At 45.8% G+C, this 71,042-nt stretch overlaps 3 protein-coding genes across 4 annotated transcripts in view; all 3 read right to left on the reverse strand.

The window, feature by feature from the left end:
• Positions 1–3,236: 3,236 nt before the first annotated feature.
• On the reverse strand, positions 3,237–13,044 carry LOC114582365 (keratin, type I cytoskeletal 19-like). Its single transcript, XM_028703326.2, has 8 exons — positions 12,402–13,044; positions 9,013–9,095; positions 8,595–8,751; positions 7,749–7,910; positions 7,121–7,246; positions 6,563–6,783; positions 5,304–5,326; positions 3,237–3,629 (listed from the first exon to the last, which is right to left on the reverse strand). Exons 1-8 carry the CDS (start codon positions 12,963–12,965, stop codon positions 3,490–3,492), a joined length of 1,476 nt encoding a protein of 491 aa, XP_028559159.2. The 5' UTR covers positions 12,966–13,044; the 3' UTR covers positions 3,237–3,489.
• A 12,335-nt stretch (positions 13,045–25,379) lies between these two features.
• Positions 25,380–37,306, reverse strand: LOC114581757 (keratin, type I cytoskeletal 19-like). The gene is made up of 8 exons (XM_028702296.2): positions 36,709–37,306; positions 32,877–32,959; positions 32,127–32,283; positions 30,528–30,689; positions 29,785–29,910; positions 28,567–28,787; positions 27,083–27,111; positions 25,380–25,626 (listed from the first exon to the last, which is right to left on the reverse strand). The coding sequence occupies exons 1-8, from the start codon at positions 37,195–37,197 to the stop codon at positions 25,604–25,606; spliced, it is 1,290 nt and encodes a 429-aa protein (XP_028558129.1). The 5' UTR covers positions 37,198–37,306; the 3' UTR covers positions 25,380–25,603.
• Positions 37,307–68,745: 31,439 nt separating this feature from the next.
• LOC114582076 (keratin, type I cytoskeletal 19-like) overlaps positions 68,746–71,042 on the reverse strand; it is an 8,493-nt gene continuing 6,196 nt past the window's right edge. Inside the window, exons 7-8 of one of the 2 annotated variants that reach the window (XM_077917297.1) lie at positions 69,868–70,238; positions 68,746–69,000 (exon numbers count right to left, since the gene is read on the reverse strand). In XM_077917297.1, the coding sequence (XP_077773423.1) occupies positions 68,975–69,000; positions 69,868–70,238 (397 nt within the window). In that variant the 3' untranslated portion in view covers positions 68,746–68,974. Of the gene's footprint in view, positions 69,001–69,867; positions 70,242–71,042 lie in introns of both variants that reach the window. The other variant, XM_028702858.2, reaches the window with a different exon arrangement.

The following is a 71,042-nucleotide window of genomic DNA, read 5'->3' on the forward strand; positions in this document are numbered from 1 at the left end:
ATCGCCGAAGAATTGATGCTTTTGGATTATGGTGCTGGAGGAGACTCTTGAGAGTCCCATGGACTGCATCCATTCTCAAGGAAATCAGCCCTGAGTGCTCACTGGAAGGACAGATCCTGAAGCTGAGGCTCCAATACTTTGGCCAGCTCATGAGAAGAGAAGACTCCCTGGAAAAGACCCTGAAGGGCACAAGGAGAAGGGGACGACAAAGGACGAGAGGGTTGGACAGTGTTCTCGAAGCTACCAGCATGAGTTTGACCAAACTGCGGGAGGCAGTGGAAGACAGGAGTGCCTGGCGTGCTCTGGTCCATGGGGTCACGAAGAGTCGGACACGACTAAACGACTAAACAACTAAACAACAACAATTGAAATTAGTGACTCTGAGTTAGTAATGATAATTAACTTCAGTGGGTCTTTTCTGAGTAGGGCTAGCATCAGATACAACCCACAAATCTCACATTTAAAAAGAGGGATGTAAAGAAATTAATGGAAGAATGGAAATTAATGCTCTAGCAAATGAGCATGTTTACATTCCTGTCTCCCAGCCAGCTGTCAGATTATGTTGTTTACAAACAGGTCAGTCAATTTATCAGCCACCAAAAATCTGTTCAGTCCCATTTCCACATTAATTTTTTTAAAGAAAATGCTTTAAAATTGTACATAAATTTTGCTTATATACTTATTTGCACCCCCCCGAAATACATTTATGCGTATTTCATTCAATGATACACAATTTTAAGTGGAATTGTATGCCTTTTTGAGCTGAAAACAGCAACAGAAAATATGGAATTGCAAAAAAACAAAGGATAACTACCTTCCAACCTGCACATTGGTCCATGGCCTACAGATCATGTCACTTTGAATCTGAATCCATAAAGAGATAATTCCTCAAGCAGCTATTGTTCTTTGTCTCCTTCATGTTCACAGTTCTCACCTTGTCCATTGGCTTTATTCCCTTCTGTGCCTCAAGCTGTAATTTATCTTCTGGACTGTATATCTTACTGATGCACTTTCCTTTACAAACCAGGAGAGCTCAACACCATATTCAACATGAGATCTTTTAAATGCACCTTTGTTGCTCAACAATTTGGTCGCTTTTTGTGACTGCATCATATTGAGCAGCTTTAATCAACATTCGATCCAAATGCAAGCCCAAATTTGTGAAGTCTTTTTTCACAAAAAAAGGAAAACAAATCTGTTCTTAGTGAAGAGTCTGGACACATCACTTAGTCCCCAAACTAGGGATCCACTGAGCATTTCTATGGGTTGATTACAAAAAGGTCAAACGGCAGTCTTAAGTAACAGAAACCCATGTTTTCCTCTAATTGCATCCATAGAATGGTTTACCACCAGTTTGGCTGTATTCCAAATATCCACGTCATCCGCATCTGTAAGAACAACATCATCCAGCAATAATTTTGTTGCCGCCTTGATTATTGCAGCCATTCACAACATCTTCGAGTGACAACCCACCAGTTTACTTGAGAAATAGGGTACCACATTTTCATAGAAAGAAAGGCAACTATATCCTGGTTCAGAGAAGCAACAGGAATTCACCCATAATTTGCCATCCATTGTGTTTAGGTTCTGCCAGCACACTTTGCTCTTCAACTCCATTGTTGTCGTTCCCCCAAAAGAGGTCTCAATTTTCCTCTACCGACATCAGCTCTGTGTTTTCATTGCCAGTCGTCTTCCTCTTAAGACACCTTGAGAGAATATGCTCCTTTCCCCCTCGACTCTCTTGTCCTCGACTTTCATTTGTTGTCCCTCCTGCTATTAAGTGTCATTTGAATTGGTGGCTGTATAATTTAGATCAGTAAAGTGATTTTTTATGACATTCCCTATAAAGGGCGATATGCATTGGGTCGTGTGTGCTGACTCAGGAATAGCAGCTGAGCTGATGTGGATAATTTTTACAAGTGATAATGATGAGCCTCTGAAAGCCCCTTGTTTTGTCTTACCTGCCTGCTGGAATGCAGACTGGATAACATACTATTATTTTTTATTAGCTTGCCAACACTCATATTTAATACCTGAGAATGCGCCAAGCTTCCATGAACAGGCTCTAACATACCTGAATCATTAACATTTTGTAATAATGTCCTTATAAAAGATTGAAGGATGCAACCCCTTCTTTCAGTTCATATCTGGAGCTTGTCATTTTCATTTGTTTTATCTGAGCAGTCAGCTGCTGTTAACTCCTTGAATTGGGCCTTACATGGGTTGTGTCTAAAAGTGAAGCATCGCCATCATCGCTCCACACTCAAAACCTAGTTTTGCATATCTGTTATCTTTTGCTTATTTCGTATACTGTTGGTTTCTTGGTGACTCTTCCATCAGCAACGATTCCAAGGCAGCATAAATCAGCCAAGAAAACAAATATTATGCATGCCCACATTTGGGAGACAGTGCGGTGTAGTGGTTAGTGTCAGACTAGGACCAGGGTTTGGAATGATGTTGTCCTTCAGCTTCAGCGTCCAGCACTGCCACCTAAGGGCTGCTGTAGAATTGCACCAATCGTTTATTATAATAAGGAGCAGGTACAGTGGTACCTTGGAAGCCGAATGGAATGTTCAGAAACCAAGGCGCAGCTTCCGATTGGCTGCAGGAAGCTCCTGGAGGGAAGGTGGCCATTACAGTACAAAACATCCCCCTGCTTCAATAAACCATCTATTAAATCTGATTTAATCAGGGGGTTATAATCACTATATTAAAAAACCTCAAATGGTTATTACAAGAGATCCTAGGACAATGAAGAAGATTGAAGGGGGCATCAAAGTCAGTTCAGCTGTAGGAAATATGCTGTTTGTGTTCCATGAATGTAAGTCGTCGAATTTCTTGGGGTTCAAATTTCAGTATGAAAGGGGGAGTTGGGTGGGACCCAGTGTGCTGTAGTAGCAAGAGTGCTGGACTTGGACCTAGACGGCTGAGAGTTCAAATCCCCACTGGCCCTTGAAGCTCGTCACTGTCACTGCCTCTTAGCCTAACCTGCCTCACAGGGTTGTTGTGGGGATTAATTGAGGAAGGTGAGAACCATGTACACCACCATGATCTCCTTGGAGGAAAAGGTGGGATATAAATGCAATAAAATAATAAGTAACTTCCCCTCCATCCTTTTTTTGCGGTGTGTGTGTGTGTGTGTGTGTGTGTGTGGATGATGTCAACAGAGGCGGCTGGCTCAAACTGCAAAACCCAGTTGCCTCATGGGGCTACCCAATAAACAACCCAACACGTGATTATTTGCAAAAAGAGCTTGAGGCGACCTCTTTATTGAGAGCGTTACAAAAACGTGCATCTGTCGTGATGATGACGAGGAAGGCAAAGCTGGTGAGGGGATGCCTTTAAGAAAGTGGCCAAGCCGAGGCACACTTGAGTAAAGCAAGGAGGGGTGCATGCGTTTCTCGCAGTGAGCTGTGGGCGTCCTACGGGCAGGTTTCTCCCCATAGGTGAGCACAGCTTTTGGAACCAGAGCGTCGTTCCTCAGGAGATTCAGAAGTTGCTGGTGGAGTGCTTTTTGCTGGTTGTGATGGTGGTGCTGCTGCCATAGCCGCCGCCGCTGCCACCACCGCTGCCGCTGCCGCCACCGCTGCTGCTACTGTGGTAGCTGATGCTACCTCCACCATGGGATCCTGAGAGAAAGAGTGGAATAATGTATTAATGAAGGACATCGTGAGACCCCTGTGTTTCATACAACCTCAAATCCTCACTGGTTTCTAATTCCATAAACAGTGTGCCATGGTGACCATTTTAAGTCAGACAGTAATCTTCCTTCTCTGGTTGTCTACCCTATGCATGTCTACTTGGAAGTAAAGCCCACTACGTTCAATAGAACTAACTCCCAGGTAAGTATGTACAGGATTGCAGGTTTTTCTTATATCCCCCACAACCCCAAAATCTTCAAACCAAGAGGAAATGTCTGGCTATGTCGGCCTGGATACCTGGATAGCTCAGCTGGTGGATCCCTGTGAGGAGGGACTGGCTGTGAAACTACTCTGCAAATGGGGAATAGGGCGTCTCCTAACGACTCTCAGGACCCTGAACAAACTACAGCTCCCAGAATTCTTGGGATCGGGAGCCATGATGCGTTAAAGTGGTGCCATAGTGCTTTAAATATATAGTGTGAATGTGGTTTAGATGTCCTCCCAGATCTTCTTCAGTTTTTTGCTTCCAAGATTGTGCATACCAGCATTCCTCAACCTTGTGCCTTCCAGATGCCGTTGGACTCCAATTCCCACCAGTCCAAGCCAGCATGACCAATGATTGGGAATGATGGGAGTTGGAGTCCAGTGATGCCCAGAGGGCCACAGATTCCCCATCCCTGTTAGAATAACTCGAATGACTCTGACAGTGTAGCTAGGGGCTGAGAGAATGGGAGGGTGAAGGAGTACGTTGTGTAACCTAGAACTCTCAGTCTCAAGAAATGAGAGTTTTACCCAGTTGCAAGTGCGTAACAAAGTTTTAAGGGGAAATGATGTGCATCTGTGTGCTTGAAAGGTCTCTAGTTACTGTATAGAGAAGCTTTTTGGAGAAACAAGCCTTACAACTTTGAGACAAACTGCATAGCATGCCAATGCAAGATTTCCTTCTAAGGCAAAATGCAGCTTGGGTGGAAGGCAATTTTTGCTGTGACTGCAGAACTGGGGTGGAAAATTCAGTCCCCATTCCCCTGTCAGTGTCCTGACATACATATTTGATAGCAGCGCCCATGCTTAACATGTTGTGCAGTTTTGCTCCAGGACTAGAGTGGGGAAATTGTGGCTCTCCAAAGGTTGTTGGACTTCAGCACACATCAGCCTCAACCAGGAGGGTCAATGGCAAAGGATGATGGGAGTTGTAGTCCAGCAACATCTGGCGGGTCACTGGTTCCTCATCTCTGCCTTAGACCAAACCAATGCTGCACACATGGACTGATAAGAAATCCTCCACTATCTCAGCCAGAGATATTTCCCATCCCAAACCTTGAGATCCTTTCACTCAAGGGTAGACACCATTCAGATGTTGCTGGGCCACAACTCCCACCAACCTTGACCATAAGCTGGGACTGATGGGAGTTGTAGTCCAACAACATCTTGATGCCACTATTTTGGCTGCTCCTGCTTTAACTGAAGGCTGAACATTTGAACCTGTGATCTTCTATATACAATGCATATATCTGACTATGGTTCTGCAGCTCCCTCTTGGGGCGTGTAGTATCATTAGCCTTCCAGAAACAAAGACCAGCATTGCAATTCAACTTCTGCAGCAAAAGAACCCACCCGGGCTCACTTCACAAATATATTTTATATGGCAGTGGGAATCCTTACCTTCCTTTGAAAATCCTGTCATCCTGTAAAGGAGGAAAAGAAAGGGCAATTAATAGATGATTACGAGCAACAGTAGTTGCCCTGGGGAATCTGTGTCCCCAGATGTGTCAGAAACAACAGGACAAAAGATGCTTTGAGATATAGTAGGGCACCTTCTGATATGGCTGACCATTGGGATTGCTGACCCCATGGAATAATGGATTTATTATAATGTGGGTAGTTAACAGAGAATGCAAAATGAATTGTAATGCACAATATTGCCCTTTCCCCAAATTATGAAACTATTCCCTGGGAAAGAAGACATCAGCAAGGTCACAGCAGAGACATCAGGACAGGAAGAGCTGAAAATACCCACTCTCAGTGTTGAGATATCACGGGACATCACATCCCCAAAGTAAATCTAAAGTCAGACAAAGCTGAAAACTTTTTATGGTCATTGTTTTCAGTGAGGTAAAATAAGGTTTATCCTTAACCCTCCCACTGGACAGAGAAGTGATGGAGCAATAGACAAGTTCACAGAGGAGAGGGCTATTGACAGCTGCTATCCATGGCCTGCCTCCATGGTTGGAGACTGTCATGCTTCTGAGCACCACTTGCTGGAAGCCACAGGAGAGAAGAGGGTTCTTAAGCTTGGCTCTTGCTCGCAGGCTTCCCACAGGCGTCTGATTGGCCATAGTGCAAACAAGTTGCTGGATTAGATGGGCCATTTGCCTGCTCCACCAGGGCTTGAGTTCTTATGATGCAATGGGTGTCACTTCCAGTATCGCTATTGATAGAAATAGGCAACCTACACCTTTAGAATAACAGACATGGGGGCAGGCCCCACTGTCCACGGAGTAAGCAGCAGAAACAGAAAACAGGTCAGAAAAGCAGGCGCGCCATTTTTCAATGTCTTAGGGATGACCTAGAATTTGCACACCTCTTCCCATTCTAAAAATGAAAATGACATCAATCTCAGCACTGGTGTTTCTAAGAGGCGGGCCAATAAAATCAGGGCCATTTTTATGCATTGCGTGGTAAAAAGAAATCTGATTTGTCACTAACTGGATACTCCAAAAATTGCCACTGGCTCTCTAAGAGAATATCTATAATGTACACTTGTTTTCAAGCATTTCTTTCTCATAATCATGCTTTACATTTGTATTGGGGGGGAAACCTTAAACACTGTTTTAGATGCACACCTAAAAACATCACATATGATGAAGCCTTTGGGAGATCTCTCCCCTTTGGTGGCTTATTCTGATTGCCCAGTTACGTACTTGGAGTCCTGGCCCTCCAACAGGTTGCGGTAGGTGGCGATCTCCTGTTCCAACCGTGTCTTGATGTCCATGAGCATCTTGTATTCTTGGTTCTGGCGCTCCATGTCGCTCCTCAACTCGGCCAAGTGCTCTTCCACACCAGAGATCTGGTTCTGGATTTGGGCCAGCTGAGCGCAATACCGTCCTTCTGTCTCTGCCAAGCTGGTTTCCAAGCCAGCTTTCTAATGAGGGAGAAAAAGCAGAAGATCCAGAAATCTACAAACACTGCAAACCGCAAACCTCTGTAAGAATGCTGATGACCAACTCTCTATCTGTCGGTGTTTCTAGATCTCATGAAAGTTTGAGTATCGCCGATTACTGATACTTGCAGGAAATAATGGTGGAGGTAGCTCTCACTACCTACTTCCGTTGGGAATGTCTGTGCCATTAAGATGTCTGGTTGGCCATGTTGGATAGACAAAATATGCCAACTAGCTATGCCATTGGAGTGACCCCAGCGTGGCAGTTCGTAGGCCCTTTATCTGTCAATCAACTTCATTCAAGGAAGTTGCCACATACCATGCTAAGCTGCGACTGCAACTCAATCTCCAGGCTCTGTATTGTGCGCCTCAGTTCCGAAACCTCGCTCTTGCCGCTCTGTAACTGCTCTGTATGGGTGGCGACTTCGCGGTTCAGTTCGTCAGTCTGAAAGAAGGAGGGTGAAAAAGTTTCATGCTGGAAATCTTCACAATAAAATGAAAAGAAATCATGCTATAAGTAATACAGACGCCACTCAGAGCATACCCACACTGCAGACTGACAGTGCAAACCTATGAATGTCACACAGTTGAATGGGACTTCATCCCAGTTAAGGAGGTATAGTAGGGATGAGGGACCAGGGGCCCTCTGAATATTGATGGAATCCAACTCCCATCACCCCCAGCCAACATGGCCAATGGTCAGAGATGATGGGAGTGGTAGTTCAGCAACATCTGGGACTGCAGACTGGAACTGTGTTAATACACATTCTCCTTTTTAAAGAGGGGGCCCTGGAAAGCAACTCTCAGAAGGATTTTTAGCAGGGTCCTCATTAAACTACAATTCCTAAGATTCATTGGAGGGTCTCAAGACCCTTAAAGTGATATGTTGAACTAGGCAATATGCTTTCGGTAAAGCGACCCCCAGTCCCTAGGAAAGAAGACCCTACCTTGGAGAAGAACCAGGCTTCCGCATCTCTGCGATTCTTGTCCGCCAGTTGTTCGTACTGCTCTCTCATCTCGGCCAAAGCTTTGGTGAGGTCGATTCCGGGCGCGGCGTCCATCTCGACGTTGACGGTTCCCGTCAGTTGAGTGTTGTATTCTTTCATTAGCTTGGTAGGGCAAGAATGGAGAGGACATAGGTAAGGATTCCCCCAGTAGGCAACATGTTGCACCTTTCAGCATTCTGCAATAAGTTGTGATGTGTGGAATGGGCTTCATGCGATCAAAGGCAAATGGCAACATGGCAACATGCATCAGGGCTGCGCACATTTCTGCTAAGCTTGGTACCCAACCATTGTTTCTATTGGTCAAGAAGGCCTTGCTTTCTTGCTTTCTGAAGGGGGAAAGTAATTGTAGCCCTTTGTATTTGATGCTCAGGGAAGGAGTAACCTGCCATGTGTGCAAGAGAGAAGGTGGGCGAGGGATTGTAAGCTTGCTGCAATCCCTCCCTCTGATCCACGACATTGATACTGCACCCCATGAGGCATTCTGGCACCATTTTGAAAGAGGCACTCTGTGCTCTCTTGCCAGTAGCTTTGTCAGGAATGGTCAGCTCATATGGTAAGTTTCATAATATTTTTTTGGGGGGGTTGCAGTTGGTGAGCCCCTGCTTTGTCACTTGTGGTCTCCTCTTTATGAACTTCTGTAGGGATTATTGTCTTATGTAATTCATCCAACTTTTGTGTACGGTGCTCACATTGAAAGGCAGACCCAACACCTCTTAATGGATGCGCCCAAACTGAATTGTAAAGTTGGCTGAAGTTTCCCTGCTCCTTTCTTTTTCCTTCACTCACCTCCTCATGGTTCTTGTTCAGGTAAGCCAGATCTTCCTTCAACCCTTCGATCTGCATCTCCAGATCAGATTTGGACAGAGTCAGCTCATCCAGGACTCTGCGCAGACCATTGATGTCAGCCTCAACGCTCTGGCGGAGGTGCAGCTCATTCTCATACCTGCCGGTTTCAAAAAAGAAAAAGAAAAAAGTCAGCAATGGGTGATAAACATTCTGCCACCTGTATTTCTTGAGATGTCTTTCTTGAGGTCTTCATTCCTCCCTTCCCTTCTGGTTTTCTTTCAGCTGATATTTTAAATACACCCTCCACCAAACTTTCTGTCCCTCACTTCCTTTCCTTTTTCCTTCATTCCTCTCTCACTTCCATTCCCCCAGTGAGAGACCTCAAATAGCGGAAAAACAGAATAGAGAAGAAACTTACTTTAGTCTGAAGTCATCAGCAGCCAGCCTGGCATTGTCAATCTCCAAGACAATCCTTGAATTGTCAACTGTGGCATGATGGATCTATACCAAAGGAACAGAGAAGAGGGAGGGGCCATGAATGCCAGCAAACATTTTTCTTTATCTGAGGATGCAATGGTTGTTCAAGTGGAGAATTGTCAGGGACTTAATTTGTGGGCGATCTGTAGAGGTCATGACATCAACATTAGTGATTGTGAATATGCATCTAGAGGGCAGTAGATATTCTAGACTGACATTAGTCAACATGGTGCCCTTCAGATGTTGTTGGACTCCAACTTCCATCAGCCCCGGTCAGCTTGGCCAATGGTCAAGCATGATGGGTGTTGTAATCTACCCACATCTGGAGATCACCAGCTTGGGGAAGGCTATTCTAGATTAATAAATTTGAAATTAATTCATACAAACTTCTTCAGCAGCCTAGGATTTTTCTGAGGAGAAACTAGTTAACCTAATTTCTTTCCTGGCTTGTCTTAGCATCCTCCCATCTGGCATGGTGTGACCTGTTCCTTCTTTTTTTCTACATTATGTCTTTTCCCTCAGAGGATTATAGTCTGGGACCCAACTGAGGCTCTGTTCCAACCTTTGCAATAAAGTATGTTCTACCCAAACAGTTGTCTGCCATCTTTTTCTTGGCAAACATCCAAGGGCAGTTTTATGTATTTAAGTAGAAGAAGAGCCATCCAAATTAAAGCAGCAGACCCATTCCTGTACAGGTGAGCCCTTGAATGAATAAGTTTAGGTGCAGTTAATCTATAATGCAGTATAATTGACTGGCAGACTTCTTAATATTTCATTAAAAATAAAATTATTATGACTTCCAGCCATACATCTAAGGGTATGGAGAATGTGCAGCCCTTAGAATAGGATTCTAGCTTCTGGCATGTGGGGGGTAATGACTCCCCAAGGACTCTTTGAAATAGTCTAGGATGACATGGAATTCTACCTTAAATGATGCAAGAGCAGCATTTAGAAGCTGTTCCTCCTGAAATGGTCATGTGAAATGCAAACTTTTTTCAAAAAATGGACTTATATATTGCTATAAAAGGTACACTGCCACATCTTCCATAAATGCAAAGTTAATTATGGCTGTGATCCAGTGGATCTGGTGCATTGGATCTGGACCTGGAAGAACTGAGTTCAGACTCTGCTCAAGCCAGTCTGGACTTCAAGATCTAACAAAAGTATCCCGTGCCCCTTGAAATCAATAGGGACTCCAGATGTTGTAGATTATAACTTTCACCACCCATGACCATTGGCCATGGTGGCTGTAGCTGATAGAAGCAGACCACAACATCTGGAGGGCACCACATTAGCTGCTCCCAGGCTGGGCATTTAATGTGCAATTAAGTTCCACTGACTTCAGTGGGACAATGTCTGTTTTGCTGGATTTGATGCCATCAGTGTATTAATCTTAGCTCATCCAAGTCTAAAAGGAAAGAAAACGATCTGCTCCACAGGATTGTTGGTGAGGATGAATGAGGGAGGAATAAGAAATGAGTTCACAGTGAAGCTCTAAATAGCAAGGGGCCCTGCCCTCTTCTAATATTGAAGAGGGTTGTATTGGTCTTAACGGAGTTTCATAGGGAAATGATGGAGGACAGCAGAGACACCATTTCTCAGCGATAAGAAGTGGTGGATGGCATAGTCAAGAGCATCAGTATTTGATATGTGCGTGGGAAGTTTTCCAGTTTGGGGCATGTGTGAATAGATACCACAAAAGCAAATATCAGTGGTCTGAATTGGGGGTGAGGATTCTGTGGTCCTTCGGTTGCTGTTTCCATTGGGCCATGTTGGCTGGGAGTGATGGAGAATGGAGTCCCTCAACATTTGGACAAAAGTGAATGACAGAAGGGAGACCTTCCTTCCAATGACATCCTAAAGCAGGAATAGCTCACCTAAAGCAGGGATAGCTCACCTCCTGCTCTTGAATTACAGCTTCCACCATCCCTGACCATGCTGACTGGGGTTGATGGAAGCTGGAGCCCAGCAACATCTCAACCGCCACAAGTTCCCCACCCCAGGACTAAATAGAGCCCCCTGGTTTTCCCATCATGGACCATTCATTTTGTTTATTACTAATAAAGACCTAGTGAAGTGAATAATGCAAGCAAGTTATTAATTTATTAGCTCCAAGGAGCAATGGTGGGCACAGACTAGAAATTTAGGGTCAGTTGCTCACTTGTGCATGCTCATCCACTGATGACTGCAACATCCCATGTTTACTTGCATGTGTAGTGAGGCATCACAGAGCAAATGTGTCAGAGTCTTCATTTCCCCTTAAACACAATGCTTCTCAGTGGGAGCCATTCATTAAGTGATTGGTTTGTCACTTAGCAATAAGGCTGCATTCAAACAAGTGCCAAACAGCCATACATTTCTATAACCCAGTCCCTCGGATTTTATGGGGCAGTAGCTGAGTGCCTTGGGACTTGTACACAGTTCCTTTCCTTCCTTGCTATGTAACCACAACCACCCTCTGCACTATTCAGAATCAAAGATAAAAGACTTGCAGGTCTGAGGGCTTAAGCCAACCCAAGGCATGGCATGAAACACACCCAGAGCCTAGGATGCAGATAGGGTGATGGGTGAATCCCAGGTTACAACAGTAAATTCATTTAATAGATTGGCCAGTACCATAACAGTCTCTACTCCTGTACTTTTAACATTAGTCTCATAGTCAGAAATTAAGGTGGTGAAGCTTTTCCTAACACAGAAGTGAAGTTTTCTCCATGACTTATCTACTGGTTCAGTACTAAAGTTAGAAACTTCAGTAGTTTATTGCAGCAAAGCTATGCACATCAGAGTGAACGACTAGTCGCTGTTTGCTTTTCTGTCTCACAAACAGCCTAATTAAATTAGTCTGGGCTTAGTCCTAAACACTTTTAATCATGTCTCGCTATTTTTGTGATGTCCCTTAACTTCATTTTTTTTAATCAGTTGCGTTTATCTATTATTATTATTATTATTATTATTATTATTATTATTAATTTAGCATAATAAAAACAATTACTTCCACAATCCAAATCAGGAATTGTACCATAGATTCCTGCCAAAAGATGGGTTGTAAGCATCATAGGAATGATGATGATATCTGATACATCGTGATTAAATTTGCCATTTTCTACAGCAACAAAGTATTAGAAGATGGAAGCTTCAGAAAGCCATCTCTCATCCCTGGCATATCCTCCTCGTGAGGCTGTGGACTCTCCTCCCTTGAGGCTTTTATTAAGCAGAGGTTGGGCAGCCCTCTGCTATGGATGCTTTAGCTAAGATTCCTGCACTGCACAGGGTTAAACTAGAGGACCCTCAGGGTCCCTTGCAACTCTACAATTCTATGAATGATCTTACCTTGTCACGGAGGTCCTCAATGATCTTGAAATAGTGGCTGTAGTCCCTGGATGGGCTGGTGGGAGCCTGCTTCATGTGCCATTCTCGGATCTTCACCTCCAGCTCAGTGTTGGCTTCCTCCAGAGCACGCACCTTGTCCAGGTAGTTGGCCAGGCGGTCGTTCAGGTTCTGCATGGTAATCTTCTCGTTCCCACTCAGGAGACCTCCATCGCCGCCGCCGCCACCACCCCCGGCCAAAAAGTCCCCAAAGCCATAGCCGCCTCCACCTCCAGCACCAAAGCAACTTCCATAGCCTCCTCCAGCACCAAAGCCACCGCCGTAGCCAAGACCACCACCAGAAACCAAGGAAGTGCCATAGCCGCCTCCTAAACCTCCTCCTACCCCACATCCATAACCACCTCCTACTCCAGAAGAGACAAGCCTAACGGAGGAGGAAGACACACGGCCGCCACCTCCACCATGGATGCTGGATGATCCAAAGCGGCCAGAGGAGATGCGGCTGGATCCCCCGCCAGCACCCAGACCACCACCGTAGGAGGAAGAGGAACTCTGATAGAAAGACATTGTGGCAGCAATGAATGGAAGTTCAGTTGTGAGACTGTTACTCGGCTTGGCTGAGCATGGAAAAAGCTGGCCTTGGCAGTGTCAGCCGGCTCCCTTTTATACTCCTCACGGGGCGTGTTCTGTCCCACAGCAGAATACACCCTGCTGAAACCACACCCTCAAAGGTGAGGCTCTGTGAAGATGATGTGCTGTCTTTGAAATGCAGCCACTTGTCCCTAGGTGGGCTGCCCCCTCTGTGTGTGTGTGTGTGTGTGTGTGTGTGTGTGTGGCGGCTTCTTAAAAACCCAGTTAAACAAAGGAGGTCTCATTCAGGGCGCCTCACTGTTATTTTTAGGCAGTGCCAAGTGTGCAGATCACATTTCCCTTCTTTTTTTATATACATTTAACCAAGGGGGGGGGGGACACTGTCTGCAGCCACGCCTGGCCTCATCTCATATCGGGATTAATTTATTATAATCAAGCACAATAGCCACAGACGCACACAGCTTCTTTCAGGAATGCCTTTCACTTAAAACACTTTTCCCTCCCCAGAACGTTTAACAAGCAATACACGATTCATTTACTTTGCCTCCTCGCCCCTTCCCGTCTTAATTGCTGTCAGGATTGTGGAATAATAGAGTTGGAAGGGACCCCAAGGGACCCCAACCCCTTGCAATGCAGGAATCTCAGCTAAAGCATCCATGACAGATGATCATCCAAGCTCTGCTTAAAAACCTCCAAGCAAGGAGAGACCTCCCCAAGGAGACCTTTCTACTGTCAAACAGCTCCTACCATCAGAAAGTTCTTCCTGATGTTTAGTCAGAATCTCCTTTCTTGCAACATTAAGCCATTGGTTCATGTCCTACCCTCCAGAGCAGGAGAAGACAAGCTTGCTCCCTCTTCCACGTGACAGCCCTTGAGATATTTGAAGATGGCCATCACATCTCCTCTCAGTCTCCTCTTTTCAAGGCTAAACTTCAACCTTTCCCCATAAGCCTTGGTTTCCAGACCCTTCGTTATCTTGGTTGCCCTCCTCTGCACACATTCCAGCTTGTCAACCTCCTTCTTAAACTGTGATGCTGAGATCTGGACAGAGGACTTTGGAGATAACACCCTCTGCTCTGGAAATGCAAAACACAGTCTTCCAGGAATGCCCCATGATAATGACTGGAGGTGGTGCAAGAGCCCATCATTTCTCTTCTAGGTCATCTTGTGTCTGAGAAGCTCCAAGAAGATAGTTTGCCCTGAATTAGTTTGCTTGCCTCTTCCTCCTTCAGGGTTTGACAAACAAATTCAAAAGTTTTGCCTGAGACAGATGAAAATTGCAAATGGGAAATGATAGAGGGCACATTTTAAAAGGCACTGAATACTTGAAGGGACAGAGGGTTTTTTAAGAGAGAAGAAAGAGAAGAGCCACAAAGGAGGTCACTTTTGTTTATGAAAAGCTTGTGGTGTGGTTATTTGGCTGTTTATTGAAAAATCATTCTGCTTTCCTCTCAGGGAGGTTATTCCGCACTGCATCATGCGATTGTCACACTTTCCACTGTGTTTTCCCATCACTTTCCTTATTGCAAAGTCCGCTCTTTTGGGTTGCTCAAGAGCACCAAACCAACTTTAATTGTGGAACTTGAATTTTCTGGAATGTGATTAGATCCCACCCAAAAACAGCAACTGGCTGGAATCACCCTGTATGTGCCCCAGTGTTCCTTACCCTTTTACAAAAATGTATTTACAAGATAAATTGTGCTTAACAATGCACATGTTTGTGAAAATAACATACGGATGTGCATTTTATTAGGGTAAACTGCTTTGAACTAGACAAAATTGGGTACAAAAAATGTGCACAGTAGAAGAAATAAACACTAAAATGCTGGTGGGTTTTCATGGGACTTTGAATTCCTGCCCCCTGCAAACTGATGTGGGGATGTGGTGAAATAAAGACTGAAGAAAATGAGAAACTGCAAGAAGTTGAAATTAATTGTTTAGCCCATCCCTATCCCAGAGTAAGCATGCATGTGATAGAGGTGAAACATTAGCTTTCAAAGTGCAATTAAAAAGCAACTTAAAGCATGTGCAGAGTATTCTCGCTTCATATCCGAATGATTTATTTGCCCATTTATTTTGCAACATTTGTATCCCACCATTCCTCCAAGGCTCTCAAGGCAAGCATACATCATCTCTCCCAACCCCACAATTTCACCTCACGGGAACCCTGTAAGGCTGAGAGTTAGTGACTGACCCAAGGGCACCCAGGGGCCAGGGGAGGATTGGAACCCAGGTCTTTTCAGTCTAACCACTACATCACCCTGGTTCTCACAACCAGTTGCCCACTTTTAGGATTCTTGAAATTTGGGTGTGCAGATGTGCCTTGAGCCTTGGTGCTTGTTTGTTTTAAAAAAATCAAGTGTTCTCTTGTTGCAAAAGGATTGTATCCTGAGTAATAACAATAAAAAGAACTATTGTATTTGAGAGAGTGGGTGACAAAAATGAGGGATTTTTCATATTAGTCAAAGGTTGTTCTTGCTGACGGGGCGAAATCTCTTGCCACAAACGGTCGCTTAGACTGAAGCCTTTCATGGGCAGCTGCAGTCCCAGCCCAATAAGAAAAGATGGAACGTCTGTTTGCATCCTGGGAGTCGAAACTTCTGCCGAAACACTCCTGTTGACCCACACCTTAAGAATCTGCACAGGCTGGCACTGCAGAAGAAAAAACGGCTCCAAATGTCTCTGGAACAAGATGCTGAACCTCCAGGTTTGGAAAACATGTCTCAGAAGGCACTTGGCTTCCAGCCATGATTTATCAGCAGACATGCCAGGGAAATGATTGATAGTCGCTAGCATCTTGCCAGATCTATATATCACGAAGGATTCGGTATTTTAACAAGCATGTTTCGACAAACCCTTGCTAATCGTGGAATATATATTTTTTTTCCAGCAAGCTCACGTAATGTTACTGGGATTAAAAACTAAACTCAAGCTGATTGTTATCCAGTGCATGGAAAATGGTGGTTGGGTGGGTTTTTTTGCCAGCTCACCTTGAAATGAGACACACACAGAGCAACGGGAGGGAGGGGTTGTAGGTGGTGGGCAAATTGATTGGGTGGTGGGCAAATGTCTGAAAACACTCTGCCTCCAGAGGCTCAGATTTCACAGAATCAAAGAACTGTAGAGTTGGAAGGGACCACGAGTAATCTAGTCCAACCCCCTGCAATGCAGGAATCTTTTTGGCAAGCATGAGATTAAGTGCCCCGTGCTCTAGATTTAGGGAAGGGTTGTAGATCAGTGAGAGTGAGAGCTGGACCATAAAGAAGGCTGATCGCTGAAGAATTGATGCTTTTGAATTATGGTGCTGGAGGAGACTCTTGAGAGTCCCATGGACGGCAAGAAGATCAAACGTATCTATTCTTCAGGAAATCAGCCCTGAGTGCTCACTGGAAGGACAGACTGTGAAGCTGAGGCTCCAATACTTTGGCCACCTCATGAGAAGAGAAGACTCCCTGGAAAAGACCCTGATGTTGGGAAAGATGGAGGGCACAAGGAGAAGGGGACGACAGAGGACAAGATAGCTGGACAGTGTTCTCGAAGCTACCAGCAGGAGTCTGACCAAACTGCAAGAGGCAGTGGAAGACAGGAGTGCCTGGCGTACTCTGGTCCATGGGGTCACAAAGAGTCTAAAGACTAAACGACTAAACAACAACAATATAGATCAGTGGTAGATCACCTGGTTTGCTTGCAACCCCCTCCTTCCCAAGTTCAATCCCTAATATCTCTGAGTAAGGCTGGGAAGGACTCCAACTTAAAGTCTCATAAAGCTGCTGTGAGTCAGAGTCAGCAACACTGAGGTAGATGGAGCAGTTGTCTAATTTGGTATAAGGCTGCTTCCTGTGCTCCTGTAGATTAGCATCATCATCATCATCATCATCATTATCATCATCATCATTTATTTATACCCCGCCCATCTGGCTGGGTTACCCCAGCCACTTTGGGCGGCTCCCAATCAAATATTAAAAATGCAATACAGCATTAAACATAAAAAACTTCCCTAAACAGGGCTGCTTTCAGATGTCTTCTAAAAGCAGGATAGATGCTTATTTCCTTGACATCTGATGGGAGGACATTCCAGAGGGCAGTTGCCACTACCGAGAAGGCCCTCTGCCCAGTTCCTTGTAACCTCACATCTCGCAGTGAGGGAACCGCCAGAAGGCCCTCGGAGCTGGATCTCAATGTCCGGGCAGAACGCTGGGGGTGGAGATAGGTATGTCTTTGATGGAACACCAAGAAAGCTTCATCAGTGCAGTTATTTAGAGCCAAACTAAAAATGAAGCTAAGTGCAATTTTTGCATTTACTATATGGGATTTTTTAAAAAATGCAAATAGCATGGCTGGTAGGGAGCTGATCATGATTGGGATTACAGTAGATTAGTGGGTGGGTTTAGGCCTTTCCTTGCTTGCTGTGATCTCGAATAAAATCTTTCCTCTGAAACTGCTGCTTGCTTTGTGGGAAATTCCCCCACTGATGTCAGTGGGGGATTTCCTCCCAACGCCAAAACTAGTTTCAGGGGAAAGCTTTTTCTCAGAGCCCCAGCACAAGAAGAAACCCCCATCTGTGCCTGCTCTTACCACGTTAATGATTGGTTCCCCTTCCCTAGCTGGTGCAATTTGCACTTTGAAAAGGTCTGAGCATTAATTGCAAAGGTGCGCTCGACATCTTGATTAGCTAAGCCCTTGCGATGGCATCTTAGGCAATAACATGATGCAGAATATCCTTGCAAAAAACCACCAGGGGAGGGGAGGGGGCCTGCAAAACCCACAGACAAGCCTGCCTAGTGGGCATAGCCCTGAGATGTCTTCAAGAGGCATTCCCAGAAAGCATCAGCAAAGTTGGCAACCTTCATGATCCCTAAGCACTTTAACCATCCCTCTCCTGTGATGGTTTTCTGAGTGTCTTCAGGTCATGCTCCATTTAGCCCTGAACGCTGTACAATCACATCTTTGTTCAATTCACAGAGGACCGGGATGTGTCTCAGGTTGATGCTTTCCGGCTTGTCATTCATTTGGCAGACAGGGTGTGCCACGGCATGTTCCCATAGATTTGCTCTGGAAACAGTGCCATTGTCATGGTTTCCTCAAAAGGACGGTACTGACTAAGCCGGTCTCGACGTCTCTCACGAAGCCATAAAGCATTGTTCATGATTTTGTTCAGGGTGGGCGCTTTGCGCTGTTGCCCACCCAGCCTTCTGTTCAGCAGAGTTGTATCGAAACCGCAGCTTTGACGGGCAGAGTTTTGCAAAGGCCGAAGCGGTGAGGCTCAGGAGGGATTGGCTAGTACCGCGGTCGAGCCCTGGAACTGGTGGTGCGCTCAGGACAGGACTTTGGGGGCAGGCATCCGTGTCTAGTTTCACCCTCACAACCAGAAGTGGCTTCAGGGCTGGACTTCATGGCAGATGCCGAGAGTCCTCACTCAACACAATGAGCAGGAGGGACTTCAAATGCAGCAAGACAGGCTTACCTCATTTTGAAGGAAGTGAAGTTTATATATATATCTATATCTCCATCTAAAGTCCTCTTCCTCTCCTCCTTCCGTCAGTAAGGTCATTAAGCCCAGAGTCCAACATTAACTAAGACATCTTGCCTGGAATCTTTTTTCACTGCCAGGGTTCAGGTCAAAGAGAAAGGAAAGGAAAGCTTCCACCCAATCGCCTCCATAATGGATTTGGACATTTTGATCTCTCTCAGAGAAAACTCTTCTCCTTCCACGCCTCCAGTTCTTTTCTGTTTCATTTAATTAATCTATTACATTTATATCCTGCTTTCCCTGCAAAGATCTCAAGGTGGTGCTCAAGGTTCCCACCCCTCCTCCATTTTATCTTCATGACAACCCTGTGAAGTAGATCAGCTCAATGCTGTTTTCTAGAAAAAGAGGTGCCGGAATTCACCGTGAACGCTTCCCAATGGCAATGGTCCCCACCTGAGAGGTGCTGGAACTGAGTTCCGGTGAGTTCCAGCTGAAAAAGAAAAGGCCTGGATCAGCCTGGCAGTAGGTGGCTGGGCCCAAGGTCACCCAGCATGCTTTTCAGCGGAAATTCAAACCCAGCTCTCCCAGTGGCATTGGTCCAACGTTCTAACCACCCCATGCCCAGACTACCCAAGTCCAGGATCTCATCATGCTAAGCCTGAGAAGAGCTGTGGGTGGAAAATGGGACTCAGATGGAATAAGGAGCATCAAAAACTTGGCCAGATGTGTATTGCAAACTAGGGGATTGCAACAAAATGTTGCAGGGTGCAGCGCTCCCTGTTCAGGATTGCAACCACCCACTCCATTCTCCCTCCCTCCAGGGTTTCTGTCCCCTTCCACCCTCGGCCCTCTGTAGCACTGATGTTAGCTTGCCAGTGTGGTGCAGTGGTCAGAGTGCTGCACTGGCACCCGGAAGACCAGGGTTCAAATCCCCACTTGGCCACGAAGCACTCCGTGGGTGACCCTGGGCTAGCCACTGCCTCTCAGCCTAATCTAACTTACAAGGTTGTTGTGGGGGGTAAAATGGAGAGGGGGAGAAGTGTGAGCTCCTTGGAGAGAAATGCAGGGTAAAAAGGTAAAGGGACCCCTGACCATTAGGTCCAGTCGTGACTGACTCTGGGGTTGTGGCGCTCATCTCGCTTTACTGGCCAAGGGAGCCGGCGTACAGCTTCTGGGTCATGTGGCCAGCATGACTAAGCCGCTTCTGGCGAGCCAGAGCAGCGCATGGAAACGCCGTTTACCTTCCCGCCAGAGCGGTACCTATTTATCTACTTGCACTTTGATGTGCTTTCGAACTGCTAGGTTGGCAGGAGCAGGGACCGAGCAACGGGAGCTCACCCCGTTGCAGGGATTCAAACCGCCGACCTTCTGATCGGCAAGTCCTAGTCTCTGTGGTTTAACCCACAGCACCACCCACGTCCTGTAATAATAGCAATATACAGGAGAGGGTATGTTTGTGTTGCATTAAAAAACAGACCATTGCAGAAGCCCCAAAAAGTTCAACAAAATAGCTGTTTATTTTTAAAACACACACCCCAATCCTGGGTCTCATTTCTTCGTTTGGAGTGTGGGGGCGCCATCTCAATCAGTAGGTTTTCCAGAGAAGTTTATCTGTTGGCATTTCAGTACTCATGGGGACATGGGCCATTCGACAAATATTTTTTTATGTTCTCAAGGAATGCATGTTCCTCTGTCTCCGTTTCGTCTCAAGCCTTCCTATCTTGCTGGTGCCCACCTCAGCGCCAGATACAAAGTTGGGCAGGCAGTACTTTTTTAAGAAAAGAAAAGAAAGAAACGCAGAACTTCAGACCATGTACTCAGTTCTCTCTCCCACTACCACCATGTCATCCACAAGACTTGTGAGAATCCCCTTTGGATTCTGTACTGACAGGAAAAAACACACATTCCTCTGGCATCCTTCTGGAACAGACACAAGTGGCAAGACCTCTGCTAGGTGTGCTGCTTCCATTTATTTTAATCTCCCTGAAAGGAATGTTCAGATAAGTACTCGGCTCAATGAGGAGCTGTATCAAGTTGATAACTGCCTGTTGGAAAGAAAATCAGAAACTTTTAATAAGTGAAGAACCTCTTTGAGCTTGATACGCGCTCTCTCTCTGTGTGTGTGTGTATATATATACGTGTCCCTGGCAACACAGCCAACCCCAAACAAAGGAGCATTGTTCAAGAGAAAAGCTTGGTCTTTCCTTCTGCATTCCTCATCGGCAATACACCCATCCCTCTTGATCCTGAGTGCTCCTCGGCTGTGTCTGGGCAACGCGTTCAAATATCCTTCTAGGCTTAGGTTGCAATCCCCGGCTCAGACACCACCTCCCGTTTGGAATTCCACCGCGGAAACCCCAGCTGCTTTCACGAACTTATCCAAGCTTTTGTTGAATCATGTTCAGTCACTGCATTTTTCAGTAATCCCTTAAACAATGGGCTGAACCTCAGGACCGTTTTTTACATGTTGGAAAAGTCATTACAAATGTGATTGATTCAGGTGTGTGTACCCCCGCCCTTCGCCCCATTAAATGAATTTGTGCACCGAGGAAACCGTTCCCGTGAATAATAGTTCTGCCTATGACTAGCTTATGATTCACCGGGTCCTGGGAGAAAGAAAGAAAAACACTCAAACTGTTCTGTTGCGATTTAGACATTCTCTTTTTTTCTATCTGGACATGAAACCATTATCCACGGGACAATGCTTAACACGCGTAGATTTTTAAAGCAGATGTAGGCAGGCTGAACTGGTCTTACAAATGGTTCGAAATATCTTCAGACTGTGGATTAATTTGCCCTGTGGAAAAGAAACTTCTTCCAAGGAAATGAGGAACCGAGATCTAGCCCCATGTTGAATTCTTAGGCCAAGGCTCCACCTGCACTATACATTCAAAGCAGGATCATACCACTTTATGCAGTCATTGCTTCCCCCCAAAGAATTCTGGGAGCTGTAGTTTGTTAAGGGTGCTGAGAGACCCCTATTCCTTTCTCAGATACAATTCCCAGAGTTCCATGGGAAGAGGGATTGACTGTTGAATCACTCTGGGAGATCTCCATGCCTACCTCCAGTGAATCAAGCTATTATGGGGATGGAAATACTTAGACGTTGGCTCATTTTATAGCACGGATGCCACAATTAGTGAAAAACAAGGAGCAACGGTTCACTATTAATAGATGCACAGGTAAGTTCACAGCCTTAGTTACTGTTTGCGTGTCTGTCTGTGGAGCAAAGTCGCCAGGAAGTCGGTGCCTAATCTTTTGATCCTAGCAAATATTGGGATTTGTGATAATTTATATTGAGTTCTCAGACCGTGAGAACCAGACACCTGATTGCTTCATACGCACAGAGATTTCAGTTCCTCACAGCAAGGTTCCCCCACAAATGTCAAGATATGGAACAGTGAACCATTATTTCTTTGCCTTCCAAAGCATCTAGCTGCTTCCCTTGAGGATTCCCCACTTGGTACATGGGTGGATTAAAACTCACAGAATAGGCTTTGTGAATTCAACCAGCGGTTCTATGGCCAGGCCCCAATGGGAATTGTCTGTGCTTGCTAAACTTTCTGACACACTCTATTATCATAGCTGCATTACAACATATACAGCTAGTGCTTGTGTATTAAAACGAATTTCATATTGGGATTTGAAGAGGCTTGTTTTCAATTAAGAGAAAAGAACTTAGCTAGGGATTGTCGGGGCAGTGATATGATTCAGTTCACATTTGAAGGTGAATCCGCCTAATTCAGCAAGTAAACCAAAAGGCAGTCATTCTCTCACATTTGCACTTCTCTGAATTCTGCAATGCGCTTCTCCAGCCAAGTAGTGTCTACAAAAATGTATATACCGTGTGCACAAAATGCATGGATAGTATTAAATTACATTTTACTCAGAACAGGCCTGTTCAAATTATTGGACCTAACTTAGTCAAGTTCATTCATTTCAGTGGGTCTATTCTGAATAAAACTGCATTGAATGAACTCCATACATTATTGAAAGTAACATACAAGACGCATTATATTAGGGGAAATGGCTTGCAAAAATGTATGAATTAAGTAAAATTGCATTCAAAGCCATGCCCATTAGGAGAAATTTGCACTAAAATGCAGACACTTTTTCAAGAAAACTATAAACAAAATCACAAAGTGACATGGGAATTTGGAGAACTGAACTTGGTTAGAAAAATTAGAAACGTAGAGAAACCAAAATGGACTGATTTGCTCATCCCTAAACTCAGCTGCAGAGTTCAAGGACGGCCAATAGGAAACCTCACGGCTACATGTGAATCATGGCTATCCTGAAGGTCCTTAGTCTCTAAGTGTGCTGAAGTCAGGGGAGGCTGGTAATGCTCAAATCTCAATGGAAGATCCTATTCCTGTCTGTGGAGACAGGATTTAATATTTTGGCTGAATCTTGTTCAAGTGTGAGAGGGAAAGTCTTGGAAAATATAGCACACACCTGGCATATTCGTTGTTTCATCCTAAAGCCTTCATGTAAGATCATGTCCCGATCTCCCACACACCCTGTGCTCCAACCCTGAGTCCCCCGATGTTGCTGTACTACAGTCCCCAGGATCCCCAGCCAGTTCAGCCAGTGGTCAAGGATCAAGGGCGTTGTAGTCCAACAACATCTGGGGACCCAAGTTTGAAGAAGGCAGCTTCCCAGAGCTGCAGCTGCAAAGGGGCTGCAGTCTGTACGCTGCGCATGTCAGGGATGCTCCCTAAACAAAGCCCAGCCCAAATCACATGGACCGTTGTGTTCCAGCAGTTAATAAGTGTTAACATTCCTTTGCCTGTAGGGTGTATCAGAAGAACGCTCCAGTCCAACTGCTGGTACAGCAAGTCACTTCCAACAGTCCCAAACCATTAATTGCTCAGGAAAGCAGATATGACCATTTGAGAGGAGAACAAGAAATGCCAGGCTTGGGCACAGGCCCACAGTCGCATAACCCTCCTTTTTGTGTTCACAGTACTCAGCTATGGATAAGGAAACAACAGAGGCGCCAGCTTGTGAGGCCGATTGAAGGTGTGTGACGTTGCACGAAACACTGCATGCACAAGACGTCCCAACTCTTTTGAAACCATCCAAGTTGTTGGAATGTAGACTCTTGAATGCAGGACCAGTGGGTGAAGAGGGAGAAGCTCCTTTACTCTTTCTCATCCAGTTCTTTGCATTTTTTAAAAAGTCCCCACCAAAGGCGGGGCTAGCTGCCCACAGGGGTGGGGCTAGTGTCCCAGGGGGCAGGGCTAGCATCCCAGGGGGGCGTGGTGAGCGTCCCAGGGGGTGTGCCGCCCGCCGCGAGCATCCCAGGGGGTGGAGTGGCAATGTCACCCCCCTCAGGGATAACATCCATGGCGGACCACACCCACCGCACCCATCTTGCTCCACCTCTGGTCCCCACACTGTTTTTCTTCCTGCAGGGTAAATCTGTATCTCACACTCACATATACAAGTGGTGGCCATTTTGCATGTGTTCAACTGATGTGTGGCCACCAACGTGTGGGTTCTTTTGGACCTGGAAGAGGGCAGAATGGCAGCAGAACAGGGCAGAACAAGGCATTATGGGATGTAATGGGGTGGGGTGCAATGGGGGTGGGGTTAATGGGGCAGGCTTATGCACATTCTGCCGACATGTTTGGGAGCTAGGAACAGAATCCCTGCACAAAATGGTCGCCGCCTGTACAGACACGAGCTAGAAAGGAAGTGGGCCAGTTTGAGGGACAAATGGCAGGAAGGAAAAGTCAAGCTAGTCCTTCACAGGAGATTCTACATCCCTGTAGCTTCCTTTTCTTGAAGCAGGAAGGGGTGGGGAGAATCCCCGTTGTGGAGGAAGAATCACACAGCTACATATAACATGTAGTTTGGCCGAAAACACAACATGCATGTAGCCACTTGGGAAGCCAGGCATGTTTATCGTCATGTAAGTTGATGAAGATGATTCTACTGCAGCCCTGACTCCCCAGATTTCAGAATGAATAGATTAGGGACATCTAGGAAAAGTTGCCTCTGTAAATGGGACGATAACACAGACCAGTCATCTTCCAAGCAGTTACATATACACCATGGTTAGTAGCTGGTTATTCATAATCTGCATTCCTCCTATGATTCTACAGTCAGGGTGGTTGAAGAGAGTTCAGGGCCTGTGCAAGTAATTTTGTTGCCTGAGGCAAAGAACCAGAGCATGTCCCCATTCCATGTACAGAATCCAAATGGAAGTGTACTCAATTTTGACAACATTGGCAAGGGGACAACACCCTCCCATGCCTGCCTGAAGTCTAGCAGGCTAGCTTAGATTGTGCAAAGTCAGGCTAGTTTGGGGGATTGAGGAAAATAGTTGAAGAGGAAAACTGCTGCCATCCACTGGCACCTGCCACCTGAGGCAGCTGTCTCACTCCGTCTAATGGTTGGGCCGGCCATGAAAGTGTTAAAAAGTCTTTTCCAGTGTGTGTTTATGTACTACATGGGGATTCTAATGTGTTTGATGATTGTGATAATGGAATTGGAGTGGTGGAGGATTATTCCAGATCAATTAATTGTGATATCTTTTTTTGTGGCATCAATTTTTTCCCATGTGGCAGGAAAAGGGGTTAGATTTTGGTGAGGGAAATTACCTCCTCACCAGCTTTGATAAAATATATTCAACTATTTGTCTAAATTCCTGCACTAGCACTATAGGATTTCCCCCCACTCTCGTGCCCTGTACCACGCCCAGATCTGCTCTGAAGGGTCGGGAGAAACCCAGAATAAACTTGGCAGGGCACAGGGAGATGAGAGAGGAGAATGTTTAGTTGTAAATGGAAAAATTGTTATACTGACGGAATGTTCACCTTAATGCTATATTCAATACAACCCTTTGTCATATACTCATCAGAACTTGCAGTGATTAACAGGCAGTCAATTTCTCTCTTAGCAATGAGAATCGGTTTCATTTTGCAGAAGCCCAAAAGGAACTTTATTAGGCAGAAGAAACACCATACAGAAAGGTTAAAAGCAGGAAGAGCTAAGTCAGAGAATCTAGCCATTGTGTGGCCCTCAGTCATCCAGAATGGGTGCTCATGAAGTTTGCTGCTAAGTGATTTTGAAACGATGATTTTCATCTGCCACAAACGGCAGCTGCCCATCCTGTTTCTGGAAAGGAGAGTGCTCCTCACTTCTTATCATCTGCTTTGCCTGTAGCAAGACAAGGTGGGGGAAAGAGTTAATGGACCCAAGTTACACATTTTGAAACCAGCTGTAGCACTCCAAGTCTACACCAACCATGGAAGGGAGGCTCAGTCACAGCCTCTGCTCTGACTCCAGCCTTGGCCCTGCAAGATTATCCTCAGAAATGAAATTTCATTTGCCTCCTTAAAGAGGACCCTGAACTGTCTTAGCCTTGGCCTCCCACTTGCAGCCAACATGATCTCACAAGAGTTCGCTAACTTCTTGTGAGACTTCAGGGGCCTCCTGTAGAAGGGGTTGCCATGGCAATGGAACTGGAACTGACTCCATGACACCACTTGTGGCTCTGAGGGGTGGCACTGTGCCTTAATAGGGCTACTCCATGTTTTCCTGCTACTTCCTGTGAACAATTTTGTTGTTGTCGTTCCTCTTGCTGCCCAAGATGGCAGGTGGATGGGATAAGGAAGCAGCCAGGCCATGATCCCAAACACCAGGCCACCTGGAATATCACTTCCTTATCTCCTTGGTCTTCTTGGTCTTATCCCAACGGAGTATTTAATATTTCAGTGCATATCCGCAACACAGCCTCTGTTCAAAGCAGCGTTCTCTAACCTACTGAACTACAATACCCATAATCCCTGACTAATGGCTAAGATATCTGGGGATGATGGGAGTTGCAGTCCAAAACCATCTGGGCACACGAGGTTGAGAATCGTCGTTTGAAGGACTTATTAAGTGAATTTATTATCTGAATTACAGCAGAGGCAGGGAAACTGTTTCAGACCAAGGGAGAAAAGCAAGGGCCATTCTGGGCCTCCATGCCTGCATTGCAGAGAAGCCAGGCAATGAAGAAGAAGTCAGGGGTTGCTTGTTGAGGGGTGAGGCTGAGGGAGGAGGGAGGAGACAGTGGAGCCATAGGCAGAATGGAAACGAGAATAATTTGGGTGAAACTGTGGTAAAGGCCATTCTCTTTTGGATTTAGCAGCCAAACCAAGCAAAAGCCCACATAATCTAAGGTCTGACGCAAAACTTGTAGCTTAAAAAAATGAAATAAGGAGCAATAAAGGATTAGCAAAAATTTGAATTATAAAGGAGATGCAAGGAGATTCACAAGGATCTACAAAAGGGGAGAGGGAAGTCAAAGGGATGTGTGCTTTGCTTTGCTTTGCTTTGCTTTGTTTTCTCTTATTTGACACTTGTAAAATTTGAAAAAATTGAAAAAATAAAAATATATTTTAAAAAGCCCAAATAATCTAGATTTCTGCATGGCACATGTAGAGAAGAAAAGGGGCACTATGCCAGAGATGTCAGTGGGCCAATTCATAGCCCACCTTTCTGTCACCATGAAATTCAACATGGTTTATGTGGGCTTGCTTGGACCTGTTTAGCTTCAGCAAAGTGGCCGCATTATCCTATGGCTTGTACTAAACACTCCCTCAACCCGCCATGAAGAAGGAAGCCTCACCATTAGTTCCCGAAACACTTCCGGAGAAACTGTGGAGGAAAAGAAGAATGGGATACATTAACTATCAATGTCAGACCAAATGTACTTTGTGAAACAGTCCACCTTCCAACCTGGGGTTGTTATTCTAAGTTAAGAAGAATTAGCTAGTGGCTGTGTGGTTGCCTGTCTCTTTCCCTCTGATCACCTCCTCTTTGACACGTGGAGGGGGACAATACTGTCATCTCTTGTTTTTTGTTTTACTTTTGGTATTGTAGTTGAACAGTATCTTGGAGGGCAGAATTTTGAAATGTAAAAAATACAGCCAGCAAAGTGGCTCCTTCTCCCTAGTGCTGTATGAACTTTTGGTCCAGACCATAACTTCCTGCAGTTTCTCTGAGTAGAAGAACCAGAGTAACAAAGCTTTGTGGGAAACATTTGTGTGACTGAGCAATCTGCCTACTTTGACCCAAAGAAAAGGTATGCAGCTGCTGGAAAACTGCATACCAAAGAACAAATGGTAGGGGCAATGTGAAGCAATGGGTGGAATTGAGCATTAGGTTGGATGTGGGATAAAGGTAAAGGTAAAGGGACCGCTGACCATTAGGTTCAGTCATGACCGACTCTGGGGTTGCGGCGCTCATCTCACTTTATTGGCCGAGGGAGCTGGCGTACAGCTTCTGGGTCATGTGGCCAGCATGACTAAGCCGCTTCTGATGAACCAGAGCAGCACACAGAAACACTGTTTACCTTCCCGCCGGAGCGGTACCTATTTATATACTTGCACTTTGACATGCTTTCAAAATGCTAGGTTGGCAGGAGCAGGGACCGAGCAATGGGAGCTCACCCCATAGCGGGGATTCGAACCGCCGACCTTTTGATTGGCAAGTCCTAATTCCTTACTTACGCATGAAGTATGCTATGGGTTAAGGAAGCCATGGTAGTTAAAGCTGGTATGATACTAAATGCACAGTGCAGATGGAACCAGTGCCACCAGATTCCACCCCGTATGGATTAATCTCCGTGTCTAGAGCTTTGTTTGACACAAAACCAGTTTTTCGGTTTTACAACATGGGAAGCCAGCCTCGAGCTTGAAAGGTTTATAGGAACAGAAGCGTGAGATTAGCTCTGCAGCCTACATAGCTCCATCGTTCTTCCTCCTAATAATGGCCACCCAAGTGTCACAGGGAAAATGTGAAGAAATATTTATCACCATGAGCCTGGTCACCATAGGTGACCAAGAATTCCATGCAGGTGAGTGATTAAACCAGATTCTATCCTTCCCCTGTGCTCAGCATGGAAACCATGTGGGATCCCCAGCACAAGGGAGTGGAGCTCTTTCCCAGTCAATACCAACCCCCAGTAGCCTAGTATTTATTGGCTGATTGAGTGGCAGGCTAGTAGCTGTTGTGGGTTATTAAAGGCTGGGTTAATACCCAGAATCTGGCAACCAGAGACATCAGCTCTCTTTGAGCACTAGGTCATAAGAGACCTGTCAAGTGACCTACTGGAGATCTTGGCCATCCAAGAGCTGGCGGTAGGTCGCAATCTCTTGCTCCAGCCGGGACTTGATGTCCATCAGGGTCTTATAGTCGCTGTTCTGACGCTCCATGTCCGATCGGACCTCAACCAGTTGTGCTTCGATGTTGCCGATCACCCCCTGGATCTGGCACAGCTGAGCCCCATAGCGAGCCTCCGTATCGGCCAAGGTGCCTTCCAGGGCAGCTTTCTGAGAAGAGAAGTGGTGTCGGTGAGAAAGTGTGTGTGGGTGTGGCAGAGACTGTCACCAAGATATGGGTGTGAATTTTAAAGAAGTGTTGTAAGCATAATGGGAAACTGGGCTGCCGTTCAGAGAACAGGCGTCTGCAGCTAAATGGAAATATTTGTTTGGAAGTCAATACTGAAACCTGGGATTTGCCAATGCCCTTGTCAGAACACCTTTCAAAAGCACTGCACAGTGTTTACACAGCTATGCTGGCATTAGTTGGCCAGAACTTACCTGGTGTGGTGTTTTAATACATGCTAAGTATTTATTGCTGCATTTCAACCAACTGCTGACTGCCATGAGGACTTCAAAATATGGCAGGCTACAAATGTAAATTAACACTATCATTTGCATTGTGCAACAGTTCTGAGATTAGCAGCAGCTTGCAGTTTCAGGGGGGGAAAGAAGCCCGTATTTGTAGAGAGACAATTAGGAATTGGGTAAGTAATTTTATCCCAGTGTTTTCAACTTTTCCCTTCTCAGATAATAGGGGGAATGTGTGCTTGTGTGCAAGTGAGCATGCACATTCATTGTGTTCCAGAGCAGGGTTTCCGAAACTTGAGTTTCCAGCTGTTTTTGGACTACAACTCCCACCATCCCTAGCTAGCAAGACCAGTGGTCAGGGATGATGGGAATTGTAGTCCGAGAACAGCTTGGAGACACTGTTCTAGAGTTTCCATGTCCCTAAAGCGTAAGAAGAGTCTTCTAGACCAGGCCAATGGCCCACCTAGTCCAGCATCCTGTCATCGCAGTAGACAACCCGATGCCTGTGGGAAACCTGCAAGGAGGACATGAGCACAACTGCCCACCTGTGATTCCCATCAACTGGTATTCAGAGGCCTACTGCCTACTATGGTGGAGGTTGACTCTTTCACACACACCCTACAAAAGGCGAACGCAACCCGTGACTACTTATTTCGGTACCCAAGCAGTAGAAATAACCCATCACTACTCCATTTACCATGCTGAGCTGAGACTGGAGCTCAATCTCCAGGCCTTGGAGGGTCCTCCTCAAGTCTGTGATCTCAGTCTTGCTGCTCTGAAGTTGCTCGGTGTTGACCGCAACTTCTCGATTCAGTTCTTCAGTCTGTTTGTTTAAGGGGAGAAATAAAGAAGAATATGTCAACATTCACATTGAATTTATTTACACCGCATTCGTTTTATTACAGGCCCTTCTGATATCCTTTCTACTGTCCATTCATGGTGATTTGTGCTTGCAGTGGTATGGGGGCAATTCTATGTCAGCCCACTTTTAATACTCTTTGCACCTGCAAACGTTTTGGGGTGAATGTCCCCATTGCTTCCTGCTGAAATCCCGCAACTTTTCATAGCACAAATGTCCTGCAGTGGAGGGAGTGTCTCCTGGTTTTGTAACACTATAACTGAAGAGCGCCCCTCCAGATGGCAATAATGCGGTAGCGTTGGGGAAGCATTGCAGAACAACCATATAAGGCGGAATGAAGTGTCCAGTATACATCCACCACTAATGCACTATGGCGTGTTGCAGAATATACCTGCAAAAAAATTTCACCAATCTAGAGGAGCTCTACATTTACATTTTATTGCACTGTATTCAGCAGTACAATTTTGTGGGCATGGTGAGTTCACAGCAGCCCAGTTTTCTTCCACGAAATTGTTTCTCTTGGTTTCTTTTTTTAAAGACCTTCCCTTTCTTTCCTCCTCTCCCAGGCTTTTCCATCTCACCTTGGTGGTGAACCAAGCCTCAGCGTCCCTCCTGTTCTTCTCAGCCAGCTTCTCGTACTGGTCTCTCATATCAGTCAGAGCCCTGGTGAGGTCAATGCCAGGAGCAGAGTCAACTTCAACGCTCACTTGGCCTCCCACTTGCCCAGACATAGAACTCATTTCCTGTAAAAAGAGACCAAGACATAGGCATTAATTGCAGGTGTGTCAGCAGAGCAACAATGCCTAACAGCTATCCTTTTATCTAGGGTTAGGCACGCTATCCCACATTCCCTTTGGGCTAACACAGGGATTATCTGAGGTTGTCTGGAAAAACAGGGAGAGTGTGTCATAAAATCATAGAACTGTACAGCTGGAGGGTCAACTACTCCAGCCCCATGCAGTGCAGGAATCACAGCTAAATAATCCCTGACAAATAGCCGCCCAACCTCTGTTTAAACATCTCCCATGAAGGAGAGTCCACATCCACAACCTTCTGAGTTAGCCTCAGATTGTTGGGCGGACTGTCAAGGGGGTATCAGGAAAAACTATGGGTGGTGTTCAGCTAAGTCCAACTCAGAGTAGACCCATTTAAGTTAATGGCCCCAAGTTAGTGCCTTCACTGGGTCTACTCCGAGTAAGACTAGTGTTGAAGACTATCCTTTATCCACTGTCCTTCCCTGGAACCGAAAGTTGCATCTTCCTGCTCCTCAGTCACACTCCTCTTTCCCTTGAAGACGTCGAAATGGGAGCAGCACCACAGGCATGCTTGAAGATGAGGGGTTTCCTATGCCCACCCACCCCTCATTCCCCAGCAAGCTGTCCTGCAGTGTGTCAAGGGCCAGGTCAACAGAGTGAGGAGAGACCATTCCTACGTCCTCTCATCTCGCCATGCAGCTCTGCTGCTATCCCCTCCACCACCACGGAAGGGTGTGTGTGTGTGTGCTTTGGCATCTGGTGGAGGCTGGTTTTGGGGGGTGGCAGAGGGTGACAGAGGTTGGTAGAAAGCCAAGAATTCTTCTCCACCTTATATGTGGTCCTCTGTGCATGATGTCTCACCATACATTAAATCTGAGACCTCAGTAATGAGGAATAGACCGTGGTACTGTGAGCCCGCTGCATCTAGAAGGCTACAACCGCCCCATCCCTCTCTATTTCAGAGTCATCCTTCTTATCCTCCTAACATCTGGCAATCTGAAACAGCTTCTGCAGCAGGTCTTTCTCAGTTATGGCTCCCTGATTTTGGAACTCCCTCCATTGCAGATATGTCTGCCCCCTAGCGCCTTTCCATCACCTAATGAAGATGGATCTGTTCCACTTGGCCTTTGATGATTATTGAGATGGGTTTGCCCATCACTGGATGTTGATGTTCTGTGCTGCTGTGGGTTATATATGGTGACTATGGCAATGGTGGCTTTATGGTTTCATTGGTGGTCTTCTAATACTCTACTTTATTGGAAACTCTTACTGCCCTGGGAACTTTTAGAACTGTAGTATATACTTATTATTAGCATCAGAAAAAGAAACAGCAACAATCAACTAATAATAAACAATAAATTGTCATTTTGTTACATTATTATTATGCTACCATGCTTCAAAATGCTGAATGCTGCCTTTCTTTACCTCCTCGTGGTTCTTCTTAAGGTAAGCCAGTTCCTCCTTCAGATTTTCAATCTGCATCTCCAGATCAGTTCTAGCCAAGGTCAGCTCATCCAGGACTCTGCGCAGCCCATTGATGTCAGCCTCAACACTCATGCGCAGGGCTTGCTCAGACTCAAACCTTTTAAAACAAATCAATGCCAGCAAATGATGATCAATTGCTAAAATTGTCTGAGCTGCCTTAATCTAATCACTGTGAAATGTAGAGTGCCAAGAAAACTAGTCATCCCCCACATAAAGGTAAAGGACCCCTGACAGTTCAGTCACGAACGACTCTGGGGTAGCTGTGCTCATCTTGCTTTACAGGCCGAGGGAGCCGGCGTTTGTCCACAGACAGTTTTTCTGGGTCATGTGGCCAGCATGACTAAGCCGCTTCTGGCGAACTAGAGCAGTGCACGGAAACACTGTTTACCTTCCCACTGCAGCAGTACCTTGTTATCTACTTGCACTGGTGTGCTTTCGAACTGCTAGGTTGGCAGGAGCTGGGACCGAGCAACGGCAGGTCACCCATTGCGGGGATTTGAACTGCCGACCTTTTGATAAGCAAGCCCAGAGGCTCAGTGGTTTAGACCACAGCGTCCCCAGCATACTCTGGCATAATTGCTCAATATTTCACCATAGCTCTGAGCATCATGTCTATGCCCTAATACTAAGGTCATTGATCCACATTAACCCATTTCTTTCTATTTCTCTGCCTATGAAAAGTTGTCTCACTTGGTTTTGAAGTCATCAGCCGCCAGCCTGGCATTATCAATCTGCAGGATAACCTTGTTGTTGTCAATTGTTGCTTCAAGGATCTGCAAGAGAAGAGGCGACCCGTGTTGGGTTATTTGCTTTCATGTGTATTGTAAGTTTTCTTTAAAAAAAAAAAAAGGTTTGGTGGCCATTGACACACATTGATTGATTTGCTTGCAATGATGTGTGAAAGCTGTGGTTCAGCACATTGTGGAGGGGAAATGGTCTTCTGAATGTACATAATATTGCTTGTTTATTTATTTATTTTATTATTATTATTATTATTATTATTATTATTATTATTATTATTATTATATTTCTATATTGATTTATAATAAAAATAAAAATCTCAAATATAATATAATATAATAAAAATCTCAAAGCTGTTTACAGCATATTAAAATCAATAATCAATAAAACATTAGCCGGCCGTTGTTCCTCCGGCCTCATGAGGAGCCTCTTCAGTAGTGCTAGTGAGTCTGTTACTACATCCTGAAAAAAGCTGGAACACTTAGGGCCGGCCCTATCATGAGACAAAGTGATGCAGCTATGTCAGAGGCCTAATGCCGAGGAACAGGGAATGAACTGAGCTTTATGTGCCTCCAGTGGTGGCTGGCACCCATTGGGGCTTGTATCGCAGAAGGCTGGGAGATCAATAGTAGGTGCAGCCAGAGCCAATGACAGACAGAGCCACTCCCTGATTGTTGTAAGAAGGCAGGCAAGTGGGAGCTAGTTGAGGGCAGACTGAGGTTGGAGGGGCAGCTCCCCATTTGCCTATATGAACCAGCTTCCACTGTGGGGCACACTGTCCGGCCTGCTCCCCTGAAGACAGCCTCTTGCCTCCTGGGGCAGTGCAAGATGCTGTCCTGTTGCCAGCATCCAAGCACGATACAAAACCACCAATCTGGTTGACTTTTGCAAGTGAAATGTGGCAGGTACCATCTTCCCTTTTGCACCAGGCAAAAAAATGTCTTAGGACAGCCCTGGATTCACTTGTTCACCCAGTCCCATAGCATCACGTTATACTGATTTTTCCATAACATAAAGACGTGACTCAGCCTACATTACACTTGGAACAGGCATGTGACTCCTGTGGCCTTCCAGATGTGATCAGACCCATCCATCCCAGCCAGAATGGCCTGTGGTCAGGGATGCTGGGAGCTGTAGTCAACAACATCTGGAGGACCATAGGTTCCTCATCCCTCTTTTAGAAAAATACCAGCTCCACCAGATCTGTGACTGGCCCAGCATTGTTTTCCATCCTTAGATTATGTGGTGGCAGATCCCAGGCTCATAGGCTGAATAATTAACAGTGACATCTGTAAACTGTCAATGGATTGACATCTTTACTCATTCCTCACCCACATTCCACCAGAATCTACCCCAAGCTCTGCCCATAGCCTGCTGGCTTTGACCCAGCTGTATAGCTGATGTGCTAAGTTCCTTGCTGGCTCTAGTTTATTTCAGGCCCTGCTCAGGGACCTGAAGGGTAAAAATGAAAAGTGACAAGCCTCCTTGGGAGGCGATGGTCATGAACTCTCAAGGCTGGTGCAGATTTCCTTACAATAACTGTTTGCTTTTGTGCCTCTCCGTGTGTGCCTTGAGGGCGTGTGTGCTTCATTCATAAACAAACTCCCATTGTGTGCCGATGACTCTGCTAGAGCAAAATAAACCTTGTCTTGTACATAAAGAGAGAAGATTACGGTGCACATAGCTTAGCCAACATCCACAGTTTTCTTGTCTGTTTCCCCCCCCTTTCGAAATAACAGTAGGTTCAACCACAGGTTCTCGAACAAAGCCACAGCAGCCCTGCGGTAACAAGGTTGACTTCAGAACCAAGAGGCCTCTGCTGAGAAACCAGTTCAGGTCTGTGTGAAACCTCTTGGTAAATCAGGATGGTGATGCATGAAGGGATGAGTGAAAGAATCAGAAGCAGGAGTGGGGAGGACACTCTTTCACCCTATCCACCAGGGAGAGCACAGGGTTTAAACTTCACAGAGACAAAGGCTTCAATATTAGGAAGAACTTTCCAGTTGCAAGAAAGGTTCAGAACTAGAAAAGTATTTATCTCTCATAGGCCATGTGTGAGATGGATGTGGTAAAAAAGCATTTACTCAAGCTTCCTCAAACTCGGCCCTCCAGATGTTTTGAGACCACAATTCCCATCATCCCTGATCACTGGCCCTGCTAGCTAGGGATCATGGGAATTGTAGGCCAAAAACATCTGGAGGGCCGAGTTTGAGGAAGCCTGCATTTACTGCTAGGATGAAGAACCTGACACCCTCCTGATATTGTTGGACTACAACTCCCATCATTCCAAGACAGCATGGCTGATGGTCACAGGTGACCAAAACACCTGGAGGACCATGAGTTTTCCACCCACCACGACTGCTAGAAAAGCAATGCTGTACCACAAGAATTGCAGCTGATGGTATGTATCCATAACTGGTTCTGGCTCACCCAACACATTATTATTCCATGTGAGAGCAGACTCAGGATGTGGTGAAAATATGTCTCAGTCTCCATTCCTGACCTTATGGCATGGGAAGGGATAATGCCCAACCTCATGCAGGAATGAAGGAGAGACAGAGTCTTAGGAGCATAAATCCAGGCAAATGCCACACTTCCAAATGCACATTCGGACTAAGCAACTAATAGGGCAAGCCTATGCATGTTTCTTCAGATATAAATCCCGTTCAGCAAGGCTTGCTCCCTAGTAAGTGTGTACAGGGTTGCAGTCTAAATCTTGCTTTATGACATGCATCACATATAGTTTCCCTGGTCCACTCTTGCAAACCCTGAAAATAAATTCCCATTCAGTTCTAAGATTGATTGTGAACATTGGCTTCTAGAATTTGATATTTGGTGGTTGCTCAGCCAAGTTCCATTAAGAACTATCAAGGATCAGAATACTGCTGAACTGAGGGCAGTGCCAGCAACAGTTTCACATAGCTGCAGTCCTAGAAAAGGTAGCCCAGCGTGACCAAACTCTGATAATGCCAGAGGGCATTAATAACTGAAGCCAGGCATTGTTTGCTGCAGTCTTGGAGCCAGGGAACAAAACAGATAAGGAAACTGGCTGTATTCAAACAGTTTCCATTGCAATCAGACAGATAAAGAGATGGATTGCATTGCATTCTGGCGCTATGAATACACTGGAATGGGTAAAATGACTGAATTTGCAGCAGTGCACAGAACAAAGCTGTTTGCAAATGCAACATCTTGCAGCCACATCTATCCAATAAGGGCTTTGTGGCAAAAAAAGAAAGGGGAAAAAATACCTTTGTGGGGCTAACCACTGCAGGGGCAACCGACACATGTATTCTCCACAGAGGAAAGGGGGCTAAATGGAAATTATTGCTAATGAACAGCATGTGGAATTAATCCACTGTATCACTTCCTGGTTGAGACAGGTGCAGCTGCAGTATTTAAAGCCTGGCTTTGATTCTTGTCTCATTCACCCAGTTGTGAAGATACTGCACCAGCCCTGTGCTGTTCACCTAGTAAGGGAGGCTACTGTGATACCCATCCTCAGTAGGGCAAAACTGAAGTGCAAGCATCTGAATGCAGCCTTTTCATTGTGCAAGCTCTTACAAAACATGCACAGTCATCCAAGCTAGGTTGCTATTGCACCCACTTTACAGATGGAAGTGCCGAGAGGTCGGGACTTCCTAACCAGACCTACCCAGCTCAGCTATTTGCGTGGGTGGGTGTAGTTCTCCACCTCTGCCATTTTCACAGCTAGGCCCTTGGTGCGTGTTGAGCAATCCAACCCCCTCCAGCCATGCGGCTTGCAAATGTGAAGTCCTACCTTGTCTCTGAGGTCTTCAATGGTCTTGTAATAGTGGCTGTAGTCCCTGGATGGGCTGGTGGGAGACTGCTTCTGGTGCCACTCTCGGATCTTCACCTCCAGCTCTGTGTTGGCTTCCTCCAGAGCACGCACCTTGTCCAGGTAGTTGGCCAGGCGGTCGTTCAGATTCTGCATAGTGACCTTCTCGTTTCCGGACAGGAGGCCATCGTTGCTGCCACCAAAGCCACCTCCAACACCTCCCCCAAAGCCCCCGCCAAAGCCCCCACCGTAGCCCCCGCCAAGGCCACCGCCAAGGCCACCACCATAGCAAGCCCCAGCTCCTCCGCCATAGCCTAGCCCTAGGCCTCCTCCAGCCCCAGAGGAGACGAACCTAGCGGAAGACATGGAAATGCCCTGGCCACCAGATCCACCATGGATGCTTGGAGCTCTGAAGGAAGACCCGCCATAGCCCCCGCCAGAGACGGATTGCCTGAAGCTGTAACTGGCCATTGAGAGGGGATTTCTGAAAGCAGCTCTTGGCAAGCAAGTTAACACAGTGTGTGATCTGGAGGCAGAAATGTGAGCAACGCTTCTCCACCTGCCTCCTTTTATGTCAGCCTCTGGGTTGGGGGGGGAGAGGGTTGTCCACCCAACAAAGCTGATATGTGAGTCCTCTGGAACGGACCAGCCCTAAACACTCATTGGTCAGTCAGCACAAAGTGGGCTGTGTTTCTTTCCCAAGTGTTTGCAAAGAAACTGCATTTTCCTCCTCTCCCCTCCCCTTTTCCCCTTTGTCTTACCTTGCTGTGTCGCCCTCCCCCCCCCATGCCAACAAAAGGTGTGATTCACGGTAGGTGGCTTTTGGCTCAGGGGAAAGGCACTGGTAAAACCTAGATGATAGTTTACTTAAGCCGCAGCTAAACCCTTGAGCACACACACCTGTCCGCACACACACACACCTGTACATAAACACACACACACACTCCTTTGTAGGAGCAGTTTGGGTGGGGGGGGGGTGGGGAGAACTTGTAGGTGCCAGTCACCCGGCAAAGTTGCTGGAGGTGAAATCGAGAGTGATGTGGTTGCTGAAAGGCTCTTGCATAGATGCAGCTCAGATAACAATCAGGTCCCTGTGAAAGGTGATCTGAGTATCTTCAAAGTGTCCCAGATCCAATGCCTGCTGCAACAAGGGGTCCCCTGTGAAAGGAAAACAGAAGCATGCCTCAAACGAATGTCCCTCTCAGTTTCTTCTATCATTTTAGCCAGGCGGTAAAAAGCCTTCAGACGTGAAAGGCCCTCTTTTCCTCTTCGAAGGAAGTGGATATTTCTGGAACATTTTTGCATGAGTACAAAGCCACGGGTCTGTTTTTGTGTGGAATCATAGAGCTGGAAAGGGACCCTGAGGGTCATCTAGTTTAATGCCCTGCAATGCTGGAATCTCAGCTAAAGCGTCCATGACAGGTGGCTCTGCTTAAAAACCTCCAAGGAAGGAGAGTCCACCACCTCCCAAGGGAGTCTGCTTTACTGATAGACATCAGGGGTGAGGAGTCTTTGAAGTGTTATCAGAATCCATTTCCCAGCAGCCCCAGTCAGCGTGGCCAATGGTCAGGGATGTGGAAGGTGGAGCTATCTGGAGGAAACCAGGTCATGGAAGGCTGGACTAGATAAATGATTTTGATTTTTTTTATTGACTTTCGTGTTATAAGCAGCAATAAAACAATAGATGCTAACATTTGAGGAGAGAGATGGTTCAGGATTGATCCAGTAGTACAGCTCAAGTTATAGCCTATCAGCCTAAAGTCTCTTTCCGGAGATGGTTGTGTTTCTCAAGTACAGTGGTACCTCAGGTTACAGACGCTTCAGGTTACAGACTCAGCTAACCCAAAAATAGTACCTCGGGTTAAGAACTTTACCTCAAGATGAGAACAGAAATCACGCAGTGGCGGCGTGGCGGCAGCGGAAGGCCCCATTAGCTAAAGTGGTACCGCAGGTTAAGAACAGTTTCAGGTTAAGAACAGACCTCCAGAACGAATTAAGTTCTTAACCTGACTGTACTAAGTCAGAATAGGCACCGCTTGAATAAATGAGCTAACGGCCCGATATATGTAGATTTAAAAAACAAACAAACAAACAACTATTAAATTTTAAAGCACATAAAAAGAAAAGTAAATATTACAGCTATCAAAACAATATTATGCACTTCAAAGAAACAAACTAAGATTGGCAGCCAATAAAATACTACAAAAGAAAGATAAAAAGAGAAACAAGTACCTAAATAAAACAAAAAGTAGGTAATTATTTAAAACTCAGCAAAAACCAATAAATCAAGAGCTCTGCAGTGTATGCCATATCCAAATGACATCCACTGGGCAGGTGAGTTTGTTATTCATGTCTCTCAGAATGGATGAGTTCAAAATAAATTACAAAGTTTAATCAAACAGTTTTTGCTGGTTTTAGAGGTAGCATGTGAGACTCTACGTCAACCAAACCTTGTTGTATACAGGTAACGGGGAATGTCCATGCTATTCTACCTTAGTAAATATTATAAAATCAGACCACACTACAGTCATGTTATCTCCCTTAGTCTGCCCTTGTACAACCCTCAAATTATTTGCTATTTTTTTCTAGTAATGCCATATATCCCATACCAATTTGACAGCGTTGCACCGGAGAGATCTTCCCAATGCCTAAAAGCCGTTTCAGATTGTAAGAGATGTCTAATAAGCTCTTTCCTGTGTAGATCTGAGCTGTCTGCTGTAAAAATATCCAATAAAGCCAACTGTAATGTGTTATCTCGATCTGTTGCTTTGTTATTTTATTCCCGCATGTAGATATTGAGCTCCACGTAAGCGTACCTATGCTATGCCGATCACAGCAATTGCACTCACATTCATATAAACATAAAAATGGGAGCTAAAAAAAGAACCCAGTAAACTCTAGCTTATCCCTCAGAGAGCTACAGTTCCCAGAATCCTTAACAAATAACCGTCCCCAGATTTCCTTGTGGGAAGCCATGTGCTTTTAATGTGCTTTCAATGTATGGTGTGGATGCAAGCGATATCAACATTCATGTGAATGAAGTATCAGAGCAGAGCTTCCCTGCATTCCTTCTCCCCTAGACCACAGTGTAGGAGAATTGAACTAAGAGTTGCACAAGGAAGGAAGGGGATCCTGGGATCTTCAGCTAGATCACCATGAATCAGTTCTCACTTGGGAGTAGCGTGTTTTCCACTTTTCCATATTTCCAAAAGTGGCCAGACTACTCTTTTGGCCTTTGGGGCTCTCCCCAAGACACCCCATCCCCCCATGCCCTCTTTTGAACCCTCCTTGAACATTTTTGCCTGACTGGAATATGCCCTTCAACTTCCATAATGCTTCTTGCTTGCCTGAATGAAAGATAGAGTTGTGTCGGCGCACACAGAATCTGCCCAATTTTTTGCCTCTGGCCCATAGCTGTCAACGTTTCCCTTTTTTAAAGGGAAATTCCCTTATTCTGAATAGGATTCCTCACAAGAAAAGGGAAAAGTTGACAGCTATGCTCTGGCCCTGCCCACCCTGGCATGTGGCCCCTGGAAGTTTGCTCAGAAGGCAATGTGCCCCCCGCAGGCTGAAAATGTATCCCCACTCCTGTTCTAGTACAAATCACGGAAGATTCATGAATTATCCTTGAAAGCACAGGCAGTGTTTTCGCATGTAGCAGTCGCTATTTGGCAACAGCTGCTGTCCTGTATGTGGGTTCTTGAGGGTTTGGCCAGCCCTAGAGCAGCTTGAGGTAAGCTTGCTTTTCTTGCTCATCGACATATAGCACAGTGTGTGTATATCCACCTCTCACCAGTCTGTGGGCTAAAACCACACACACGATGGTGTTGCTTGTCAGATACGGAGGTTTCTCCCCCATATCACCACATCCTGTCTGTAACCGAGTCAAGAAAAACCTGTCCAACAAGTCACCCTTCTTTGTTTCTTTTCTTTTCATAAGTTACTCTTCTGATGTTTCTCAAGAAGGTGAAAAGTTAATGCTGGGACGTTTGAACAGTGGTCACAGGCCTCAGGACAGAAAGCTAGCCATCGGGATCAGCACGACACCCCAATCTCTGAGCGGTGCAAGATTCCAGGGGTTCCGGGCACTCATCCAGAGTTCATGTTTCCTTTTGGTAAGGAGGCACAACAGAGACTGTAGTATGTTTAGGATATATATATTATTTACACATGTATACAACCTGAGCATACGATGGAGGGGTTCACAGCATTAACACCCCAAAAGGGTCTTGTTTCTCCCCCTAGCCGCAGCCTTGGATTCAGGCAGACATCAAACACTGCATAGGTGCCAACTCCCTGAGGCCCTGGGGACCCAAGCGTCTCATGAAGGGGCCATGCATCCAGAAATTTTGGTGCCAGGGCTATGCACGCTGCATGGCACCCATTGCCCCAGGCACCCACAGTTGTGGGGCTAAGTTGGCCTTCCTGAAACATTGTATTTTCTGGTTTTTCAACTTGCCTCCAGCTTCTAACTCACCTAACCTCTCTAACTTTGGCTTTATCTGCTGAGGAAGGAGGGGCCCACCCATTTGTCAGGGCTGGGCTGAGGAGGAATGGTGGGGGCCGCCCCCCTTCTCCTGAACCTTCCCGAGAACAGGAGGACCGTATAGATTTAGAACAGTGGTTTGCAGAAGGACATAGTTCAGAGGCTGCAGAGGGGAGAAACTGGGAAATATTGGGGGAGGAACAGCAGGAAGAAGAAGCATCAGGGGAGAGACAGCTGACAGACTCAGTGTCCTTGTAAAGCATTCCTGACGTCCCCCCCTCTCCCAGGACCAGGCAAGCTTTGAGAGTAGTAGAACAGAAAGCTCAGAGGCCGAAAGCTCAGATCAGATAATGCAGTGGTGACGTAGAATAGAAGAAACGGAGGGGGTGGGACTTTACTTGGAGCAGCGCCATTATCTTAGGGAGACACTGCATTCCTTCGCCTCTCTCTGTGCATAGTGAATAAATTACTTGGTAAGAAATCTTGTTTCTCTGCTTCTTGGCTGCCACCGTGGGAGGGATTGGATTCCCTTAAGTCTGACACCATCTCACATTGAACCCCCTTGTTCCTTTCTTTTCTTAATAGCCTATGGAAACAAGCCTGACTTAATCAGCGTTTAACACTTGCTTGGTCCAGGGATCAAAATCTGGTACTCAGCTTAGCAACTCAAGCCTTGATTAAATTCTAACACTTACTGGGTCCACAGATTAGAGAGGTCTGGCACCCACAAACTTGTAACAATACAGAAGCTTACCGGACAGGCAAATGAATCTTACTTCTATGAGATAGTGCCAGGGGCAGCTCATTATATTTTTCCCATTATAGGTGAAACATTCCACCACTGCCCCCCTCACGGCTGCCCTGCCGCCACCCTGCAGCTCCTGGCCCCTTCCCTGCTCCCCACCATTGTACCCGTGCTGTCACAGGCTCTGTTGTTTATTGATACAATACTTTTGTTTTAGCTCTACTTGTTTTGGAGCAAAATACTCCTTCTTGAGGAGCCTGAAGACCTTGCAAGTACTTTGCTCTGAAAATGTTCCTTTAAGCTTTCCGCCCAGGTTGGTGCAGTGTGACACATGTATTCCTTGAACTTGGTTGTCAACCTGAACCAGTCATCAAAAGCCATGAATCAGAATGCTGGATATCCACCACCAAGTATCAAACAGTACAAAAATCTAGAGTCAGGTAAAAATAAAATCTCCCTGCTGCTCCTGCATATCAGGAGTGGGAGAACTTCAGGACTTGTCTCATCTCATCTCAGTTGTTTTATTAGAACTCCAGGAGGTACCCACCAGAACCAGGTGCATAGTTAGGATGAAAGAACAGGGTGCCTCTGAATATTCTGAGCCCAGGAATTTGTTTCAGTACCAGGATGGAATAAGGCTGGTGCTCCTTTCAAGCACATAAATCTGTTCCTGGTTAGCTTTCTTCATTTCTTCAATGTAGGTTGATCTGCAATGTTCTGTTGATCTACTGCAGTCACTCAGAGTAGATCCTGATCTAACTTCTGCCTTCCTGTGTTCTTTATGTCTCTTGCGGCCATCAGGCTCCAGCACTTAGTGAAAACAAGATATCTCTGGTGATACGTCATGTTTCTGCCTGATTCTCATCTCATCTGTGGTTCCGTTAATGTTGTTTATCACTATCTGTGTCATATACAAAAACAATCATTTCAAAGCTCTTTGCGTGTCTTCGATTTATCATCTGCAGAGTTCTCCTAAAATGAAAACATTAATTACATGGACAGTGTCAACAGCAGGAAGTCATCATTTCATGTGTATTCCAAACAGAGAGGTTCTTTCCCAAACTGCAAGGTTTAACTCTTGCCAGGCCTTTGTTTCTAAAAGGAGAAGAACTGAAAATCACGCTAGCCTGAAACCCAAGTGCTCTGACACACAAGCCCACTTCCTGAATTTGGCACATGCTTAGTTGCACTCTTTATCAAGTCAAATGTCTGAGGTCCCATCCCCAGGAGACAGCAGGATCAGCATGCAGAAATCAAAAGAACAGACAGGGTACATTTGGACAGACTCTAGGGAGGTCATGTGCCCTACTTTAAAGAGGACAGTTCTCTATTTGAAGGCACCCCCTTTTTGAAGGGCTGTCTGGTTGTCAGGAGCGAGCCGGCAGTAAATCACACTGTGCAAGCTGGAGTTAACTCTGTATTAGCAAGAACACAATCTGCACAGGCTTGTCGGAGTGTCAGGCCTGGCAAGCACAGCAGCTCATCTCCGGCGCATGAAAGATCTCATGAGATTTCAGTGAGATTCATGAGATCTCACCAGAAATTGGCAGTGGCATGATGGGAATTGTGGCAGCAGTGCTAGCGGCAGAGGCAACAGGAGAGGCAGCATGGTAGTGTCAGGTGGCACTTTTCATTTCGCTTCAAATGCCAAAATAGGATGTGCCACCCCTGAGGTGAGCTAAGCAACAAGCACATTGCTCTGAGGTGCTGAGGGCCAGCAGTGAATCCTCCTTGTGTCTTGGCTCCCTTTTCCTACACTGCATCTTTCCAGAGGCAATGGCGACCCTTGTTTTGCAGGCATCTTGAGGCAGAGCCTCGGGTTCTCCTTGCACCCTTGTAGCTGATCTTCTCAAATCTGCAATGACTGACTGATTGATTGAATGAATCTTTATTTGCTTCAGCCATCAGCCATAGCAATAAAACAACAATACAATATACAGAGGATAGAAATAAAAAGTCAGTTATATAAAATACATTTTAGGGTTTTGAATCAATAGTCAAATGGTGGATCTTATTCTGATTGCCCCAGGTAAAAACCTTGCAGCCTTTGCTGTCACCTGCTCATCTTGATCTGCCAAGAGAAAGGACACTGGCAGTGGTTGGGCAATAAAAGAGGGTGATAACCTCATTCCTCAAGTCTTTATAAAGAGTGCAAGCCAGAAGGGCATGCGCCACCGATTCGGTACTGCCGTCTCCACAGGGACATAAGCGTTTTTTGTGTGGAATCTGTTGGAATCGTCCCTCCAGTACAGCCGAGGGCAATACATTCAATCTTGCGAGAGTAAAAGCATCTGCAGTGATTGCTTGTTTGCATTTATTTTCACTCCTCAGCCTCCACACCCACTCATTAGGAGGAAATGAGTGGGTAAGAAAAGAATCAATGTGATCAAAGGTACAAGTGGGCCAGGCTTTTTCCCAGATTTCCTCAAGAAGCAACCAGCATACCAGCTTCCAAAACGAAAAGCAAGGGATTGCAGTTCAGCCGTCGCACACCTGCTTTGTTTGCAAACAGTTCAATCCCTTGCATTACTAGTTTAAGAAAAGGAGCAGATAGCAGGGCGTGGAGAAAGATCCTTCACTGCCTGAGACCTTGCAGAATCACTGCTTCTGAATGCTGGCTTCTGGAAACCACTGGAGAAGAGAGGGCTCTTGTGCTTAAGTTCTGCTGGCGGGCTTTCTATGGTTCGCCACTGTGAGAACAGGATGCTGGACTAGATGGCATAAAGGCTCTTCTTATGTTCTATGTTGTTGTTTAGTCGTTTAGTCATGTCCGACTCTTCATGACCCCATGGACCAGAGCACGCCAGGCACTCCTGTCTTCCACTGCCTCCTGCAGTTTGGTCAGACTCATGTTTGTAGCTTCGAGAACACTGTCCAACCATCTCCTCCTCTGTCGTCCCCTTCTCCTTGTGCCCTCCATCTTTCCCAGCATCAGGGTCTTTTCCAGGGAGTCTTCTCTTCTCATGAGGTGGCCAAAGTATTGGAGCCTCAGCTTCAGGATCTGTCCTTCCAGTGAGCACTCAGGACTAATTTCCTTAAGAATGGATAGGTTTGATCTTCTTGCAGTCCATGGGACTACTAGGAAGACAGTGAACAGGACACGAGCACCACAGAACTCTCCCAGCTTACACTCAATGGCAGCTGGTACTCAGAGGCATAATGATAGCCTCAGCTTCTATTATTTTGTCTAATCTTCTTTTCAAGTCATCCAAGTGGGTGGCCGTCACCACCTCTAGTACGAGCGAGTTCTGTAGTTTTCTGGAAGAAGCGCTTCTAGACCAAAGGTTTTATTTCTTCCAGGCTCCCGTTTCGCACAGCGACCAACCAGATACCTCAACAAAGTCCACAACAAGGCATGAGGGCTATTGCTATTCCTCCACAGCAACTGGGGTTCGGAGGCATGCTGATCCTCTGATCCTGGGCATGGCATGTAGTTATCATGATCAGCAGACTTTTTCTCCCCCCCCCCTTTTTTTTTTTGCTTTTCACAAATGCTTTATTGAAATTAAAAGACCAACAAAAATTCATTCAGAAATAACAATAAGAAATCTTACATCAAATTACATTAACTTCTTCTTACATCTGTAACGACATCCTGTCACCCCATCATGCATCTACCACCTATTTCTTCTACTGCACTTTCTGTTTTCATTTATTAATTTTCATTATAAGTCATTAATGACTTCTCCTATGCATTTCTACTGTACCACAGAGGTCATTCAAGGCCTGCCATTGACATCATATTATTACGATATTCCTTAAGATATTTTTTGTACACGTCCCATTCTTTAATAAATGTTTGTTCAGTGTGTCCTCTCAATTTCCCTATTGTTTTTGCCGGCTCAGTATATTCTAATAGTTTACTTTACCACTCCAGTTTGGTCGGGATTGTGTCCCCTTTCCAGTATGTAGCGATGAATGTTCTTGCAGCTACTGTGGCGTACAAGAATATTTTCCTCGCCTTTTTAGGGATGTCTGAACCTAGTATACCCAAAAGGAAAGCTTCCGGCTTTTTTTATAAAAGAGATCTTAAACATCTTTTTGAGCTCGTTATAAATTACCTCCCAGAAATCCTTTACTTTCTTACAGTTCCACCACATATGTAGCATTGTGCCTTCCGCTTCCCCACATCTCCAATGTTTACTTGAGGTATTTTTGTACATTTTAGATAGTTTTAATGGTGTTAAATGATCAGCAGACATTGATCATCTTTATCCACTATGAACCGTTCTCTTGCGGACCTGCAAGGAGCTGATTCTGTTTGCTTTGCGATGGGCCTTGTCTGGATTAGAGAATCCTGCTCTTACAGCAGAAATCAGCTAGAAGGAGTGGGGAGAATATTATTCTTAACCAAAAATGCCCACAGTCTTTCCTCCCCGTGCCTCTTTCTCTTGCATCACTGCCTGTGATAATAGCTATGTTGGAGCACTCTAATGATGACTGCAGATTACCAGGTGGAAAATAGTAGGTTCCTTTCTGCAAAACCAGCACTCTGTCTCCTGCTAGGCTGACTGGCATGCGGAAGTGGAAAGAGGTGCTCCAACAATGTGCTAGTCAAGGCAACTCAGTGTTTGGCAAACACCTTTTGGGTGATAACTATCCTTGGGGGTTCTTCTGATGCCTATCGCAGCATATCCCATCATTAATCATACACCTGCAAATCTCTGTGGTGTTAGCTTGCGCCGGATACATGCTGGAGGTGCCAACAGATCAGCAAAGGCAAGAAGGCGCGGGCGTCTTAAAGGACAGGTCCCAACACACCAGCTCCTCGCAGCCTGGGAAAGACAGGCCTTGTGCAAAGTTGCATGAGCTGTTCATCGAGAAGGGGTGGTGGGGTGGAGGTGGAGTGGAGGTGGGGCAACCCTCAATTGGATTAGGCCACTAATCCCCAGTCTTTTCAGAGGCAGGGCCCACCTGTAACCGCAGCCTGCAACATGGAACCTACATTTTAAAACATTTCCTTATTGTTCTTGAAGAGAGAGAGAGAAATATAACCCTTTCCTTGAAGTGATGTGAATCACCTTAGCTCAGATAGGGTTGCCATATTCCCAACAGTGAAAATCCAGATGTATGGCAGCTACGCTAGCTCAGTTGTGGGGCATGACAACCCACCAGTTGTAAGGCAGCAATTTAGAATCATAGAATTGTGGAGTTTGGAAGGGACCCAGAGCATCCTCCAGTCCAACTCCCTGCAAAGGAGGAATATGCAGCTGTCCCATACGGGGACCGAACTTGCAACCTTGGCATTGTCAGCACCACACTCTGACCAACTAAGCTATCCAGTCACAACTTAGGGGCCAGATGTAAATGGTGGGCTAATCTCAGACCCTCCAAGTGTCCCTATTTTCAATGGAACAGTCCCGGATTTACAGAAGCCATCCCAGTTTCTGATTTGATCCCAGAATGTCCCACTTTTCCTTAGGACGTTCCTATTTTCGTTGGAGAAATGTTGGAGGGTATGGAGTTATGCGACCCCCACAAGCCAAGGAGATAAGTGACTATACAACCTTTAGAAGACATCTGAAGGCAGCCCTGTACAGTGGTACCTCAGGTTACATACGCTTCAGGTTACAGACTCCGCTAACCCAGAAATAGTGCTTCAGGTTAAGAACTTTGCTTCAGGATAAGAACAGAAATCGTGCTCCGGCGGCACGGCAGCAGCAGGAGGCCCCATTAGCTAAAGTGGTGCTTCAGGTTAAGAACAGTTTCAGGTTAAGAACGGACCTCCGGAACGAATTAAGTACTTAACCTAAGGTACCACTGTACAGGGAAGTTTTTAAATGTTTTATTATGTTTTTATATGTGTTGGAAGCTGGTATAAATAATGTTGTTGTTGTTATCATGGAATAGGACATCCCTATTTTCCTCAGAGAAATGTTGGAGGGTATGGCCACTCTGAACTCTCCCAGGCCACAATCCATCCCTCTCAAGCCCTACCCCTCACTGAGCTTGCTTGCTACTTTGAGCATTTCTTGCCCTTGAAATACGATCATGTCTCTTGCTTGACTGGATGGAGGATAGGGAAAGGTGTCTCTGTGCATGTAGACACCAGTCTACTGTGCAAAAGTAAAACTGTGCCCACATTTGCCTGTGACCCTGTCCATCATTGTCATGTGGCCCTGGGAAAGCTGCCCAGCAAGGAATGTGGTCCTCGGGCTGTAACGGGTTCCCCGTGCCTGTTCTAGGTCTTGCTCTTATGCCCCATGCTGCTTAGACAATAAATTTACTTCCATGTAGGGAGTTCCTGTGTAGCAGCAGGAGCAGAGACATGCTTCCAGCCTCAGTCCCGAAATTGCATCCTGTTCCCTAGGGGCTGCCACTCTTGCTAGCTGTGCTCACCAAGCCAACCTCTCCCTTTGCCCTTCCCCCACATCTGACAAAAAAAAACCCTTTACCATTTTCCCCAAACCCCTCCCCTCTCATGTTAAGCCCCGCCTCCTTTTAAACTTCACCCCTGAACTGATGCGCACATCAGTTTGCTAAATTTAATTTTACCCTCACAACAACCAGGTGACTGGTCCTAAGTCACCCAGCAAGCATAATCATGAAGCGTTTCTGGTGACACAGCACATAAGTCGTTGACATGACATGCATCTTTGTTCCCTGCCATGCTCGCTTTCCTCTTCATCACCAGCTAAGCTGTGGCTGTAATATAGGATGGGTATGTTGGTATGTATCTGTGCACCACACAGGCCACACCCAGGTGTGTAGTCAATGCGGTATAAAACCACATAGTCTGCCCTTGCCCTCTGGGCAAAAGATATAGATGTAACCCAAGGAAGGGGCCCATGGAGGTATGGCAGCAACTGCAGAGCACAGTGGTCAGTTGGGCATGGAGGGCATGAGGAGATGATCTTGTAGGTATCCTGATCCCAAGCTGTATAGGGCTTTATACACCAATACTTTGTGCCTCCTGAACCTGGCTATTACATGGGACATGGGTGGCGCTGTGGTCTAAACCACTGAGCCTCTTGGGCTTGCCAATCAGAAGGTCAGTGGTTTGAATCCCCATGACGGGGTGAGCTCCCATTACTCTGTCCCAGCTCCTGCCAATCTAGAAGTTCGAAAGCACGTCAAGTGCAAGTAGATAAATAGGTACCACTCCAGCGGGAAGGTAAACGGCGTTTCCATGCGCTCTGGTTTCCGTCATGGTGTCCCATTGCACCAGAAGTGGTTTAGTCATGCTGGTCACATGACCTGGAAAGTTGTCTGTGGACAAACACCAGCTCCCTTGTCCCGAAAGTAAGATGAGCGCCGCAACCCCATAGTCGCCTTTGACTGGACTTAACCATCCAGGGGTCCTTTACCTTTACCTTTATTACTTGACTAAAAACAGAAAATAGATTAAGCATGCAAAGTGTGATGAGGCAGAAGGACAAAAGCGAGCATGCTTCGAAACCCAGCCGGATGGATGGGGTATAAATAATAAACTTACTATTCTGATTATTAGAGCTGGTGGGGACAGGAGAACAGCCTGATCCCTGCAGCAGCTGCAAAGCTCCAGATCAGATATGTGCCCTGTAAAATCCCAAAAGGGATATGTTGAGACTAGTGATCATAATTAGGTGCCAAATTTTGAAAACAAGGGAACTATTCTGTCCCACACAGTCATGTTTGAACAAGCTCCTTGCAGAGGGGCACCGGTTGCCAAAGAGGTTTTTCCCCCCCGCCTGTCTCACGCTACAGGGAATCCAGTAACACCTTTGCATATTGCTGGGGACAGATATAGATCAGCTCTGAATCAATTAGCAGCCAAAGCTAGAAGTCAGGGAACTTGGGAAACAGCCTGTGGGGCATTTTTCTCTCTGGCTCTCTGTTATCAGCCCAAGGAGGCACCATGATAATTGCATCCTTGCAACATTTGTCTTTTTGTAACCACAGCTACACCGAGTCTGCATCTGTAGGGTTCAAGCCCTCAAGGCCCCAAGAACCTATGGCTTAATTCAGGAAGCAGTTGAGCCCATCTGACACCGCCAACTACTGGCAAAAGGAAGGAACTGCACCCACCAGAACATGCTCAGTTCAAAGCAGGCAGAGGCTGGTGCAAAACCCTGCAAAACTTTTGCCAAAGTTTGGCACCAGTTTGGAGTGAATCGGACAAGGTTGGGTTTTTGGTTACCCTTTGACCTCCTGGTTTGAGTGGCTATTGCTCCGTTTGTGGGGTGCTGCAAAACGCAGGGTTCTTACTGCAAAACCATTGCCAAAAATATTGCATTTGGGGGCATTAACTACGAACATGGGTTTGCTTTATCAATTACTCCATTCCTGGAGCGCTGCAAAATGACTGCAAAGCTTTGGCACCAGTTTTGAGGGGATCCCAGATTTTGGGGTTCGTAGTTAATGTAGCCCATCTTTTGCACACATTCCTTGGTTGCAAAATTCAAAGAAGTGCAAATTTTGAAGGAGGGCTGTGTTTTGGACTGGGCATTGTTTCTGGAAGTGCAAATCAGGTCTGCCTTGAACAGTGAATGGAACTGAACTTCTCCCACATCCCATGTCTCACACTCTTGCAAAGTGAACAATTCGTAGAATGCAATCCCACAATACTGTCAATACCACCTATACAAAGTCAAGGATGGGGGGGGGGAGACCCAAGGAGTGAGAAACAGGGAACCCGAGGCCTTAACCCCACGTACCTGGGAGGAAGCCAGTAGCAGTTAGAGAGAAGTGAAACACACAACAGTTGTTTCAAAAAACCACGCTCAGAAACCCCCAAACTATTTAAAAAAATGTAAAACATTAGACTTTAAAAATTTCCTGATACAGGGTTGCCTTCAGACGTTTTCTGAAAGTCAGGTAGTTATTTATTTCCTTGACATCTGATGGAAGGGCGTTCCATAGGGCAGGTGCCACCACTGAGAAGGCCCTCTGCCTGGTTCCCTGTAACCTCACTTCTCTCGGCGAGGGAACCGCCACAAGCCCTCGGAGCTGGACCTCAGTGTCCGGGCTGAAGGATGCTTGTGCACCTTCCAAATGAATAAAAATAGCAAGAATCCATTCCAGATCTTTCACAAAATTCAGGGTTTTTTTATTTTTTGTTTTTAGCAGAAGAAAAAGCTGGGCTTTTATGGTACATTATTCCTTAATGCTAGCCAAATAACAAAGGCATGCGAAGAATTCCACGGAGAACCCCAGGAACTATGCCACGATAAACAGTGCCATAAATAGCCACTTGTGTATCTTCTTAACATGGCAATATTATTCTTGTTTACCTGTTTCACAGCCCACTTGAGTGCATCTTCCCTTGGAACTAAGCCCCAGTGTCCCTGGGGCTTGCAACCCGAATTGATCATTGTTCTTCTCCTTAAAGACTTTTTGAGGAAAGACAGGATAGCATTTGAAATAAATAAACAGGACTTCTGTCTTGGAAGCTTGCTCTCAAATTTGCTCTCTTTCCAATGGCATTTATGGCTTCATTTTGGCAAAACCTCTCTCTCCCCACCCCTCCCCCAGCCTCCTCCTGTGCCACTGGAATAAAAGGAGGTTTCGATGGGAATCTTTTGAGCGTGCAGATTGATACGATTCAAGGAGGCTTGGAAAGCACTGCTTTCTGACGACAGCTGGCGCTATGCTTCGCACCACTTGCAGTACATTCCAGGCAAAAGGTTTCCCCGCAGCCAGGCACCATTACGTGCCCCTGAGCACCGGTTCCTGAATTATGAGCTTTTAGAAATAATTGCAGAGCAATCAACACCTTAGCAGCATGAGGCCAGAATAATTAAATACAGAGACATCCCTGTAGTTTATAGCCCAGGGGTGAGGAAACTGAGGCCTGGGAGATGAATGTGGCCCTCCATCCTTTTCTATCCGGCCCTCAGAACTCTCCCCGGGCCACCCCCTGCTTTGCACCTCAAGTGGTGTGGTTTTTTTGCCAGGCTGGTATGTGTTCTTGAACTCAGAGAATGCCTCCAGTTTGTCATGAAGGAGGGCAGAGAGGAGCATGTAAGTGTGGGGAGAAACTAGCCTACTGCACAAAGTGGGAAATGTACATATGTCGTCCCATCCACTTTTGGCTCTGTCCCCTCGCACCACTGACACATCGACTTCAGAAGGTTATCAAGAAGGAAATGTGCCCCGGGGACACGGGTGGCACTGTGGGTTAAACCACAGAGTCTAGGGCTTGCCGATCAGAAGTTTGGTGGTTCGAATCCCCACGACGGGGTGAGCTCCCGTTGCGCGGTCGCTGCTCCTGCCAACCTAGCAGTTCAAAAACATGCCAAAGTGCAAGTAGATAAATAGGTACCGCTCTGGCAGGAAGGTAAATGGCATTTCCGTGCGCTGCTCTGGTTCGCCAGAAGCGGCTTAGTCATGCTGGTCACTGTTGGTTTCTGCTTTCCTTCACTGTGCAGCGAAAGGGCTTGTCACGAGACAGGTGTTTACATTCCACAGTCTGTACTGTTGGAGTTTCTCACGGGAAAGGGAGACTGGATGTGACGTACACTGGTTTCCTGTTTTTCACTGGGTGATTCTCTCCAAGCTGTCGAGGAGAGAGGATGCATTTTCTGCTCCGGCAGAGGCAAGATGTCTTTCTGTAATATATCTGCTTTGAACTGTAAATAAAGCAATATAGAGTATGTAGTACGTACTCCTCATCCTTCCGCTGGGCACGGAACTCTGCTTTACACCAACACGTGGTTATGGGCCCAGAAGTCGAATCGGAGTGCCGGCAAAGGATCGGAATGCAGAGGGACGGATCGGATAGGAATCTGCTCTGCGCGTAAACATGATTGATGAGGTATGTACTACTGCTCCGGGCAGACTGCCAGCTTCTAGTTAATGGCTTTATGGCTGGACTTTGAACTTTTAAAGCCGTTTTGCCGGGAATACGCAAAAGGCTCCCAGGCACAAGTTACTATGCTGGGGAAATCGAAAGTAACTTTTAAAAGCGCTTTTGGAATAAAGCAGCTGCAGCAGTGACGCAGCAAGATTTAAAGCAGCATATATAACGCTGAAGGCTAATGCCAGAGTCATGATGGCCCTTCAGGATGCTTGTAGGATTCCTAAGCTCAACAAGAAAAATTATGCGGACTGGGTTTTGTATGCAGAGGCAATTCTGCGGAAAGAGGGTTTGTTTGAGGTGATTACAGAAACCCCCCCAGCTCCAGTTACAGATGCATGGAAAGCTAAGGATTCCAAAGCACGGGGAACACTTACATTGATAGTATCCCCAGAAGAGCTCTGTCTATTGCGTGATAAGACCTCAGCCAGAGAAATTTGGGACTCTTTGAGAGAGGCTCACTTAAGGACAGAAGCTGGATCTACTATGTTTAACTTTAACAAGCTGCATAATATGGCTCTTGCAGAAGGTGGAGATGTGCGTTTACATCTGATGGAGATGCAAAATCTGAGACATGAGCTGCAACAGAGAGGACTCAACTTTCCAGAGGCTGTGTATTCTTTCATGATACTACAATCTTTGGGTTCAGGTTGGGAGTCTGTTGCAATCCAGATTGCTGTGCAGCCAACAGCTCAGCTGACAGTGGACTTTGTTACTGCCGTGATTCAGAATGAAGCAGATCGCCGGGGTGCTAGCTGCATGGGCAAGGGGGAGTCTTCACAGACGTCATCCCATAGTGCAGTGGAACCACCAGTTGGCGCCAAAGCTTTGAAGGCAGTGAAATGCTACTCTTGTGGACGTCTAGGCCATATGAAGAGAGAATGCAGATATCCCAGGGCCAAGACAGAGCAGCGCAGCGAAAGCTCATCGCGCGGAAAAGGCCGAGGCAAAGGCAAAGGTCCGGTGTCTAGGACAACGCAGCACAAGGCTATGGTTTCACGCTTCACTCCAAAGGTTGCAGAGGTCCAGAAGACGTCTAGATCTTTCTTCGTTGTTGATTCGGCGGCGACCCACCACATGTGCAATGATAAAAGACTGTTTGTGTCTTTTACACCGCAGGAAGGTGCGATTCACCAGGCGGATGACCACACGATTCCCAGTAAAGGCTACGGAACTGTTGTTCTTCACAGTTTGGACTTATCGATACAGAATGTCCTTTACGTGCCAGATTCCAAACATAATCTTCTCAGCGTTGGACAGCTGAATGAGCGGAACATTGACGTGTCCTTCAAGAACAAGAAGTGCATCATCACAAAGAAAAATGACTATGAATTGCATGCTGAATATGTTGATCGTTTGTTTGTTTTGTATTATGATGATGTTGTGCAGGATGACACTTGTTGCATTGCAGGTTCTAACAAAAGTTTGCATGCAGGATGTATTCATGATTTTCATCGAAAATTTGGTCATTTGCATTTTGAGGCAGTATCTAAAATGCCTGCCTTGGTTGAAGGTATGACTATTAAACCCTGCAAGTACCACATGAAGTGCAAAGCATGCGCAGCAAACAAGGTGAAAATGGCTGCGAAAGGTAAGGTGTCTAGTAGGCAAGCTACGGAACCATACCAGGTTGTTCATGCTGATTTGGTTGGACCACTATCGCCCTCTTTGGGTGGAAATAGGTACTTCATGGTTCTCATTGACGCATTTTCTAGATATATTTTTGTGTACAATCTCAAGCAGAAATCAGAGGCCTTTCCTAGGTTCAAGGAATTCTGTGCTTGGTTGGAAAATGTGCATGGTAAGAAGATAAAGACTCTTTTCAGTGATCGCGGGGGAGAATTCACTTCTCAGCAGTTTGAAGCTTTTCTGACTGAGAAAGGAATTCAACACGATTTGTCTAGTCCTCGCTCGCCATGGCAGAATGGACTTGCGGAACGGGCAAATCAGACATTGCTTCAAGGGTTAAAAACCTTGCTGCATGATGCCAATCTTCCAGAGAGTTATTGGGCCGAATCTCTCTCGTGTTTTGTTTACAGTTACAATCGCAGGTTATCTTCAGCGATTGGTTGTACCCCCTATGAGAAGATGTTTGGCAAGAAGCCATACATCAAACACATGAAAATTTTTGGTTCTGACATGTGGATTCACTCACCACAAAACTCCAAGTTAGACAAGCGTGGATTGCATGGTATCTTTCTAGGTTATCAGAAAGGTTCTTACAGAATAATGATGACTGACTCTAAGACAATTAAGCTCACGAGAAGTGTTGAGTACAATGCAAAGTGGGGGGAGAATGTGGGAATTTTCCAATGTTATCCTGATGACGGTGATGAGACTGAGAATAGTCAAAAGCAACCACAACAACCCACACCCAATGATGAAGGTTCTGAGTCTGAATCTGAAACTGAATCGGGTGATTCAGAGGATTTCAAGAGTGCGAAAGCCTCTATGCGACCCTCTGAAAGCTCTGATCAAGAATTGGAAGAACCATTGTTCACAATAGGTCGTTTTTCTCCCAAGAAGGAAGAGGAGAGTGTTGAGGACTTAAGGCTAATTCGTAGGTCACAAAGAGCCACAAAAGGCAAACCTCCAAAGAGATTTGCTGATGAGTTTGCTACGATAGCAGTAACAGCTGTTAAAAGCTCCAAGAAGGTATTTGAACCTTCAAGTTTCCAAGAAATCCAGGGTTTAGATTCAAAGGAAGCTGAGCCATGGTTAAATGCCATGAAGGCTGAGCTTGATTCCTTGGAAAGGAACAAAACATGGGAACTAGTTCCAGTAGTTCCAGGAATGAAACTGCTTGGAAGCAAATGGGTCTTCAAAGCGAAGACAGATCAAAATGGCAAGATAGTCAGACACAAAGCCAGATTGGTAGCCAGAGGTTTTGCACAGGTACCAGGTGAAGACTATCACGAGACCTACTCACCCACAGTGAGGTATGAAAGCATTAGGCTTATGCTCAAGCTAGCTGCAGAGAAAAATCTACACATTAGTCACCATGATATTAATACAGCTTTTCTGTACGGATCTCTAGATGAATCACTTTATATGCTTCCACCTGATGGCGTACAGGTAAAACAGGGATTTGTTTGTGCTCTGAAGAAATCCCTTTATGGTCTCAAACAAAGTGCACGGTGTTGGCACACAAAACTCACTGAAGTATTGTTTTCTCTAGGTTTTCAGCAAGGGAAAGCTGATCCATGTGTATTTGTCAAAGAGGAGGGGCAAAAGAAACTGTACTGTTTGTTTTATGTTGATGATTTATTATTCTTTTGGAAAGATGTCGCAATGTACAATAACGCCCTAGCTCAACTGAAAGAGCACTTTGACATGAAAGATCTTGGTGAGGTAAACAACTACCTATCTCTTGAAATAGAGAGAGATCAAGATGGTAACATTCTAGTACACCAGTCACGGAAAATTGCTGATGTGTTAAACAAACTAAACCTGATGGATGCTAACCCTGTAGACACACCGATGACAACAGGTTATCAGGTAGATGACACTGAAGAAGCATTTTCTGACACTACACTGTACAGAAGTGTGCTAGGCAAGCTAAACTTCATTGCCAGATGTTCAAGACCAGACATTGCTGTTAGCTGTAATTTGCTAAGCAGACAAGTCAACAATCCTAGTGTCAAGGATTGGAAAGCTCTGAAACGCATAGTGCGGTATTTGAAAGGCACTATGCATTACAGACTGAGATTTAACAATCAGAAGTCTGGTGGTCTTGAGATATTTGCAGATGCAAGTTTTGGAAGTGACACTACAGACAGGAAAAGTACGTCTGGAGTTTGCTACATGTACAATCAGGGTCTGTTTGATTGGTCATGCAAGAAGCAAACAACAGTTAGCTTAAGTACTTGTGAAGCTGAACTGAATGCACTGTCTTATTCACTTAAGGATTGTGAATGGTTGATACAATTGTGCAAAGATATGAAAATTCCTGTCAAATGTCCAATCCAGGTTTACCAGGACAACAAAGCATGTTTAGCTTTGCTGAAGTCTGAAGGTTGTAAGCAAAGCACGAAGCACTTGCAATTAAAGTTGCAGCATGCTAGGGAATGTATTCAGAAGGGACTCGTAACGGTGTCCTATATGCCAGGTAATGAAATTCCTGCTGATGTATTGTCCAAGATTGTATCAAGGGATCAACACTGTACCTATGTGCAGAAGTTGGGTTTGTACTGATATTGTACGAACACGCTGCCCAGTGATGTTCACAGAAAGGGGGAGGATGTTGGTTTCTGCTTTCCTTCACTGTGCAGCGAAAGGGCTTGTCACGAGACAGGTGTTTACATTCCACAGTCTGTACTGTTGGAGTTTCTCACGGGAAAGGGAGACTGGATGTGACGTACACTGGTTTCCTGTTTTTCACTGGGTGATTCTCTCCAAGCTGTCGAGGAGAGAGGATGCATTTTCTGCTCCGGCAGAGGCAAGATGTCTTTCTGTAATATATCTGCTTTGAACTGTAAATAAAGCAATATAGAGTATGTAGTACGTACTCCTCATCCTTCCGCTGGGCACGGAACTCTGCTTTACACCAACAGTCACATGACCCAGAAGCTGTACACCGGCTCCCTCAGCCAGTAAAGCGAGATGAGTGCCACAACCCCAGAGTCGGTCATGACTGGACCTTATGGTTAGGGGTCCCTTTACCCTCACAGTACCCTGATATCTGTCCTGTTCACTTCTTACTATTCAAGGAAAGTGTGACACAGCCTATCTACTGTAGTATGAAGAAATTCAGCCTAACTTCGTTTCTTGCCAAAGACTATTTTTCATATTGTTATTTTCAGAAATAATCTGTCACGGAAAGAAGACAAAGCAAAGCCAAAGTTGCCTTGGACTCTTGTCTTAGACATGTCTTCTCTTCCAGGGTTCTTGGGTTGCATTTTTCTACCTTGTCACGCACCTGTTCGTACATTTTAACCCTTGAAAGCGTTTGTACGGCACTCTTGTTCAAATGTTGCCGTGTGGCACAGCTTTGAGGAAACCATCGTAGAGTGACTCTTACTTTGGTATTGTTTTTAAAAGAAAACTATGTGAGAAGCAGCCTCTAGAAGTGAACTTTAGTTGTCAGCATAGCATTGTGTTTAATTCCAGCAGAATAGTAAAACAACTGGAAAGGGGAATCCTTAGTCTATTTGGGGAACATTTATTACAAGGGAATTCGTACCAACCTCCAAAGCCGCGCCCAATGAGGAGTCATTTGTCTCCCCAAGCTTATGTGTTAACTACAAATTTCCTTGCACTGACTCGCCAAAGGGCCGCCTGCAGCTGGAAGTTCTGGGCTTCTCTGCCTTGCCTTTCTGATAAAATGTTGCATCAATGCCTGTGCCAAACCACCCCGTTTCTAAATTTACCCAATTTCCCTCCTTCTGGCGCCGCCATCTGCAAAACTATTTCACTAATCCTAGAAGTCTCTGGCACCAAATATGCTGCACACATATTAACAAACTTGGTCTACTGCCTAGATAGATTTCAAACAACATTATATTTGCCATTTGTTTTGTTTAATCCTCCAGTCTTTTAAATATCTATTGAGCTGGGTGGGGAAGGGGTTTTTATCGGACAAAAGAGCAGGTGTTACAAGCAGGAGCTGCAACAAAATGTTGCAGTGCCAGGTGCTCCTAGTGTTCCATTCAGTTAGACTAGCCCTCCTTCATGACACTCCATTCAATTTCCCTTCACACCCACTTTCCTTCCTGCCCTCCATTCCATAGCCACGAAACACACTTAGGCAACATCCACCCCATACATTTAAAGCAGTACCATATGACTTCAGGCAGTTATAGCTTCCCCCCAAAGAATTCTAGGAGCTGTAGTTCACTAAGTGTGCTGAGAGCTGTTAGGAGACCTCTGTTCCCCTCACAGAGTAACAATTCCCAGAGTTCCCTGGGAAGAGGGATTGAGTGTTAAAACACTCAGGCAATTGTAGCTCAGGGAGAGGAATAAAGGACCTCCTAACAACAGCCACCCTGTGAAATTCACAGGTCTCTAAATCTTGCAGTGCAGTTCTCCAGCCAAGGAACATGTGCAAAATTGCAGATACTAGGGCAAAGTGTGCATAAAATGGCATATAAAAATAGCATACACAACAAATGTGTATTAAAACTGCTCTGCAATATGTGTGTATTGGAGAAAACAGCAAACAAGTATGGGTATCTTAGAAGAATTTTGCACTCAGATGCTGGTGAATTTTCTTGAGGACATTTTTAAATATCGCAAACTGATGTGGAAATGTGGAGATCGGAAAAATAAGACACTGAGTGAAACCAAAAAATCTACAGGTTCACCCACTCCCCCCGTAAACCACCTAAGGTACAATCATGGTGGCAGACAAATGCAAAGTGGTCTTTCCATCCATCCCCCCAACCCACTAGTCCAGCGGTTCTCAACCTGTGGGTCCCCAGATGTTGTTGGACTACAACTCCCATCATCCCTAGCTAGCAAGGCCAGAGCTCAAGGATGATGGGAGTTGTAGTCCAACAACATCTGGGGACCCAGGATGAGAACTGCTGTGCTAGTCCCTCTTGATGGGTGGATGGTCTAACCATCTCTAATTGGTTGCTGGGTCAGCAAGAGGCTGACCATCACATGCTCTAGCCCAGGGTTTCCTTCGGTTATGGTATTGTACTTCCACTGGCCATGCCATGGGACCCAACCATTGGAAGCTACCCATTGGCCCATCTAGACTGCACTGACCAGAAGTGCCTGTCCAGGGTTTCAGGCAGGGAACACTCCCAGCCCTAACTGGGAGATGCCGGGGATTGAACCTGGGACCTTTAGTCTGGAAGGCGGAAGCTCTACAACTGAGCCACCACCCCTCCTTGTAACAGTACTGCTCTTATTAGTGGGAGTGGCTTCAACCTGCAGAACAGGTTAGCAGAACTCTTTCCCTTATTTTCTCCTGCCCATGCCCCATCTTTGACCTTTACATCTCTAAGAGAAATAAAAAATCAGCTTCTATTTTACTATTAGTGACCAAACTGTCATATTAATTATACTCTATTTTCTTCCTGCTTCTCAATGACCAATGGCACCCCCACATCTCTCCAATCTATTAAGAAAATCCTTATTCAAACGTCTGAATAGACTCACCTGTCAGAGGGACAGGGAAATCAGGGGTGGGGAGCGAGAGAGGAAGAGTGGTGGGTGCAAGGGAGAGCGAAGAAACTTTGGGAAATGTAAATGTCAGGGAACTCAAAGCCCAGATGAAGCGGGACTTCTTTAAACTTCTAATCTTTGATCTTGGGTGTTTGGTTGCATTGTAGCATTGGGTGTGATTTATGATATTCAGAGTACAAAAGAGGATCTAACAAAATTCTGCAGCTTGCTTTTTTTTATCTTAGGAAAGCTATAATTTGTGACTGCGGGACGTGGGTGGCACTGTGGGTTAAACCACAGAGCCTAGGACTTGCCGATCAGAAGGTCAGTGGTTCGAATCCCCGCGATGGGGTGAGCTCCCATTGCTCGGTCGCTGCTCCTGCCAACCTAGCAGTTCAAAAGCACGTCAAAGTGCAAGTAGATAAATAGGTACCACTCCGGCGGGAAGGTAAACAGCATTTCCGTGCGCTGCTCTGGTTCGCCAGAAGCGGCTTAGTCCTGGTGGCCACATGACCCGGAAGCTGTACACCGGCTCCCTCGGCCAATAAAGTGAGATGAGTGCCGCAACCTCAGAGTCAGTCATGACTGGACCTAATGGTCAGGGGTCCCTTTACCTTTACCTAATTTGTGACTGCATAATGCTCTGTATGAGATGCTGAGAAGGTTCTTTGCCTAAACAGCAGGGGAAATAGTGCTGATGAGTTTTCTAGTAGACTGTTAGGTGGAGATTTCTCCAGATCAGACATTTGTGGGTTAAATTCATGGCCCTTACAACTAGCGATGGGAGAGAAAACTGATTAGGCAACCTCAGCTAATTCACCCTTTGTGAAAGAATGCATGAACCAAACCTCAGCCATTCTTTGAAATTTGCACTTTTCCGAATTTTGCAACGCAGCCCTGGGATGTGAGCAAAGAGAGGCATATACTAAGGTAAAGTGTGTGTGACGATGTATACATTAATGCAAATAACAGGAAAAAATGCATTCTATCAAGGAAAATTGCTTTGCAAAAAAAATGTGTAAATTGGAGGCAGGGATTGAGCCAAAATGCAAACAAAGTTTCATGACACAGATAGGTAGCCGTGTTGGTCTGCCATAGTCAAAACAAAAAAAATTCCTTCCAACAGCACCTTAAAGACCAACTAAGTTAGTTCTTGGTATGAGCTTTCATGTGCATGCACACTTCTTCAGATACACAGTTTCATGAGCACTTTTAAACTTGCAAACTGATGTGGAAATGTGGAGAAATGAAGTTAAGGATTTAAAAAGAGAGAGAGATAAATGGAGGGAGGTGGGGGTTGACAGATCTGCCCATCCCTGCTGGAAACCAATTCCTGGGGTTAAGTTCTCTCATTCCTGAAACTATTTCCTCCGATAGCAATTTGCCAGCAGAACTTCATTAAATTCCGTGCTGCGAAGGAGGAGCAGCCTTGGACTGAACTCTGTTTGAACCTCAGGATGGGCTCTTTGCTAGAGCTCATTGTGTTCCCAGCCTGCCCAGTACGCACCAGTAGGTGATGGGTGATCGCATTCCACATGAGTGGCTTCATCAACTTCTCCGCATACCTCCCTGGCACAAGCTTAAGTTATTAATTCCCTGATTTAAGAGAAAACAAACATGCCTATGGACTTAAGCTGCAGGCTGTTGCTCTTAGAGATGGAATCAATCACACAACGGCAGAGCAAAAGTTTCTCCCTCCCCACCCGAAGAAGAATCACAACCCCATCTATGCACAGCCCTTATGACTCACACTCCTTTAGGTCAGTGCCAACCCAAGTCGTTTTGCAACTTGAGGAGAAGGGCAAGGTGGCTGCTAAAGCTGCTCTGTATATTTAAAGCAGTACCACTTTAAACATTCATGGCCTCCCCTGAAGAATCTTGGGAACTGTAGTTTTAAAAGGGTACTGGGAGTTGTAAGGAGACCTCTATCCTCCTTACAGAGCTACAGAGGGATTGAATATTAAACCATTCTGTGAAAGGAATGTTGTTGTTGTTTAGTCGTTTAGTTGTGTCCGACTCTTCGTGACCCCATGGACCAGAGCACGCCAGGCACTCCTGTCTTCCACTGCCTCTCGCAGTTTGGTCAAACTCATGTTAGTAGCTTCAAGAACACTGTCCAACCATCTCCCCCTCTGTCGTCCCCTTCTCCTTGTGCCCTCCATCTTTCCCAACATCAGGGTCTTCTCCAGGAAGTCTTCTCTTCTCATGAAGAAGTACTGGAGCCTCAGCTTCAGGATCTGTCCTTCCAGTGAGCACTCAGGGCTGATTTCCTTAAGAATGGAGAGGTTTGATCTTCTTGCAGTCCATGGGACTCTCAAGAGTGAAAGGAATAGAGTTCTCCTAACAACCCTCAGCATCCATAGCAAACTACAGCTCCCAGAACCCTTTTTCTAAAAGTTTTTATTTATACTTTTCAAGTCTATACATCTCATTAGTTTTACAATCAATTTAACATTTCAAAGTCTGACTTCCTTCCCCCTCTTTCCTTAAATTTATTTTTTAATATCTTCTGTATATCCAGATTCATTTAATTTGCTCATTTCATTATCTACTTTCAATATATACTCTTATGAAACTGCAGGTTATTTCAATAATTTGCTAATGTTTTTATCTGTTTGCAGTTTATCTGTAAATATTCAGTAAACCATTTCCATTCTTTTGTTAAAAAGTTTGTTATCTTGATTTCTTATTCTTCCGTTAAGTTTCGCCATTTCTGCCTATTCCATAAGTTTTTGTATCCGTTCCACTTTGCTGCTGTAGTAGCATACATAAATAAAATTATATACAGTTTAGGTAGTTCTGTCCCTTTAATTCCTCCCAGAATTCTTTGGGGGAAAGCCATGACTATTTAAAATGGCATCATAGTGCTTTTAAATGTAAGGTGTGGATGTGGCCCTGGACGAAAACCATTCCCCCAAACAATGAGCCATAAGAGGCCAAACCCTTTTGAGGCTAGGACTTAAACTCCCTCTCATCTCACTCCACGCTACAGATGCCAAGCCCAGGCGGTTTGAGGGTAGCACTACTGGTTTGGCCATGCTGGGCACCACACTGCAGCGGTCGCCGAAATAATGCTGCAAAATGAACCGTGAGAGGCAGGGGACATCCAATGTTAGCATTGCACAGAGCAGCGCTGAAATTTGATAGCCCGGAGTCTGCCACTGCCAGGTCTTACTCTTCTTCCCAGAAGGCCCCTCACTCTTTTGCCACCACTTGCCTAACTTGGAGACAACAGAGAGGTGAAATGTCATCATCATGGTGCTCATCTTTGGAAGCAGAGGAGGAGAGAATAAGAATAATAATTAATAATAATTTATTATTTCTACCCCACCCATCTGGCTGGGTTTCCCCAGCCACTCTGGGCGGCTTTCAAAAGAACATTAAAAACAGAATAAAGCTTCAGACATTAAAAACTTCCCTAAACAGGGCTGCCTTCAGATGTCTTCTAAAAGTCAGATAGTTATTTATTTTCTTGACATCTGATGGGAGGGCGTTCCACGGGGCGGGCGCCACTACCGAGAAGTCCCTCTGCCTGGCTCCCTGTAACCTCACTTCTCGCAGTGAGGGAACCACCAGAAGGCCCTCGGAGGAGGACCTCAGTGTCTGGGCTGAACGATGGGAGTGGAGACGCTCCTTCAGGTATACTGGGCTAAGGCTGTTTAGGGCTTTAAAGGTCAGCACCAACACTTTGAATTGTGCTCAGAAATGTATTGGGAGCCAATGTAGGTCTTTCAAGACCGGTGATATATGGTCTCGGTGGCCACTCTGTCACCAGTCTAGCTGCTGCATTCTGGATTAGTTGCTGTTACCGGGTCACCTTCAAAGGTAGCCCCATGTAGAGCACGTTGCAATAGTCCAAACAGGAGATAACTAGAGCATGCACCACTCTGGTGAGACAGTCTGCAGGTAGGTAGGGTCTCAGCCTGCATACCAGATGGAGCTGGTAGCCAGCTGCCCTGGATACAGAACTGACCTGTGCCTCCATAGACAGCTGTGTGTCCAAAATGACTCCTAGGCTGCGCACCTGCTCCTTCAGGGGCACAGTTGCCCCATTCAGGACCAGGGAGTCCCCCACACCTGCCTGCCCCCTGTCCCCAAAAAACAGTACTTCTGTCTTGTGAGGATTGAACCTCAATCCATTAGCCGCCATCCGTCCTCCAGCCGCCTCCAGGCACTCACACAGGACCTTCACCGCCTTCACTGGTTCTGATTGAAAAGAGAGTTAGAGCTGGGTATCATATTCATACTGATGAACAACCAGCCCAAACCTCCTGATGATCTCTCCCAGCGGCTTCATATAGATATTAAAAAGCATGGGGGAGAGGACGGAACCCTGAGGCACCCCACAAGTGAGAGCCCAGGGGTCTGAACACTCATCCTCCAACACCACTTTCTGGACACGGCCCAGAAGAGAAGAGGAAGTTGGAGAGATGGTCCTGGATCCAGCGTTAGATTACACACTGGTGTTGGCTCCAGGTTTTGGGGCAGTGGGCCCCCTTTCTTCCAACTCCTCTCTTCCTCTCCAAGGCATTGCTGCCCTAGTCTTCCCCCTCTGTGCTCAGTCTGCCCAGGTGTTGCCAGGTCTCTTCACTCTTGCCACTCCATACAGGAGAAGAAGCAAGACTGGGCTGCTGTGAGTAAAGGGATGGGGGGCCTCAAATGTTGGCCAGTGTGGTCCTCCAAGCATCTCTGTACAACCCTCAAAACTCTCCCAGTGGCTGCACTCTGCCATTATTCTAGCTCCACACATCCATTAAGGGCTTTTGCCTGACTGAGAAGTATTCTTGAACTGTGATAATTTGAATTTTGCTCACATAGATGGAGGGATATACGCACATGGTGTGTACATGTCTATAAGAAAAAACCCTCTGCCTTTTGCATGGCTGGAATGTTCCCTCCTAACTGTTGCATATGTTGCCCCACCCACTGTTTGCCTCTGGACCCGCCCACCCGAGTTGCATACAGCCCTTGGGAAGGTAGCCCATGAGATAATGCAGCCCTCAGAATTAAAACGTTTCCACACCTCTTCTCCAAAGGGCAAGTGGTCCCTCTGTAGGTGTATGGATCTTGGTAGAAGCCCAGCAATGGCTGCACTTTCACAACGGTTTGTTCCATGTTCATGCTGTTTCCCTGGCTGTTAATTTCCACATTTGAACCTTCACAAAATGTAAATGCTGCTTCCAGAAATATAGCGGAATACAGTGCACGTTTTGCACTTATTTCCATATTATTTGCAAACGGGCTTTGTCTGGAAGCAAACAACACAGAAATGAGTGCTAAAACTGCACCGTATTCCCCCTATATTTCTGAAAGCGGCTTTCACGTCGTGTGAAAGCTTGAATATAATGCAGGAATTAACAGTTAGAGAAACGTTGGGGAAACAGAATAAACTGCCTCGTGAATGTAGTAAATTGAGTGCCTTCCTTTGTGGGCGCCCTTTGCAAGACCTAGGCCCACTTGGGACCCACCAGCTGGTTGGGCTGGCCCGCCTCCTTGTGCTAGTCATTGGAGGTTCCTGCCAAACCTCAGTTGCCAATCAGCCCTGCAGGGAGGCGGGGCCAGACTGCTTAAATAGGAGGCGGAGCCGGTAGCAACATTGCGGTCAGCTCCAGAGCTTCACCCACCCAACCCTCCCTTTGTCTAATGCTTGTTTGCAGGTTAACCATATTCCTTCCTGTTCAGCAGGCGCTGCTACGGTCTTTTGATGGTCACTGTTGAAGAGCCAGGAAGGAATTTCCCTGCATTGGCAGGTTTTGTCTTCCCCGTAGCAATTCGTCACAACTTTGGCGGTTTTAAGCCTTGGGCAGAATCCTTTAATCTATCTTCCCTAAATGGGGGCGTGGGGCGTGAAGTGGTGACTTGCCCCCCCACCGCGGCAGCGATTCCAGGGTCCCCACTTAAAGGGGTTTGTATATGGGAGTCACTGGCTATACATTGAAAGTGAACTCCCCTGCATTGCGGGGCTATGGGGTGGGCTGCCAGTGTACACAAGCGTCTTGCTGTGCACCCTCCTATCCTATTCATCTTGAGGAGCCCCAGTTCCCCCCAGCTGGGGGGCTGGGAGGGATACACGCACCCAATGTCTAAGCCAAGGTCTTCCTGCATCTGAAAGGTTTAATAAAGTTGTGGCCAATTTTTAATTCCATAACATGTAGGCACGAGTCATTACTCTTTCTGGTGGGTCTCTCGGGGCTGGGGGGGTGTCTCCGCCTGGGCACGCAATGCTTATCCCCCCGTGCCAATCCTGTAACATGCGGATGATGTTTTGAACTCGTTGACAAGCCGCCGCCACTTTGTTTCCAAAGTGTTGAGAGATTATTGCTGCTCATGGTATTATTGCACAGTTTTGTTTTTTATCCTTTTTCTTACATTCCACTATAATGTTTACTTCAGTTACCCATTGTTCGCAAGTATCATTCCAATTCTGCTAAGATGGTATCATTTTTGCAATATAGTCTTATATATTCCTTAAATATTTTCCATTCTCCATATGTTTTCTGATTTAAAACTCCCCTGACTTTCCCCATGACAACAGAAAAGGTATAACGAGAAAGATTGGAAGTTTTCTGCAAAAAAAAATTATTTGATAGACATAATGTTATATAAATCTTTGGTCTTTTTCTTTTCTTTTTTCTTGTCTCTGTCTGTTTCAAATTTTTCTTTCTTTCTTTTTGCATTTTTCTTTTCCCCCTTCTTTTTTCTTTTTGTATTTAACTTGGTAATACATACCTTTGTTGTTTGTATGTTTGTATTTTAAACCAATAAAGATTTATTTAAAAAGAGAGAGAGAGATTATTGCTGCTCAGAGGAGACACGCTGAAATTCATGGACTCAAGTTAGGCATAGCTAACTGAAGTCCACTGACTTCCATGGGTCTGCTGTAAAGATGACTTAGTAGGGATGAGACCCACAGCGTAGATGTTTATGTGAAACCAACCAACCAGAAGTAGTGTGTTTGAATACAGAACATTCAAGCGAGATCAGCAGCAACAAAATGTTGCACTCTGTTCTGGATTTTAGCCACTCCCATTGACCCGCCCCTCCTGTTTTCCATCGTGTCCAGGAACCAATCAGCATTCTGTAGCCACTCTGTGTGTGTGTGTGTGTGTGTGTGTGTGTGTGTGCGCGCGCGCAAATAGCATAATGCGAGAATGCATGCCATGCCACCTGGTGGAGAACTGCTTCATGTGCAGCTCTAAATCGTCACTGGGCACTCGTACATATGGAAGAGAAGTTTCGTGCCCGTCTCGTCCGCCTGACATCCAGCAGAAAGAAGCTTCCTTTGCTACATGCCACGGGGTTTATGAAAGAGGCTTTACCTGCTATGTCCTGAAGGTGTCACTCTTTATGTGTTTTTTGTATTATCTACCATAGGCTGCAGCTCCAGCTGAGCTGGATAAACTGTCCCACTATTATTTCTTTACTTACAGTATTTATATCCCACCTCAAGTACAGGGTTCGCATGCTCCCCATTTAATCCCCACGACAACCCTATTAAGGAGGTCAAGTTGAGGGGCAGTGACTGGCCCAGGGTCACTCAATGAGCTTTATGGCCTATCTGTTTGTGGTTATATTTTTGGTCATTTGTTTTGTGGCTTTTTTTTTCCTTTTCTTTTCTATTTTTGTTTTATTGGTTTTCAGTATGTGTTGTATTTTTTGGAGACTTAATAAATATTATTGGGGGGGGGGAGAGAGCTTTATGGCGAGTGGGGATTTGAACCCTGGTCTCCCAGGCCCTAGTCCAACACTCTTGCCTACCCTTCCTTTACATATCAGGTAAGCACCATCTTTGTTGTCTTTTTGGTACTTGTTGACAACCAACCTCTCCCAGCAAGCCTTCCGAGCAGAGATTTTCATCCCACCCTTTATCTGTACAGTGGTACCTCTGGTTACAAACTTAATTCATTCTGGAGGTCCATTCTTAACCTGAAACCATTCTTAACCTGAGGTACCACTTTAGCTAATGGGGCCTCCTGCTGACTCTGTGCCGCCAGTGCACGATTTCTGTTCTTATCCTGATGTAAAGTTCTTAACCCGAGGTACTACTTCCGGGTTAGCGGAGTCTGTAACCTGAAGTGTTTGTAACCTGAGGTGTTTATAACCCGAGGTACCACTGTATTGGCTTAGAAATTGCATTTCTATATGTTTTTGTTGTTGATGGCTTTTTGTTGTTGTTAAATTGCTTCGGGATGTTTTGTAGAAAGTGATTCATACATGAAATGGATAAATAGCACCCTCCTGATTTGTGTATTTGTGTGTGTTCTAAAACAAAGTACTTGGGGTGCATCCCAAAATATATTCCTAAGGTCTTTGGGGGGGGGGAAGCAAGAAAACAACGCCACATATTGGATCTGGTAAGTTCTTGCAATCAGGTTTCCAGAAAGTCTGGTCATAAAGAAACATTTTTGCAGCTACCCCCAAAATAAGAACTTGTTGGGTGCAATGTGTATATCTGTGGGAAAGCAGGAAATTGCTGTGGCCCCACAATTCAATGCATACTGGATATGGCCCACCTAATTCTCTCCTCCTCCTTCTTCTTTATCTAGTACAAGTAAGTATCTGTACTTAACCTGAAACTGTTCTTAACCTGAAGCACCACTTTAGCTAATGGGGCCTCCCGCTGCCACCGCACCGCCGGAGCACGATTTCTGTTCTCATCCTGAAGCAAAGTTCTTAACCCGGGGTAATATTTCTGGGTTAGCAGAGTCTGTAACCTGAAGTGTATGTAACCTGAAGCGTATGTAACCCGAGGTACCACTGTATAAGAAATGGACTATTTCAAATGTCACCATGTAAGCATGGTATAATCAGCCATTAGCTAAGATTGTGAGGTGCATTTGGAGGCACACATCAAATACTTGCTTGGCGAAATTAACAAGGAAACACAAAGTTGTTGTTTTTTTCCTGATTGCATCAAGCAGCAATGGAGCTTTATTAGACAACCCTCATCAGTGACAGAAGTCACGTATTGGCCACTAACAAGCTAAAGCAAGACACATCCTGCAAGGAAGACCTCTGAAGAACGGAACAAGCAAGCAGAAAGGGGCATAGGGGCAGGTGTGCGCTTCCTATATCAGCGGAACCAGTTGGTGGGTTTGAAGTTGGAGCGACGACAAGGGACAAATGGTTAGTCATAGGATTTCCTGCCGTGTACTGTTGAGAGAGAAAAGGGGAAAGGTGAGTCTTTAGGGGCACAGGAATGCATAAATGACAAAGGCTGAGGCATGTGAAACTTGCTTTCTTACTTCCTAAATGCAGCACGGTCTGCACAGATTTGCTGACCAAAGTGGCCTTTTGTTCTAATAGAATGAAAATGCCCGCGGTCACATCCACACCATCCATTTAAAGCACTCTTATGCCAAGCTTAACAGCCGTGGCTTCCCCCAAAGAATCATGGGAACTGTAGTTTTTTTAAGGGTGTCCTAACAACTTATAATAGGTCGAAGTTCCTGGGATTGTTTGGGAGAAGCCTTGATCATTAAAAAGTGGTATAATCATGCTTGAGATGGATGATGTGAAAGTGACCTGTGAGACAAATATAGAGAATTATTTTGCCGCCCCCTCCCCCGATGTCTTCTGGACAAGATTATTCCCTCTTCTAATCCAGTTTAGAGCATACTGAGAAATGGAGCATGCACGGTCTAATTGTAGGGTCATTGAAGGTTCTCTCATGTAACTGGCTACACAGCTCTAGATTAAATCCCAGTGTGGTTTCCATCATCTCCCACAGCCTACCCTAACACAAGGATAAGGCACATTGCCTAGAAAGATAGCGGGCAAATTGCCCACAGATTCTGATGCATGATCATTGCCTCTGCCTCTCATTTGCTACCCGTCTGGCGGGCAAGGGCTGCATGTGCAACACTCCCCAAGGTTGGCACATTTTTTTTCTTATAAAGCTAAATGGACCTTATGGCATTTGGAGCAGCCCTTACTGGTTAAATATTCCAACTGCCTGATGCAACGAGGAAGGAAAGGGAAGGCACAGAGAATTGAAATCCCCCTTGTGAAGGTTTTTACCTGGTTTGCAGGGCTGTACAGGCATGGGGTAGCTCTGACCACCTCCTCCCATTTGTCCGCCGCCACCGCCGCTTCCTCCGCCGATACAGGAACCGCCGCCACCACCGATACTTCCGCCGCCAATACTTCCGCCGCCAATACTTCCTCCACCGATACAGGTACCACCGCCACTACCTCCGCCCATGCCTCCTCCGCCCATGCCTCCTCCACCGATGCTTCCTCCTCCAATACCGGAACCGCCGCCGCCGCCAATGCCTCCACCGCCAATGCTGCCGCCGCCAATGCCGCCGCCACCAATTCTGCCGATGCTTCCCCTTCTACCACCTCCATAGCCACCTCCGTATCCTCCTCCTCCTCCTCCTCCTGATGAGCTACTGGGAGACAGAAACATAACCATGAAGAACACTGCAAGCCACTTCACAAATATATATATATATATATAAAACGTGGACTATGCCTTGTAGACGGAACATCGATACTCATGCCAAATACCCTCATTTAGTCTGGGAGAAGCCTCTGCCTTGGAGGCTATCCAGTCGGGATAGAAAGGATTGGGCTTGATAAGGGATGGGGCCCTCCAAGTTTTCTTTGGCTCCCCTTATGTCCAACCCGCATGGCCAATGGTCATAGATGGATGGGAGCAGGCAGTCCAACGACACCTGCAGAGCCACAGATGGGCTAGTGGTCCAATTTGCCATAAAGCAGTTTTATACTTTTAACTTGTCACACCTATCCATCCCTGATTTCCCGCCTTGGTACAGAATGTTCTAGGATATTCTAAGAAGTCAGTGGCCCCTGGATGCAGAGTTTCCCAAACTTGGGTGTCCAGCTCTTTTTTGGACTACAACTCCCATCACCCCTAGCTAGCAGGGCCAGTGGTCAGGGATGATGGGAATCGTAGTCCCAAAACAGCTGGGGACCCAAGTTTGGGGAACACTGTTCTAGAAGGCCTCCGAGTCCCTTCTTGGCAATATTTTGTTGCAAGTGGGTTCACAGAGATACTCGGTTCTTTTATTTACAGTACTGGAATGCTTGCAATGCAGAAGTGATTCTGGACTGCTCTAGAGGCTGGAAGCATCCTTTGTAGATGGTCCCTCCATCCTCCCTTATTTGTTCCTGGCATGTAGGGCCTTCCCTCTTTGGCTCTCTATTGTTTGTGGGTGAGTTTTCGCAGC

Source organism: Podarcis muralis, chromosome 13 (assembly GCF_964188315.1).
Source record: "Podarcis muralis chromosome 13, rPodMur119.hap1.1, whole genome shotgun sequence".
Taxonomy (NCBI): Eukaryota; Metazoa; Chordata; class Lepidosauria; order Squamata; family Lacertidae; genus Podarcis; species Podarcis muralis.

Bases quoted from the DNA above. Each gene is read 5' to 3' on its own strand.
- LOC114582365 (XM_028703326.2), bottom strand. From the start codon at position 12,965: ATGTCTTTCTATCAGAGTTCCTCTTCCTCCTACGGTGGTGGTCTGGGT. The intron at 6,784-7,120 runs GTATGTGGCAAC...CTCCCTCATTAG, and splicing joins TGCAGTCGCAGCTTAGCATG to AAAGCTGGCTTGGAAACCAG. The intron at 3,630-5,303 runs GTAAGGATTCCC...TCTTTCTCTCAG, and splicing joins GACAGGATTTTCAAAGGAAG to GATCCCATGGTGGAGGTAGC.
- LOC114581757 (XM_028702296.2), bottom strand. From the start codon at position 37,197: ATGGCCAGTTACAGCTTCAGGCAATCCGTCTCTGGCGGGGGCTATGGC. The intron at 29,911-30,527 runs GTGAGATGGAAA...TTAAACAAACAG, and splicing joins AGGCTTGGTTCACCACCAAG to ACTGAAGAACTGAATCGAGA. The intron at 25,627-27,082 runs GTGAGGCTTCCT...GTCTTGCTACAG, and splicing joins AAGTGTTTCGGGAACTAATG to GCAAAGCAGATGATAAGAAG.